Here is a 70,725-nt window from a genome sequence, read left to right on the forward strand (position 1 = left end):
CACTCACTCACTCACGCACTCGCTCGCTCACTCACTCACTCACTCACTCACTCACTCACTCACTCACTCACTCACTCACTCACTCACTCACTCGCTCACTCGCTCGCTCACTCACTCACTCACTCACTCACTCACTCACTCGCTCGCTCGCTCACTCACTCACTCACTCACTCACTCACTCACTCACTCACTCACTCACGCACTCACTCACTCACTCACTCGCTCACTCGCTCGCTCGCGCGCTCACTCACTCGCTCACTCACTCACTCACTCACTCACTCACTCACTCACTCACTCACTCACGCACTCACTCACTCACTCGCTCACTCACTCACTCACTCGCTCTGTCGCTCGCTCGCTCGCTCGCTCACTCACTCACTCACTCACTCACTCACTCACTCGCTCGCTACCTCACTCACTCACTCACTCACTCACTCACTCGCTCACTCACTCATTCGCTCGCTCGCTCACTCACTCACTCACTCACTCACTCGCTCGCTCGCTCACTCACTCACTCACTCACTCACTCACGCACTCACTCACTCACTCACTCACTCACTCGCTCACTCGCTCGCTCGCGCGCTCACTCACTCGCTCGCTCACTCACTCACTCACTCACTCACTCACTCACTCACTCACTCACTCGCTCGCTCGCTCGCTCGCTCACTCACTCACTCACTCACTCACTCACTCACTCACTCACTCACGCACTCGCTCGCTCACTCACTCACTCACTCACTCACTCACTCACTCACTCACTCACTCACTCGCTCACTCGCTCGCTCACTCACTCACTCACTCACTCACTCACTCACTCGCTCGCTCGCTCGCTCACTCACTCACTCACTTACTCACTCACTCACTCACTCACTCACTCACTCACTCACTCACTCACTCACTCACTCACTCACTCAATCAATCACTCAACCGCTGGCTCGCTCGCTCACTGTAAAAACGCAAATTTGCCTCGCATGTGCTTGTTTTGCCGTCATTGAGGTCGAAGAACGAAATGATCTTTTTTGGCGCCTCTGGCAATGAACCCCCTCTTTCCACCTCCAATCTCGCACGCATTTCCAACCCCTCTTGTTCTTCCCACAAAAGCTGTCGGAAGTGCAGAGCAGTGATTCGCCATAATGGGCTGTACCGCTGTTATCCGCTTAGTGCTACCACCCCATGGAAATCACATTTTCCGCCTTCGCAGTGCTCGCGCGCCCTTGGTCCTGAAACTGCGTCATCGGGAGTTCTGTTCTCTTTGTGGCTTTCTCCCCGCACGTGCCGGAGTTGCACTGCCACATTTTGCGACAGCTCGAGGATAGGATTGGATTGAAATGGATTTGGATTGCATTATAAGCAGCAGTAAGCATGATAATCAGCTAATCCTAGAGAACCAGGAAAACTAAGAATAACCAGCTGTATCTTAGCTCACGCTACGTATATCCTGGCATAGCCGAGCGAAGCAACTGCTAAGCGCCACCGGTTCAGGAGTTTCGAGCACTTATGACCATATAAACCGCTTGGCTTTATAAGTCTTTTGTCACTGCGAAGGGACCGCGACAGGCTACACCCTAACGGCATGGCTATATGCTTGGTTCCAGCGAGTGAGCTAGGACGACAAGGAGAGCGCCTAAAGTTATCTGCACTTAAAGATTGCGTTAAACTAGTGCATACCGTGCGCGTTTAGCTCCGAACACGTCTTGTGGGTGAAACGCGCGTTATTTTTAAGTGCAGAGCACTTTAGGCGCTCGCCTTGTCGTCCAAGCTCGCTCGCTGGAACCAAGCATAACGCCACAGCGTTACGGTGTAGCCTGTCATGGACGGTCCCTTCACCGCGGCGTAACCCAGAGGCTTCGGAAGCCATGCGACTATGCCAGGATATACGTAACGTGAGTTAAGGTTCAGCTGGTTATTCTTAGCTGTCCTGGTTGTCTGGGATCAGCTGATTATCATGCTTATCATCCAATTCAAATGCAGTCCAATCCCATCCAAAACCAATCCAATCCAATCCAAGCCAATCCAGTGCGATCTCGCGCTTGCGCAGCACGGCTCTCCAGGAGCTACGCGAAACTGGTCAACCTCGGCCAGTGTAGCCAATCCAAAAATCCAATCCAAGTAACGCTGTTGTTCGCGGCGTACCCCAGAGGCTTCTAAAGCCAAGCGGTTTATATAGACATGAGCGTTCGAAACCCGTGAAACGCTGGCGCTTGTCATGCATCTTCCTGTTGTTTAGCGCAAAGAAATTTATAGGTACATTTGAGGAACAATTAGTTCCTTTAGTTAAGGACGCTTGTTGGGTTGGTTTTTACGATAGTAAACGCAAAATGTGGCAGTGCAACGGCGACTCGTGCGGGGAGAAAAGCACTAAGAGAACAGAACTCCCGCTGACGCAGTTTCAGGATGCAGTTTCAGGACCGAGGGCACGCGAGCACTGCGAAGGCGGGAAATTTAATTGCTTGGGGTGGTAGCAGTAAGAGAATAATGGCGGTACAGCCCATTATGGCGAATCAATGCTCTGCACTTCCGATATCTTTCACATTGAGTGGAACGGCTTTATTTTTTTGACTGCGCGGATGGTGCGGTTAGGTGCGCATGGATGGTTCCGAGGATTAGTTCCTATTCGTTTTAGCGACTATTAGTGTAATTCAGGACGTTTGGAGCACTAGGGGATATATCTGGCTGGATAGTCATTGACAAGCTGAAGAATGTGAGGGAAAATATGTAGATATTGTTACGAGGCGGCAGAAGTGATGAGGCGATCCATGGTTTATAGGGAGTGGTATATTTACAAAGAGATACGATAGGCGTACTTACAGTATGTAAAATGCTGCCATAAGATAGCGCGCGCAAGGATACAGCCACTTCTTCGTCGTCCTTGTCGTCTTGTGTCTAGAGCCATGGCAGTATGAAACGTTGCCCGCTTCCGCGTCCCGTGACAGCACCCCTCGGTCGAGAAAGCCACGGCGAGGCGACGATTCTGATGCGGATGTGCAGTGCTATGGTATTCAGTGGTAAGGTTGTGCTGAGTAGAGCAGGATCGAAGAATCTCGGCGACAAGTTTCGATAAAAAGTAGCGGCCTCTGTACGCGGGTAGTTAATTGCAAACCGAGTGTCATAATCTGTGGCAACAGCTACCCACTTGTTTCCGGACGTGGAAGTAGGAAAAGGGCCAAGAAGATCAATTCCCACGCAGAAGAACGGTTCAGGAGGCACGTCAAACGGCTGCACAAGACCAGCTGGGGCTGTGGTCGGCCGTTTCCGTCGGTGGCGGGCGTCGCGTGCATGTATTGATTTAACGTCGTACGTAGGGTAAAGTCCAGGGCAAAAGAAACGCCACCGTATTCGATCATACGTGAGTGTAAGCCTAAAATGACCAGTCCTAGGCACGTCATGGAGTTGGTCGAGCAGCTTGGCACGGAGATATTCGGGAAGAGCGAGGAGTAACGGAGAGCCACCGGAACGGAGGTTGTGTCCGTATTGCACGCCACCATTAAGTACACTGGCATGGAGCCAATTTTACGCGCCAGTTTTGACGTTGAAATTACCGTTGGGGTAATAACTACATGGCGCTCAACGTGCTACTTTTAAATTTAAACGGAAGGATTACAGGATTGGCCTAGAGCTTCCCCCAAGGTTGATTTTCTACGCTCGAAACCAACCTAAAGCAGTACTGGCACAATATTTTCGTGTTACATTTTTTTCGCTGCATTGGGTGCTTACCAGTTGACTGATCATAGAATAGCACATTACACGGCCGATCGCAGCGTAAATAAATATTTAAAGCCACGTTTATTTGCATCAGTTCTCGGTTTTGTATAAACGAATGGCGACGCCACCACCATGAGAGGAGGGCGCTCTGGGCGATCGTGTTCTCTTCGCTCCACGATCGGTTTCGACGCACGGGCGCGCGTCCAGATCGGCTGTGGTCGCACGCGCCCGGGCAGTATGACGTCAGTGCCAAAAACTGAGATGTCATGCACAAGGCGAGCCAGCGCGCGCCAACTGCAGCTAGTCCCTCGGCTACGTCACGGAGGGCGTGACGTCAGTAGTTTGGGTTGCGGAGCTCAACGCGTAATGCTGGTGCCGATGTTGAAAGGGGATTCTTCTGAGCTTTCTCGGGCGCACAAAGATCGAAATTTATATAAAATATTGTATACCGAACGGTAAAGATCGAAACTTCCTGGGACGTATTTACAAATACAAAGGAAGAATGTTACATATTACATATAGATATCTCAGCTTTGAAGCGTTCTGTCAGAACTCCGCCGAAACTTAAAACTCAAATTCCTATAAATATGTATGTGTATAATGAAATTGAAAGGGAGACATCGGCGCTAATTGTATAGAAATGGGGTAAACGGGGCGAAGTTATGGCGTCAGAAAGATCCGGCTAAATAAAGAAGGTGAGAACGCAGAGCAGGAGCTAGCGTATTACGCCATTCGGATCTGGTGGGGCAGAGCTGGAAAGGGGAAAGGGTGTTCGGGCGGTGACAGACAGACAGAGTTTCGCTTTAAGGTCAAATCAGAAATGCCTGTTCCCTTAAAAAATACGGAAAGCGGCCAAGACAAATGTCTGGGCCCTCCTGAAATACCTACAACGCGTTGCCGTGCTACATCTGGCATTTGGCATCTGGCATGTGGCGTGCCACATCTGTATGCAAACGCCGCATCGCGACCAAAACATGGCTAGACGCGAGTACTAGGCACTCTCTTCCACGAGAATGGCATTTCCAACGAATGATCACAGCTCCGAAAGTCGTCGAAGTTTATAGTGCATGTAGCACAGATGTTGGGTAGCCGCTTCAGTAGTTCTTGCACCGAAGTGCTGCGAACGCTTATTACCATGGTCCTTACAGCTGAACGGCGCTACGGAGCCAGCGATTTACCTAAACAAGGCAGAAATTCTCAAGCTATGAATCCTGCATCAAGGTCACCTTCGGGTGTTCACCGGCCTCCCACGTCCCGCAAAGGTTGAGGACCTACATAGGTACGTTTGACTGCACTGCTCGGAGGCCAAGCTCACTGCCAGAAGAGACAGAAACGCCTCGAGGCGATCTAGAACCAACGCTGGCGGGTGTATCATACCACTGGCTGATGAATGGTTCAGCCCTGAGTTACTTCCACTTTCGCTAATAACACCAAAGTGGGAGGACACGCTGGTTACTGGGCCTAAACAAGTACCACGGAGACGCAACAAAGAGGGCCACACGAAGGAAAAGAAGGCTCTTGCACGCAGCACCAATGACCTCGAGCTTCAAGCACCTACTGTTTACAAAGACACCGCTTGGAATGAAGAGGCACGGGAGGCCATTCGTGCAGTGGTCACACCCTCTGGGTCGTAAAGATGGTCGCAGGACTACAAATACTAACAGCCTACGATCACACAACTAGAGCTCCATGCCGTGTTTATGGCGACACTCATGGTACATACTGTGGCAGCGTTCTCACTTTGGACGGCATAAAAAAATCGCTATAACGTGCGAGAACACAGAGGGCATCAAATGGCTCCAAGGACCAAGCATCTTTGGTTCAGTGTGCCACATCAATTAAGAAGGAGAGCAGGCAACTACAAAAACTACACAACGTCGAGGTATGCATCTACTGGGTGCCGGGACACGCCGGCAGGCTTGGTATTGTGATTGCTCACGCAATGGCGAACGGGCACAATTATACACTCCACTCGCTACCGAACCCCCCGGTGCCACCACTGATTGACGTCTACCCAGCCTCTGTCGTTGACCACGAGAAAAAACGGAGTGATAAGCTGTGAGACATCACTCCCCAACACGAACACGCTCTTTTATGGCCTTACCGAGAGGGGCTCAAGTTCCAACCTACAAGGCCCGGACAGGGGCCAGCGTTACCGAGGATGTGCTGCACAAGTGGCTTTCTTATGTTAAAGGGGCACTGACACAAAAAATTTGCATCTTGTTTTTTTTGTTGCGATAAGTAGCTAGTGACCTACGTATAACCTGTAGAAACCTCATTTGCTTCAGCGTGCGACGGTTGTTTAATTAGAGGCATTTTAAATGCGGCCAGTCGCAGTTTCGGTTTCAGCGAGTGCCGCGAAACGATGGATTTGTGGATTTTGTGTGCACAAAGCTGACCACGTGACCGTCCGAGGGATATCACAGAGCAGAGCCGCCGTAGCACGGTCGAATCCGCATCGACGGCAGTTTCTGCGAATGCCCCCCCGTACTGATCTCGTGAGGCGCTTAATTAAAAAGCGACCGTGGATGTGACGCAGGCGCTGCGAGTGCAAATGCTACCGCGGCTAAAGAACGACGCGCGACGCTCGAGACGGTGAGTGGCAAGACGCGCGCTGGGAGCTGCCGGCCGGTCTGCCTACAGGTCCGCCTACAGATGTGTTCGGCTTAGCACTGCGGCGGATATTCGAGTGCCGCTCTCGTAAGCGGTGCAGATGGCAATTTTTAATGCAACCCGCCATCGCATCATTAACTCCTTTCTCATGTAAGCCACCATGGTCGGGACTTGGGGGCAATTTCGTGCAGCGGTAACAAGCTATCACTCGAGCTACCTGCGCCGGCCTGGGCCACTGCGCGGCCGTGGCCGCCGCCTGCACAGCGACCGTGCGGCTAGCTCAGTGGGCTTTTCGTGCCTCGGGCGCGTTTTCGCATCAAATGGTAATAAACAGTAATAGAAACAGAGTGCCTGGAATCGCTGTAGAACTTTGGTCGCGGCCAGCTGCCCCATGAGCTGACGAAATCACGGCGCCTCCGCCGCAAACATGGAGGAAAAAAAAGCTTAGGAGAGGCCCCCAGCTATCCCCGCGCATTGGCAAAAGTGTGGAGGAAGTCACGCGTTTTCGGCGGCCAAAGTCGCGTTAGCAACGGCGTCCTAGCAACAGCCCGCCCGCCGTTCGCCAGTCCTGGAGGAAAGCGAGGAAAGGCAGCACCTGCCTTGTCGTCCGATTGCGAAGATTGCTGCTTCGCTTTGCTGCGCTGTGGTGTTGCAGAACTAGAAAAGGATGCTGAGAGTTGCGACAGCTGCGCTGATGTGAATTATGTCATTTAATTTCTACTTGCAAGTGCACCTTGTACCGCGTCAAGCTTTTGCTCCGGTCGCGATCACGACGCGCCTATTGAAGAGCAGATATCGTGAACGCGCCGTCCCATCGTACGCGCGGACACCCGTCAGGTAGATTTTCGGGAAGTGATACCCGGTGTGCAGTACGTAAGCGACTTGCAACCGAACGATTCGCAACTCAATTTTTTGGTTATCGCCGCTGCATGAGTTTGCTAGGCCGGCAATGCGCGGCAGTGCCTTTGCAACTGTTACAAGGTAGATTCCCAGTTGATATAATTCCATCGTCCTATTACCTTAGTAGGTGTCCGTCTGTTGACTGGAAGAGCGCTGGATCTGAAATCTGGATCTTTTTGTGGTCTCGCTCTGGATTTCGCTTTTCAACGCTTCATACTGCGAGGTTAGTATGAACGTTTTCAACTGATATCACCTTGAATTTATTGACACAGAGACAAGTTGAAACTTGGCGAAAAAAAGTTTATTGACGCCACCCACCCTCTCCTTTTTTTTTTTACTCAAAAAAACGTTTTGCCTCCTCCTCCCCTCCTCCTCCTTCGCAAAAAATTCTATCGAAGGCACGCGAACAACGGTAAAAACATTCCACAATTTTTTTAGCTTGAAATCTGCATGAAGTGCTGCTTACCTATATATATAGAACGGCCGTTTAATTGACTAGTCATCTCTAGGATTGCCAGTGAAACTGCAACGCAAACTTGGGCACTTTCCAGTCCGGTATACCCGCACAGCGTTCGCCCACTGTTTGCGGCGCGTTCTCCATCGCTTGGGAACCTATAAACGGCGGTGATTGCAAACAAAGGATGAATGCACACCAATGTACAGCAATACTTGTCAGCGGAATGATGCACTAACCGGTGGAAAGTGACGCCCAATTCCTTGGGTACCGGTGGCGACTTGCAGCCTGGCACCGAGCATTGCGGCATTTCTAGAGCAAGCCGCTTCGCAAAACTGCTGCGGCCACACTGCAGACGTGTAACGGTGTAACCGCGCGTTCAGGTTCACGGTCACGCGCTGCAAAACGGCCTTCTACCTGCCTATCAGCTGATTTCCGCCGGCTCGGCGCTGGCAGATGCAGACGACAAGAGAGGCGATACAGGACGGAGGAGGCGGAGAAGGTGCACCGAGAGAGAGGGAAAAAGAGTCCGCCATTCGACTTACAGAAATGGCGTTTCCGGCTGCGCTGGGTGTGACGTCAGGGCCTCTCCTAAGCTTTTTTTTCCTCCATGGCCGCAAACGATCGGGTCGTTCGTTTTCGAGAGCAGAAGCTCCGCCCTCCGGCCCTCCGATTGGAGCGGCGAGCCGGGCGAAGCGGCGTAAAACGCCGGCAGTGCGGAAGCGGCAAACACAAACTCGTGACGTATTTGGATATTGTTTATTTACACGATATCCTCGGGATGGCGATTGCGCGTGTTCTGCTGCTGGCAGGTCGGTTCAGTTTCGCACACTTTAAAATTGATTTTAAATATGTTTAGGCTGTATTCGCCGCTGATATTTTGCAGATGATGTATATGTGTTCCCACCAATCTATCTCCGAAGTTATCTCGCCTTCAAAATTTTGTTTCAGTGCCCCTTTAATGTGGTGGCAGCCAATAACCTCCGAAAGACTCGATTGCTCTTCCACTCGCATCGACTCACCGTACCTCTGGCCCTACTGCAAGGGCTCCACAGTAAAACATTACATTCGACACCTCCTGCTGGATTGTGGGGGCTTCCGCCAGCTGCGTGCCCGATCCGGCCATCAAGTGCTATCATATGTAGAGTGAACGACGCCCACGATTCTAGTCATGGCAAGGAGCCATTACTCTTCCTGTGAGAGCTCGCAAAATAATCAGGCGCAGACCCAAGAACGTAGGGCCTAAAGGAGCCCTGCACCACCTCCTTTTTTCGGCCACTGGCCACCCCTCTGCCCCATAAAAAGTTACACATACGAACTTTGGCAGGGCCACACCATGTTGTACACGGTACAGTTCTCACTGCAGTGTTGGAAATGGGGCTGTATAAGGTGGGATTGACTGAGCGAACTATAGATAAGCGGGGGAATGCGTTAGAGAAATACAACGGATGTTGTGAATATATGTATTAGGCTTTGGAACAAAGTGGTTGTATACAGGTGTAATACAGCGCGAATCAAACTAAAATTTTAGTAATTGTAGGGGAGTAGGTGAACCATTACATAAGGTCGAAACAAAAAAATCTGCAACAGTTCACAGAATTATCAGCTAATGCATAAAATTCTAATCGCGTTTGTCCACAGTGCCAGTTCGTTACAGGCAAACAGGGCGATGAGTAGCAAAAGACGTCGGTTTTTAAAATTTTGTATAGGTTCTCTTTTGTTTCTCTTCGTCAATGAAGTACCTTTATGCCATTTTAGGCATGAAGTGCCCATACGTCGCTAATTCTGTGTGTTTTTCTAGAAGGTGCAAGGTGTGATGCAAAGTTCGTCGGTTTACGCTATTTTCACACGACAGTGTTTTATGTCGGGGTCCACGAAGATCTAACTGGCGTCATGTCCGTAACGGAAACAACATTGCCGAAAAACTTCGACTGACGCGGCGGCGGCGCCGGGATTCGAGTCACGAACTCTTTCGCCGTAAAAGGTACGAAGCGCGCTCCAGACTGCGCTATGAACAGATGCGTGACTGGGGCGACAAACGCGCCTGATAGCCTTCCTTTCAACTGGTTCTGCCATCTAGGAGAGGCGAAGCAAGTAGTGATACATGACGCCAATGAGCGCCGAAAGTGGGCGCCTTGATGCAAGCGCCTACATGTACGGGGGACGCGCAGCGTAAGCTTCGAAGAAGGCTACTTGCAGATGTCGCGCTCGTGACATGGTCCGCTGCTCTTTTCGCTGCAGCGGACCGTGGGTTAACCAAACGATCTGTTGACAACCCGTTTGGTTTCGATCGCACGGAAGGTTTGCGAGTCGGATTTACGCAATGCTCCGACGCGTGCAATCTAGTGTCTAACGTTGAGCGTCTAACGGTGTCATACCGACGAAATATAAATAGGGACGTGCAAGTTCATACCGATGCACAATAAACATTCAACTGCTCCTTTGAAGCCACATTTCCACCTGCATCACATAACCAGTACAATTCGATCATTGCATCAGGGAGTTAGTACTTACACCTAAATATATAGGGAAGCACGATTCTAATTCAATTCGAGTATGGCGTGGTCGCTACACGGTATGCACCGTCAACATCACGAGGAAGTGGAATTCGCATAATGTAAAGGCAAGAAGTAAACTCCCAGACCGCATTCCCAATCTACTGCCGCTGAGATGTCAAAACACGCAGAGCGAAACCCGCGGGCAGGCTCGAATTTTCGGCTGCACCAACGCAACTCTCATGCCTCAATATTCGCATTAAAACATCTACAGTCATGATCCGCACTTGGAACAACTACTACAAAACAGTTCTAAAAAAAGGAAAGACGAGCACGTTCGTGGTTCGTGGTTCACAGCTGCCGAAACGTTCGTGGTTCGTCGTTCACAGCTGCCGAAACATATATCGGCGCTGCTATTGAGCGAAGCATGAATGCGGGCTTGAGTTCGCCTGCACCGAAACAACTCTGCTGCCTAAATGTTAGGCGCTAATAACGGTGGCAGTCGTGACCGGCACGTGAAACGCTGCTCTCAAAATAGTGTTTACAAAAGTCGCATTGCCCTGGAGATTGTCAAATTAAAACGGGAGACGCTAAGGGTGGGCGTCGTACGTCCCTTTCGCCCTGCATGACTGCACGTAAACGTACCGCTTGCAAAGAGGTACTCAGCAGTGCGAGGGAATCGTGCTTTAAAATGCTACAAGAGCACTGGCAGCGTATACAAAATAACGAAAAACATCTCATTATGAGGCTTCAGAATGGTGAGGCGATGGGCCAATACACGTAACGTCAAAGGGTTCCTGCGCGAGGCTTCCTTTATCGTCGCGTCGTCGCGGTATACACCAGTGTTGCCACCGCTGAATGTTTAGTGTGCCCCGTCTTTTTGCAAAGTGTCTGTAGTAGTAGTAGTAGTGCCAGTTTAGTTTACATTTGGTTCAGGGTAAGGGGAAGGCAGATGGCCAAAGGGCGCCAGGGACGTTCAGGGCTCTGTCCGTGGTGGTTTCTTGCGTTGCGAGGTCAGAGCTCCCCAAAGCCTGCTATAATGAGGGAGAGCGCGGGAAGGGGTCACGCGGACACTCACAGAGGGAATGATACCCCTGACACACGGGCGCCTAAAAGGCCTTTGCAGAGAAGGACTGCTACCGAAACGGCGTTCGCCTCGGTGACACACGACAAAGGAGAATCTCCTTCACGGAAGCGGGCATTTCCCGTAAGGGGTGTTCGCCCATCTCCTTTTCCAGACGAAAAGGAGCAGCGGCGTAGCCTCGCAAGCAGGCGCTTGCAAACCATGAGCATCTCAAAACTTAAACAGGCCAAATGCGATTTCATAATACTTTCATACATTTTTAAAACTGCAATGAAATTAAATTGCACCAAAGAAGGCGAATCGTAATGCATTTTTTATACCCTCATTCTCCCCCCATACGTCGGCGTTGTGCCACCATTGCCACTTGTTGCTACTCTCGCATGGAGGAATGTACTCTCGCTACTCGCGCTTTTCCCGCCCTTTTTGGACTATCACAGTGACGCTGAACTAACCACGACCGGCTACGAACTGCGAGTGCCGCGGCGATATGGCAGATTTGCACAACCAAGAGCCGCCCATGAGAGGCGCAACGCGCAAGAAGCACCGAGTACACTGGTCAGAGAGGGAGACCTGGGCCCTCATAAGATTATGGGAGGACAATTTAGAGGAACTCCGTGCCCAAAAGCACAACGGAAATGTGTATGGAAGCATAGCTGCGCAGTTAACCGCTGCCGGAATTCCGCGCACCAAGGCCCAAGTGCACTCAAAAATTGAGAACTTGGGCCAAACGTTCAGGTGAGAAATGCATGGGCCACTTCAGGCTACTTTTTTTTTATACGTGTGTTCAAACAGCGTGAGACCAAAGTCGGTGCAGTGTGGTAAAGACGGGTAGTAATATTTTCGCAGAGCGAGAAAGAAAAATTAAGCGAAAAATACAATGGGTCTCACCTAATTTGAGAAAACAAATACTGTTATTTTGTACGAGTGCGAACTCTTCACAGCTTAAACATAAAGCCGATCAGTTTTTCGTTATCGTGTGTGTGTGTGTGTATATAGCTGTGGGTTGACCCTTCAAAAATTCTGTGGGTAAAACTTTACTTGTGTCACCACAGCAAAAAAAAAAAAATTCCTTACGGGGGGCATAAGATGCACTGTACAGAAACAAGTCTAGGCGTGTGCTTATTAATGTTTGCTTTCATGTAATTTTTATGTGCTTAATTGTATATGCAATATACAATAACATGCCAGATGGGAAAATACATGCTTTGACTGAACTATGAACACAAGCAATGATATTTAGCTACGATTTAAAATTAGTTGTGTTAAACATTACCTGTTTTTGCTAACCCAAAAATTGTCCAAAATTGTCCAAATGTGTCCAAAAAGCTGCTGGTAATGTGATTTCTGGTCGGTGAATATTATATCCGTCCTAATATTTGTACATGCAGGAAGCTCCAGCGAGGGCAAACGACTGGCTCATCACCACCTGATTGGCCCTTTTTTAAGGACATAAGAAGGTTTTGGGATCACTGCCAATGAATGACCCGACACTCATGGAGGAGAGTGGAGCAGAACCCGGCGGCACAGTTGAAGAGGCAAGAGACTTTGTTCTTCTTGTTCACCTTAATACATGTGATGCACTTACGATTGGCTATGTTGTTGAGTTGTTCAAAGGTAAATGTAATTAGTAATAAATAACACCACATGACTACAAGTAGAATGTATAAAGGTGGCTTCTGCTGAAGAATTTGTACAAATTATTAATCAAACTTTTGACAGTTAGTAATGTGCACTGAAGTTCCTTCCATGAATGGCAGTATGATTTCTTCACTTAGATCTTAGGCTTGCGCCAGGGTTGTGCTTTTGTGCAATAATGACCCGTGCTCCAGCATGTGCAAAGTAGGAAACTTCCCGTCTGATTTATTATGTTGTTGCAGATCATCGCAGAGATGACTAATCCATGGGAGGAAGCGGCGCCGTCGCCGAGCTCCTCAGCTGCGAGCAGCCAAGACAGCTGCTTCACATTGACAGATGGCGAGGATCTTGAGAGTTGTGCAGCCGCAGCAGGTGGGCAGCAAACACCAGAAGCCCGCTTCCACAGCGGTGGTCGACTGGAGCCGCGGGCACCCCAGCAGCGCTCGCGCAAGCGGAAAAGCACAGGGACGGAGTTTCAGCAAGCCCTGTTGCAGCAGCAGCAGGCCATGATGAGCCAACTAGATGCAGCCCATAAGGAGGAAATGGACCTGCGCCGGCAGCATCTGAAGGTACAGGAGAAGCTGGTCGACGCCATAACCAGGTTCTTTAATAAAAAAAACTGAACAAGGAAAAAGCCTTAGCGTGGTGTTCTTCGAGCATTTTCGGCTTGCTTATCGCATGTTCAGTTCCTTTGCCTGCAATAGTCTGCAAGTGCTGATCGAACGGCTGCAGCCGTTCCAACTTGAGCTTGCGTCGTGCGTGAAGGCTGTGGAAATGCAACATCAAACTGACGAACTTCAGTGAGCCACTGGTGCTGAATGGTGTCGTTGAAATCCTCACAAATGTTGTTGAGGATGCAGCATGCTCGAATAACTAAACGGGCATTCTCGACATCACATTCCATGCGCTTCATGGTGAACCGGAACCTTGCTTTAAGCCTTCCAAAGGCATTTTCCACAATTCTTCTCGCTTTTGAGAGGTTGTAATTTAATGCTCTCTGTTCCTCGCTGAGCAATCCACTGTGCCCGAACGGCTTCATGAGGTTTGGTGTTAGTGGGAATGCCTGGTCACATAAAATGACTGGTGGCACTTGTGTGCCACATATTGTGGCCTCCGGGGCTTTGAAAAGGGGCCCCCCAACCATTGTGGCAAGTTTGGAAAGCTGGTACACGTGCGAGTCGTGGCAGCGTCCTGGGGCTCCCACATTCACGAACCGGAAGCGGTATTTATGGTCCACCAGGGCCAGGAGGATGATGCTGTACCTGCAAAGAGAAGTGAGTGTCAAACAGTTATCAGATAATGACACCATTTTTGTTGCAAAACGCGATAGAAAAATAAACCATTTTAGGGCACAGTTCATGATTACGCTGCACCAAGAGGACAGGTAGCAATTGCCCTGTCTCCTTGTTTTCGTCAACTTTTAGCACTAAAAACCATGTCGTAAACCACTATTTATCTTTGCAGTAAAATCTGCTTTGTTTTCATTTAGATAGACACAAATGGCGATTAGCAATAAAATGTGCTTCTTTAGTCTTGGTCGACACGAATGGTGATTATCAAAAAAAAAAAACTGAGGAAATAAAAATCGCTTAGACGGGAACAATAAACGGTGCTGAGCAGCCTGTGAATTAAACAGCAAACACTTACCACCCCTTGTAGTTGTGGTAGTCAGTAGCATTCTCCACTTCAGGAGAGATGGGAAAGTGACACCCATCTAGGGCTCCGACTCCCTGAGGGAATCCGCACACTGCCTCAAATTCCCGAATGTGTTGGGGCATTTCGCTAGGCGTCATCATGCGGAGCCACTCATTCTCCAGAACGGCAATTACGGCCTCGCAAAATTCCCGGTATATGCCATTCACGGTTGAGCGGCCCACACCGAAAATATGGGCCACGCTGCGGTCTTCCGCCGTCGAGCACAGCTTGTAGAGGCCAATGCCGACGACTTTTTCGACGGCAATACAGTCACAAATGCCTGTTTCTTCTCTCTCAAGAAGAGGGCGCAGGCTCTCCACTAGGAACCGGAACGTTGCCCGCGTCACACGAAACTGTTGCTTGAAGTCGTTCTTACTGTACTGTGGCACTGTGTGTTCGAACCACGTCGTCTGACGCGAATAGGTCCACCTTTCGCGTGTTAGAGTACGCGTTGCAGCCGACGCCGTCAACATGTTGCTGGACAAGAGGAGGTGCCGTTTGAGTGTTTCAGTTCGCGCTTTGGCGGCATCGATGTCGGCCTCCAGCGAGAAGAGCAAGGCGGTCAACGCTCCGATTTCTTCACGATCCTCGTCGCAACTGCTCGCTTCGTCCATTAGGACACACGCCGAAAAAACAGAACGCCGAAAAAACAGAACAGAATTAGCACAACGTCGACAACCACGTTGGTCGACAACATCGACAACATTGACCCACTGTTGCCAGATAAGGCACGGAACATAGGCCAAGAAATCACTCCATCGTTACTGTTTATTACAAATATGTAAAACTACCCATTATTTTTCTTAAAAACAACAATAAGACGCACGGTTTCTCTCTAAAATATTAAACAAGTTCTTTTAATCGCCATTTATTTTTGTTATTGTGCATGCATTTTTTACAGAACTGCTAGCGCTACTTTAATAGTGTGTCAGTTACGAGAACTACATAAAGGAGATCGGGTTTGCTGTGTGTCAGCAGCGCCGCTCCTTTCCACAAAATGTCTTTTCACGTAGGGAAAGGAGTTCGGTTTAAAGGAGATCTAGCGTTGCCGTGTGTCACAGGTATGAAACAGTGTGCAGAGCGCGACACATGAGGGACAGTGAGGGGGGGGGGGGGGGGGAGTTGGTGTGGGTGGGTGTGCACAAAGAGAGTCCCCGGTGTGGGAATGTGTGGGTTTGAAGAGCCGCCACATGTGGGGTGCCGGCGGAGTAAGTGAAGGGTGTAGATTCCTGCGAGGAGGCTGTAATGTTTAGTTACGTCCCTGTACGTGAGAGGGTTCGAGTGGGACATTTCGGGGATACGCATGCTATTTTAACCTAGCATGCGTATCCCCGAAATGTCCCACTGAGCTTAATCGGTAAATCGCTAAATCGCTAACTCGCTGTGCTAAATGTGTACATCCGTGCGTCGTTCGCGAAAAAGGGATAATGCAAGCAATCGTGAAGCGTTTACTGTCCTCGGAAACGCCTGCCGCGCCTGCCTGCACGACCCACAAAGCGGCTCTATCCGATGCAGGCCACGGTAGCAACAGCTTGTCGCCACTCTTGGAAATCAACCTGATCCCGAAAAAGAACTTCCACACGCGAGAAAGTAGATGCTAGTGTGGTGAAAAATTGTGCTAGGGATTGTTATCATTGCTGATTTTAAGAGCGACGATCAAATATCTACCGCGATGCTTAGCCCATGCTGACCTATTTTTCCCGTAAAAAGCAGCGCGTTGGAATAAGGCAAATAAAGTATATCAATTTCCGCTATATTCATTGAACGTGGTATTTCCGCCAAATCTGCATTTACGTAGAAATGCATGGCGATACGCGGTTCAACATTTTTTACATTTTAACGCGAAAGGTTTTTATGCACAGGTACACTAAGATCTCACTCACGTCATATGCGTCACGGAAGTGACGTCGCCAGAAAAAGTGGCATTGACTCTGCGGCGCCCGGATTCGAGCCCATGCCCTCTCGCCGCAACGCGAAGTACGTGGCGCTCTACCGACTGGGCTATGAGCAGATACGTGAGCAGCTCTACGAGCGCGGCTTACGTCCTTCCCTATAAGCGCGTTTACATGAATGCGACAGTAGCGTATCGCATTGGTTCGTCGGATCGGGCGAATGCGACGCGTTTGCGATTACATGCATGCGCATTAGAGACTAGCGCCGCCTTGTGTCACACCTGAGAGTTATTGGGTCGCATTTCTGGCGTTGCCAGTTTCCGGTAGCCGGAAAGTTGCTTGTGTTCATGTTGGCGTCTATCGCTGCTGGAGCGAAACCTGCGGCTCGTTTCCCGATCCACCCGATACGCTACGATGATCGCTGAGCTAAATGTGTACATCCGTGCGACGTTTGCGAGAAATGGATACTGCAAGCAATCGTGAAGCGTTTACTGTCCTCGGAAACGGTCCGCGTACACGCCTGCCGCGCCTGCATGCACGGCCTACAAAGCGGCTCGATCCGATGCAGGCCACGGTAGCAACAGCTTGTCGCCACTCTTAGAAATCAACCTGATCCCGAAAAAGAACTTCCACATGAGAGAAAGTAGATGCTAGTGGGTGAAAAATTGTGCTAGGGATTGTTATCAGCGCTGATTATAAAAGCGACGATCAGATATCTGCTGCGATGCTTAGCCCATGCTGACCTTCTGCGGAGGATCGAGACCCGGCACCGCAGCGCGCGCTGCAGTGGGCGGCCGAAGGATGGCGCTACCTACGCTCACGACAGATTTTTTGGTTTCCTATCGCTCAAACTACAATTATGGCTGAAATAAAGTTCCACATACGGGAAGGGGCATGATAGTGTGGTGAAAAGTTGTGTAAAGATCTTTGTCCGCAGTTGTACAGACAGCGGCGATCAAATATCCGCAACGGTGCTAAGCCTAAAGTTCCCAACACCCAAGCCGACCCGAGAAGTGCAATGCGAGTGCCGCTACATGCGTTCAGGAAGTCGCATTTGCGTTCTCGATCTACCGTGGTTTAGCGAATCGGATGGGACGCGTCCCCCAAGCGAATTGACCTGCTTACATGAGATGCGATGCGGTATAGTAATGCGACAAATCAAATCGATACGCTACTGTCGCATCCATGTAAACATGCTTTATAACTCATTAAGATGGTTCTGCCGCCTAGGAGAGGCGAAGCGAAGTAGCGCATCATGACGCTAATGAGCGCCGACAGTTGGCGTCTCTATGCCAGCGCCTTCGTGTGCAGGGGCTGCGCGTGAATTGAGGCTCCCTTCGCCATGGCGTTGTTCTCAAGACCATTGCGTTTCAAGCTGCTGTTTCTGTGCATGTCATTTTGGTTTTGTTGTCCCGGAAGAAACCGGTCATTTCTTTGTTTCTTGTGTTCGTCGTCACTTCGACTGGCGGGGTCTTGTTCGCGAACCGTTCGCACATGAAGGAGGTTCCTGTAGCATTCAACTGCTCCTGTGTAGGGACCTTTCAATTTCGTGTTTTCCCGATTACTTTGAAAGAGGGACGAACCACAATTTTATTCGTATTTTGAACGTTCTTTTGCTGTCTTTTGTCGTTATTTCTTCGGTTTTGAGGAGCGATGTGGAAGATGCATATTCTTGATTTTGTCGGATCATTTTGTGAAGGTTTTAGTTTTTCTCTTGATCTCGTTTTTTGGTTTTTCAAAGTTCTGTTTGACTGATTGTTTATCTTTACGCCATTAGAAGATTGAAGTTGCTACAAGCACAAAATTTTTCATTTTGTGGAAATCTAGTTTAAATGCGGTTCATCTTTTTCGGTATTTTTTATTTAAATTTTAAAAGCTGGATGGTATTTTATGAGATGCATGCTTTTTTATTTTGTCAGATGCTTTTTGTGAAACTTTTTTTCTGTATATCTTCTTTTTTTTGTTTTCACAATTCTATCTGACCAAATATTTCCATTTACGCTATTACAACGATTAAAGGTTTTCCCTTCACAAAAAATTTGCATTTTTGCGGAATGGCAAGCGTCACAAGGTTCGCCTTTATCACTGTCTTTTATTTGAAATTTGAACGTTCTTTTGCGAACGCTTTTTGTTTGTTATCGGTTTGGTGGGGAGATGTATAAGATGCATATTTTTGATTTTGTCAGATAATTTTTACAGAACTTTTATTTTTGCTATTTTCTTTATTATTTTGTTTTTCAAAATTGTGCCGGCTAATTTTCTCCAATTGTCCTATTAAAGTTGTTACTTCCGCAAGATACGTACTTTTGTGGGAATGCAGGTCGTTACACTGTTTTGGCTATGGGGTACTCGCCGAAGTATGCTATGCGTTACAAAAGATGGGATAATAAATATTTTCACAGTAACCAAACCATAATTTAAAGCGATCAAACGTCTGGAGGTAATGAAAGCGCATGATGTTCTATATGCAATTCTTAGGTGGAAATAAAGAGGAATTGATTGATTGTAGGGTTTAACGCGCCGACGCAACGCAGGCGATGAGGCGCGCCGTAGTGGAGGGCTCCGGTTTAATTTTGACCACCTGGGGATCTTTAACGTGCGCCGAAATCTCGTACACACGGGCGTTTTTGCTTTTCGCCTCCATTAGAAAAGCGGCCGCCGCGGCCGGGAATCGAACCCGCGTCTTCGTGCTCAGCAGCGCAACGCCGTAGCCACTGAGCCACCGCGGCGGGTGAAATAAAGAGGAATTAAAGTAGCCCGAGGAAAATACGGTGATTAGGATTGATAAAAGAGAGTGGTTTCTCGGCTCAGCATTGTGGGTACGGACACAGGACAAACTCATTTTGAGGTTACATAGAAAATACAGGAATTTGAGATAGAGAAGCCGGACTTGTGATTGTGAAGGTTATATTTTTAAAGGCGATAACTACTTGCACTACTTAAAAGGGGAAAAGCAGTCGCTGACTTCGGGACCCTTGTCTGTAAATATCCTTTGTAGCCGTTTACTTTTAATGAATAAACTCCAACTTCAACTTCAACTTCAACTTCAGAACTTTCGCTCTAGATCGAGCCTGTGAAGGCGTTCATGTCGATTCTGCGGGCCCGACGAATGCAAGGTCGCCGCTTGGTTACATGCTCGGTAGAGAATCGCGTTGGCATCCTGTCTTGTGATGGATATAGCCAAGAGAGTTCCATTGTAGTGTGCCTGCTGTATTTCTGCATCCGCAAACTCGTTTCCTCCGAAGCCACAATGACTTGGTGCTTACTGAAGCACCACCGTGTGTCCTTTTTCACAACTTTTTGAAAAGGATAGTCACACCATTGTGCAGCTGGTCACATGCCCTTTGCTTCATGGGGTAGCTTATACAGGCATCGCTGGTTGGCGCTACACCACTGGTGCGGCTTTTCACATGAACTAAAGCAGATGACTTCGCGTAAACCGACTAGTTCTGCTGCGGTGGACGACGTCCCGTGAGCAATCTTGAAACGCTGTATAAATACCTTCCCGGGCATGACCACTGCTTGTGCAGAAGAAAACGACGTGACCTGACGCACAACAATAAATTCTTCGTGCGGTTTTTATAAACTTTACATGCCTACATTTATTGTTTTAAAGCAAAGCTTTCTACCTCTACCAGCCAATGGTTGTTTCGTGGCATGCGGGACAAGAAACTCCTAATGTGGCTGTTGAGGAAAACGTTTTCACTCAATCAGCACAGTTTAGATGGCGCGAAGAACTTACCCAGCGTTTCCCGCGCACTCACGCCGGCGGTGGCATCGGCGCGACCCGGATTTGTCGTCTGCTTTAGCGACGGTTGTTCTGGGGCTGTTTAGTAGCGGCTTTGCGGCTATTGCGCACTTCCTTCGCATGGCTTGATTATATTGTTCGACAGCACCTCTTGTGTAACCCAAACACGACGGAATTGAGGGGTGTACGGAAAAGATACGTTAAAGATTGGTTTGCAGGGCACGAAAACAAAATGTAGAGACCACATACAGACATCTGGACGCTAAACAAACATTGTCGTTTGCGCACTGCTTTCCAAGAATGGGAATCCGCTTTCTAAATTGGCGAATACCAATTCAATTGTGTTTTAACAGGCATTACAAAAGGCGAAAGGAGCAACTGGTTCTGATAAATAGCGACTATAAAAGTACCCTCAGTTTTCTCGTTCTTACCAAAATTACTATACTGACTAGTTTAAATCGGTATAAATGGGAATCACTAAGCTCACAATGCCAAAATGTTTCGGTGTCCGCCCTTGTGTCGCGCGGTGATGTAGCCCCGACCTAGCACATCAGGTTGGCTAGGTTCCGCTGTCCCACGCTTCGAATGACGCTCCTCGCCGTTTTATTTATGCCGACGCACTTCGGAGCTACAGAAGCGGCGTCCACCGCCCTAGCCCGGCCGTGGCCGTCGCGTCTGCGTTGGCGGCAGCGCCCCTGCGAATTCTAGGTAACGGCAAACAGAAGGTATGGTTTTACTCTTTGTAAAGCCACGTGTGTGAATTCAAATGATGTCGCATGGGCAATTGTGGTGGATGTGGTTTACAGCTTTGCTTTCCAACCACCTTCACAGCGTCGATTGGAGCCATTTTTTTACAATTGCCTAATGTCTACGGCTGACGTTAAGTTTACGGCGTTTTATAGCACATCGTGTTTCAATTTTGCATCACAATATTTCACCATTGCTGCGCCAGTGTTTGGCCTTGCGTCGTTAGACGCTAAATCACGAGATCTCGTGTTCCTCATTTATTTTTGATTTTGATTTTTGATTTTGATCATTTATTTTGAATAAAAAAAATTGGACAGTCAAATGGGCATCCAAGCGTCGCCAATTACACTGTCTTGTCGCAGTCCATGGTTATCTATTGTCACACCGACGCATTTGTTGCCAGCTGTTTATTTAGCGCGTGAGAACGGTGTCTGTTACGCGGTCAAGTGCCAGAGGCAAGCCGTGACAGGAGCGCGGCCATTGAGGTACATCGGGTCGGTCTTTGTTCGGCTGGCGACCAGGACGACCTTCGCGACGTCCCCTGAAACAGAAGCAGCGTTGCATGTATTTAACCAAACCACTAGAACGTGTCCCCACAGTATTGTCGCATCATTCTCAATCGATTGTCGGGTTTAACGCGCCAACGCAGCGCCGGCGATGAGGCGCGCCGTAATGGAGGGCTCCGGAATAATTTTGACAACCTGGGGTTCTTTAACGTGCGCCAAAATCTCGTGTCCCTTCATCCTCATGGTTAACTTTGGCATTATTTATATTATGTATAGTGTAAGGTAGGACGACCTTTTGACCACTTTGGATAGACAAAGATGACTCGGCATTTCTAGCGAGAGATTACAGCATGATTTGACTGTCACGGGAGTATTTTTTCCAACTTGTAAACATTGAGGGTTTCCTGCAATGGCGTGTTTACAGAAACCTGTTAACACGACAGGATATCTGCAAAGCGCGTTCCATGGGCTGCTTGTAGAAAAAAAAGCACTACACGAAAAAAATGTTACGACCGAAGAGACAAGCTGCGTAATTGAAAGGTTTCAAGCTTATCTAGAAGACATGATTGCGAAATTGTTTGCCAGGACTAAGCACTTTGGAGGCTAACCCCGAACCCCGATACCAAGGCTTCATCCTTGCGTGGTTATGCGCTTTGAGGTGAAGGGTAAAAGCCTGGAACCGGGGCTGTCAAGCTCCGGCCAACAAGATACCTGTCCGTCTAGGAGGCAGGAAGTAGCGGACCGTGCAAAGCAACACGGTAAGGCCATTCGGCTGGATACCTATTTCCGCGAAACGTGCCTTCTTTCTATCATCATCACCAGTAGCCTATCTACGCCCACTGCAGGGCAAAGGCCTCTCCAACTGATCTGCAATTACCCCGTTCCTGTGCTAACTGCGACCAATTTATCGCCGCAAAATTATTGATGTCATCTGCCCATCTAACGTTCTACCGCACCCTGCAACGCTTGCCTTCTCTAGGGATCCAATCTCTTACCCTTAATGACCAACGGTTATCTTGCCTTCACATTACGGGCCCTGTCCGCGTCCATTTCTTATTCCTAATTTCTACTAATATCTCCTTAACACGCGTTTGTTCCCTGACCCAGTCCGCTCTCTTCTTGTCCTTAATGTTACACCTAGCATCTTCCGCTCCATTGCCTGATGAGTTATCCTCAATTTAAGTTGAACCCTCTTAGTGAGCCTCCAAGTTTCTGCCCGGTGGGTGACTACCGGTAAGATGCAGCGATATATATATTTCTTTCTATATTCTTCTAGATTCGTCTAGATTCTATAATCTAGATTCTTTCGATACTTCTGCTTTGTTTCTACCATCTGGCGGCACCCGGCTGTGTTATCAGTATTTCTAGCTAAAGTGCATGTATTCTTTCCTTTCTTTTGAATGCCGCACGGGCTATGTTATTTTATTAGTGAGTGTGTTGTGCCGTGACGTCACTAGCCCAGAATAATCTTTTTTCATCTCGTAGTCGTTAGACGTTTCGAGAAACAGCCGAGCCGAAATATAAATACTTCCTTGGCAGCCGCCATGGTATTTGATTTGCCGACGCTCGCCTGTGCACGTCACTTTGTTCGCTGCTACTTCGCCTTCTGTGTATTCTTTTTGTCAGGGGGCAGAATTTCGCGCCAATAAACCGGTTTTTCCTGTAACACAACTGCGTAAACTTTGGCTTCGTGACACTGTGGTGCTTTGTGTCATGCCATGAGGTATTTTCCACCAACCCTAAGCAAATTCATTCCCGAAAAAAAGTTCAGCAGCAAGGCACTTCTCCCCACCCCGCCCACTTGCTGTGCCCTTCACAAAAAAAGCAAATTTCTGCAATTACTAGTGATTCAGTGAATCAAATTCAGTCTGAAGGAAATTTGCTCTAATCATCACAAAAGTATTGAGAAATTCCTGAGGAACAGACTTCAACGCAGAAGCAACATTTCCCGGAGGTGTTCTCGCCTAAGCCCCTCGTTAAAAGCAGAAAAATAACCTCCTCATCAGTGAAAAAACCGACCGAATTTGGCAATTTGCTAAATAACTGTAAAACGAGGGAAAATGAAATGACTGGTAAATAAATGTAACAAACACCACAGTTTAAGGGTTTATTCTATAAAATAAACTCGCCAATGACATCAAAATTGACCTTTTGAAAATGTTATGAGAGGAGAGAGTAGAAGCTGTTTAACGCATCATGATAACGCGCCATGGAAATGACATTGCAAGACGAGTTGTAATACCAACGTGCAATCATCCAGTCAACAAGAATCGTTTAAAAGAGCCTTTAGCTTCAAACCAAACCCTACGACCCAGACAGAACCGACAGCCAAAACCAGACCGTACACCCCGAAGAGACGCAGGTGTTTGAAGCGCCATCTTTACGCCCTGTTTCGAACAGATTTCCTGGCACGGTAAGTTGTGCTGAATGGGCATAGTATGGCCGCCCCTAGTAGAAGAGCAACACCAGTCAACTCAAATGTAGAGCTTCGAAGGGCATCATCTCGTATTCTGAGGACCATGCCAGAAGCTCAAACAAGAGAATTCGAAACACTCAACATCAACGTACACGCTGCTCCGTTTCGGCGGCGAGTGTGCGTTGCAAAACTTCGGCATTCTGCCATCAGTGCTGTCCACTTGATCATTCCTACCAGTCATAGAAGGCGTGGCATATATTATTTCTAAATACGCAGCAGAGGCAACAAAACGCTGCCCAGATGCGGACGCCGGGATGTCCGAGTGCCAAATCGGCGCGGAGCTCTAAGGGTGCTGAACACTCTGCCTCCCATTCTGTTTTGGCTGGATACGAGGAGATGGTCTTGCAGTAAACATACCGCGGATCGTTGTTTGCGTGAGCGTATAAATGCTTCCCAGGCGCCACCCGCGATATCAGCTCAGCAGACGTGCTGTTTGTGTCGATGTGGTAAGCGGCACTCATTATTTCCCGGTGACATGACGCATGGCAAAGCGGTCAATAACTGTGGCCCAGCTTTGAAGGAAATCAGGTGAAATGCCCCGACCGAGTCTGCACGTTAAACTTGTATCTTCTTTCCCAGGCGTCAATATTCGCTCGGTTGGATCATGACTTGACTTCACTGAATGCTTGTGGCAATAAGCTATGCTATCATGTCCTCACTGCATCCGTAGGTCGGCTGTATTCAAAAGAGACCAAAATTAATTACACCTTGGGTAACCATTCGATGCAGTAAATAGATGCTCCGCATTTGCTTTGAGCACTTCTCGCTGAGGTGCGTTATTTTTTATAACTTTTGGTGCGGAAAAAGAAGCTGCTCTACACAAAGCTACCCAACGCCTCAGAGTTGTTTTATGCGGAAGTTGCCTCAAGAGGCGGGTGATTATTTTATAGAACTGTAATAGTTTCTCATTTCGAGCGCAGGTGCATGTCCGACTGTTCTGAGAATGGACACACATATGAACACCAGGGAGTACTCGAGGTACGATAAATATTAGTGCTCCCACCCCTTCCTTCATTAGGGCTCCGAAATGTTTACCAAAATAAATATATTACGCACAATGCACTCGAAAAATGCTAGCAGCAAAAGTCTGCCTCCTTCTAAGAGATTTTATTCCCCAGGGAACCAGTGAAAAACAATAGTGGAAAACATTATAGTACGCAGGACAACAGTGGAAAACAAGACACATCCTCACCGAAATGCTCCAGCAATGTCGCCTCATCTGTACTTCGTGGGGAAGCTGCAAAAAATGCATAAAGTGCGATTCACTATGTAAATACATGTGATATCAATATTATCTATCTCTATATATATTATATATGTATATATATTATATATATATATAATATATATATATATATATATGTGTGTATATATGTATGTATATATATATTCTCTTGCAACAAAGCAAGCCACCAACAAAGGTGTTACGGGGCAAGGCAGAAACGACATGTCAAGCACGCAGCCAACGCAGGATATCTCCGAACGTTCTCTTCCTTTTCTTTGAGGCGGCTAACCTTCAGCATGGTAATGTATACATTGTTTTTGAAACAATACTTGAGCGTTGCGGTTATCTGGTGTAAAGAAAACGCATAAAACAATTTTTGCGTATACAAGAGCCGGGAGAATTTACACAAGAAGACCATTTTCGAACTAGAGCTCTGACTTAGGAGTACAAAACAAACAACACTAAAAAGTCTTGCGGGCGACCCTTGATTCCGCCTACTCTACGAAATAAATTCTGTTTAAGCTTCTGGTTGTTGGGCGTGTCGATCGCTGCCACTCGCTCAGTCAAGCCCAGTCATTTGGGTATTGTATTATTGATGGCGGGAACTTCTTGCAGCACAATATGTTGGCACTCAGGATGCCAGGAGCCACTGGAAGAGGTAGGCGACGGTGAAAGAGCCAGTTCTGGATTTGCGCACTCCTTTGTTCGCGCTTGTGAAACATCGAAATAGTCACTGACTTAAAAGAACAGTCTGCTCTTGATAAACTCTGCACGACAGTAAGTTTTTAGCTGTTATGACTTGCCCAGCGCGGAGTATCTCTTGTTTCTGATAATTCGGTATGATGCCGAAGAAGTGCTCTAGGACAGAATCATACTCGTCGGGTGATTGTTTCATCGATCTGGGGGACATTTTCTGGCGGACATTTTCTGGTTGCTTTGATTGGTGTGCGACCTGCACGATTGAAATGTCGCAACCGGCCACAGTTATTGCCCTTCAGACGTTTCGGCGGGCAGGTTCCGCTCGCGTGTGTGGTGTACCCGTTTTACAGAACACCTCTGACGGTATCCCATGGGCCACACGAGGTGTTGTTCCGGCTTCGATTTCTTGTAACTGAAGCGCTATGCGTTCTTCCGCTCGGCATAAAAATCGGGTCTGCATACGGGACGCGCCGTTGCAGACGCTTGTTTTAAATGCAGAGCATTTCAGTAACTCACAATGTCACCCGCGTTGATGTCCGTCGTAGTCCGCACCGTCGTCCGCACCCCTCCCCCTACACTATATAAAAAAATACTATCCGGCGCCTGGTTTCGATCCCTCGACCCTGCGGGCGGAACGCAATGTACATGGTGCTCTACCCACTGCGCCACAAAGCCGGCACAGAATGGGAGGCTACGAACGCGCCTTATATTCTTGAATCATTCAAACTACGTCAAGAAGCTGCTGATACAACGCATTCACTACCAGCAACTCCGCAAACACTAAACTAAACTAAATGCGACGCATTTACTCGAGTCCCCCTCGCGGGGAGATGGGCCAAAAACAACGCGTTGTGGACTGCGCAGTAAAGTGCCGGCACGTGCGAGAACCGCTCGCGCTGTTCGTTCCAGGCAGGGGGCGCGCGAGCACTGCGAAGGCGGGAAATTTGAACTGCTGTGGACAAACCTCCGTTCAATTCATCAAAAGAGAAGTGAGACAGGGATGCGAAGAGCGTGATGGGTAGTAGCAGTAAACGGATAACGGTGCCACAGGCCGTTATGGCGAATCACTGCTCTGCATTTACGACAGCTTTCACGTTAAGTGGAACGGCTTTAATTTTTTTATTACGGTGAAGTAGTATATGTATCAACCCCACAGATTTCATTCCGGCTAAGCCAATTTACTCAGAGCCGCTCCGAAGCTCCTCCTCGCCACCCCCAACCCCTCTTTCACAATGGTTATCACAACGGTCATCCCCCTCGCCGTCACCGATGCCTCTGTCATAATTTGCGCAGTCGGCTGACATCGGCCGCAGCGCCTTTACCAGATGATTGCGAAGAATCAACAACAGCGCGAATAGGTGTGAAAATGCCCGAAAGCCTCCGCCACCACCGCGGCCGTTGCCGCCTCTAATTACACTTCGCCCAGTAGCTGCGGGTTTCTCCCGGTTGAAAGCAACTTGACCCGTTGGAACGCCGGCGTGAGCACAGTTCTTCTTTTGCTTGGAAGCCGTTCCGAGCGACATTGTCGCGTCAGCTGCCCTCGTTGACCAGCTGGACATAGTTATTCTGCCGGAAGAATGATAATGATCTTAGTCTGGCCGTATATAAAGTCCTTCTCTCTGCCTTAGCAGCTGTATTTCACGCCTGATTATGCGCCCTTCCACGGTTGCCGGTTTAGGCGTGCACAGATTTGCGGGTAGAGGGAGGGGGCATGCACGCACTGCATGGCTCAATGCCGCTACTCGTGTGCTGGTGGGAGATTTAAACCTGGGAGTCTCATGGCTCAATGCGCCCTGAAGGCTGTCCTCCGCAATCGAGCAGTTTGGGTGTGGGTTGGTGTATTGCACAGAGAATAAGATGCCTAAGACTGTGCAGCGAAAGGGACACCCGCGTGTCTGTCCGTTAGAGTAAAGGGCGAGGCCTTTGAGGTGTTAACTAGCTTTGGGACAGACACACGTCGTTCGCTTGGAGGAAGAAGAGCGGAAACCGAAGAAACGCCAGCCTGAACAGAAATGCGAACCGACGCGAAAACGAGAAAAAGCCGCTGCCGCCGCCATTACCACCTCAAGTTCGAGTTGGTCGAGTAGCTGGAACTTGAGTTTATCCCTCTGGACAAACAGCAACTGGCCCGCTTGGAATGCCGACGTGGGCCTTATCACTTCTTCGGCTTAACTGGCTTTCAGAACGACGTGTTCGGCAGTGTCTTTCACTTCTAAGCAGCCGCTTATGACCCGTTGCCGGTTTACGCGCGCGGGTTGGAAGTGGAGGTAGTGGGAGGAAGGCGGGCACACGCAGCTATAGGATTGGTGCTCTTACTGATGACATGTGACCGGTCCGGTACAGTGGTACAGTGAATTGGGTGGGCTTGTTCCAAACAGCAAGGTGCCTGCGACGCGGTAGGGATAGCTTTATCCTAGCGCGGGAGGGATAGCTTTATCCTAGCGGACGACTGTCCGCTAGGATAAAGCTCGGGTATTTCCTAATTTCATTCAGGTAATTGGCTAGGTAGGATTCTCAGTGATGAATTACCAACAAACTGTTTTTTTCGTGCCCTCAGTGGAGGGCGTGCAGTTGCAGGTTATACGATTTCACAAAGTGGAAGGGCACTAAGTTTTTTGCATAATGGTGTGGCATGGTGGCATACAATCGTGTAGGCCGCCACAGTTTTACGAGCACACTCATCTTGGTCAAACAATCACAGAAGCTTCTGCTCTCCCGTTGCCTTCTGGTGCTGATCACAAGTCCCCGTACGTGGTGTTGGTGGTTGGTTGCAATGCTTCTCGAAATGCCCAGCAGCTTTTTCACGGGACGATCATGTCGAGGGCTTTCTTTCAGAACGGAACGTTTTCTAGACTCGCCTCGTGTCTTCTATGGTTTCCACGAGACAGTTCGCAGCCTGTACTTCGGCGTTTGCGTTTTAAGTCCAGGGCACTGCGGATGACCATTCCTCCTTTAGCCATCCTTGCTTTATAACCACACGTTTTACCCGCGATGTAGCTGTAACTCTGGCTGAGCCGGTGCGGATTACTCTCTACCAACCCTTGTGAGGAGGTCGTGGTGGTGGTGGAAATGTTTATTGAGCTGTTCTCTGTGAGAGAGTGCCCTGGAGGGCCACGGTGGCCTGTACTTTTCTCATTCCAGGGCTCGTGAGACAATCGAGCGGTCTTCACTTCGGAAGCCAAAACAAACTGGGCCTCTGGTTGTCAGCTTCTGCTACAGCTCAGAGGGAGGAAGGAAGGGGAGATTCGGGTTTTGTGCGCACCCTAGCATGATGTGAGGCAGGGTGGCTGGTTGATTGCAAAAGTGGCATTCTGTCCAGTGGCGGTCAGGGTAAATATATAATGGGGCCGGATTGGATGAGGGAAAGTGTAGGTTTAAGCTTGTGAGGAAGTGAGGCAGCAGGTGTCAAAGCGCAGATAGGGTTTGCGTACTATTAAGAAAGTGCTGCCAGCGGTTTTAGTCACTAAATTCGAAATGAAAGAGTGCGAGGTTCGCGTTTTAAAGCAGTTCAACATGAAGTACGCAAGGTGACAGCCGGAAGCTGAGTGTAGGTGAGGTGTATAATTCCTTAACTTTAGCAGCTGCAAGGTCTGCAATTCTACGAGGGGTAGAATTCTGTACTTTACCAGCTACATGTGCCAGGGAGCGGCGGCGGCGTGTGTGGCATTTGGCGATGCGTTGTCACACAAAAAACCTTGTTGCCCTGGTCAGCTAAGTTTGGCAGTGAATTCAAACGTGACTCTCAGCCCCCCAAACTTTCGCTGAAATCGCAACGCACCTTCCCCAAACCATGACCGAAGTTTTTACGCGGAGGCTTTCGAGGATCGTCCCTGGCTCGGACTCGGCTTGATAGTAACAAAATCTAAGTTGGATATTTTATATATAAAGCGGAGCTTTTCCCTTAAGTTAGAATCCGTAAAATAACCTACAGAGGCTCAAACAAGAGAAAGGAGCGCGCATGCTTGAGAAAATAACATATTAATATATAAGGAGAGCGGTAACAACCGCGGTAAGTTTTAAATGGCGGGTAATGTCTTTTTGGAAGGGATGAAACATGGTGCAGCTGTTACGAGCTGTCGCCACGGCATAGTAAGCCAGGATCAATCGCTGTAGTCCTTAACTAGGTGACCACCTTCCTGGCTCGCATTTGGCAAGTTTTCCGCAGCCTGAGAGTAACACCGAGTCAAGCACATCCGTTTCTTTCAATAGCTCTCCAGCGTGGAGTCAGTGAACTGGAAGTAGCTGACGAAGGTTGCGCCAGGGTTGCAGCTCCCCGGAGCTCTGCAGTGGTTTCAGAGGTCCTGACTGATTGGCTCTCCACTACGAATGCTACCTACGCTCATGGATGAATTCTCTATGCACGAGCTAAACACAGCGTTATCGTCCGTTAACCGGCCTTCTTCGCCAAGCGCCGATAACGTTATATTTTCAGCTTTGCGACACCTCGGCGGTAACACCAACCTCTGGAAACTGCTTACCTTCTACAAGTAGTCACGGCAGACTGGCCGCGTGGAAGTAAGCCGCAAAGTTGGTCGCCTAGTAGCGGTCCTCAAACCAGGAATCCGCCGACTGACATCAACTCTTACCTCCATAGTGCTGTATTGAGCAGCATAGGGAAGATAATGGAGAAAATGGTGCGATATTGACTCGTCTGGGATCTTGAGGACCAAGAAGTGTATCCCCGAGAGGTAGCAGGGTTCAGAGAAGGAAGAAGTAGCATCGATAACGTCATTTTTTTGGTGATAGATACCCATCGAGAAAAGGTTGCAAAAAATATCACAGTAGCTGTCTTCGTAGTTGACACCGTCGCTCATGAAGCTATTCGAAGGGAAATGACATTTGCAGGGCTACGAGGTCGGATGCACACTTGGCTCTCTGACTACTTACAGAATCGGTATTTCTATATGACCACCAATGAAGGAAGACAACACAGGGTGGCATGAGATTACACAGCGCGTCCCTCTAAGCGGAGTTCTAAGTCCTGTCCTGTTTAGCATCTGTCGCATACGCATCACAAAAGTACTACCCCAAGGTGTCAACATATATCTCTACGCTGATGATATGTGTGTGGGCTTCTGGCCAAAACCGGAGAAGTGTATGATCGAAACTGCAGAAAGCTCATCTTGCAACTCAAAAGCACCTTAGTATCTGCGGATTGCTCATTTCCCCAGAAAAGTATGCCGCAGTTGCCTTTACGAGGCAGGATGTATCCCGCTATCGTCTGGTCATAAATAACACAGAAATACCGTACGTTCACAACAATAAATTTCTTGGAGTAACATTAGATCAATCACTATCTTGGGCCCCTCATATCCGTCACCTCAGAGAACGCCTGCACTCATTTATGCGTATTTTCCGGATGCAGCCAGGAAAAACCTATGGCTTCTCAGTGTCTTCGTTGTTGCGGCTCTATAACACAGTACTTCTTGGCTTTCTGCGGTACAGCCTCCCAACGCTGATTGGTTTGTCTAAGACAAACTTTAATGTGCTAGATTGTACACAAGCTCAAGTTCTGCGGATCTTCTTGGGCCTTCCAAGGTGCACATCCACGAAAGAAACTCTCTGTGAAGCAAGGTGCATGTCAGCCAAGACACTCCAAGCTCAAGAGTTCCGCCGCACGACCTTCCGTCACGTAACCCGGTGTGCTGACCATCCTCTCGCACAGGTGTCTTCCCCTCATGTACGGAGCCTCCTACCGGCCAACTTCGAACGCCCAAGCAAGCCTGCCTTTCCGGCATGGAAAGTTGCACCATGGGATAAATGCCTCACCATACCAGGTATAGGCAAGAAATCATCTCTGCCTGAGCCAGCTTTGCGAAAGCTCGCGCTAGAGCATATCAGCTCCCGTTATCTTGGACAAGTCCACGAACATACAGAGCGCCCATGTAGTATGACTCGTCAGCTATTGGAGTGTGTATTCTGTCGGTGGGACTAACTGTTAAAGAGAAACTCTGTCACAAAATGTCGTCCACCTTCACTGAGGTAACTGCTGTCAGGGAGGCACTCTTTGACATCACCAATAGTCCCGCTCGGCAACGGGTGATCTTTACCGAGTCGCGGAGTGCCCTGCGAGCGCTGATAAAGCCATCCCACCACTGCAGCCAACTTGTGCGTGATCTACAGCATAGCACACACTTGGAATACGAGAGAGGCACTGCATCTCGCTTCAATGGCTGCGAAGTCAATCCTGCATCCAGGGGAACGCGTCTCTGACGCAGAAGCGAAAGGGGCGCTCAATCTGCTTGTGTCTAGTAGAATCCTGTATTCCAGACAAGATGAAAGTGTGGCCGTGAATGCACTGGGATAGAAACTGCAGTTGCCGGCTAGGCAGGAACTTTTAGGATACCCTTGCCTCTGCACGCGATTCACCCTCAGTGCAATTTCCAGTTTCCGCGAGGCCTACAAAAGCAAACAGAGGGTGTCCTTTACCGACTACGCCTGAACGTGGCCTTCAATGGTGGTTTTCTTTTTAAAAAAGGCTAGGCGGATTCGCCATTGTGGTTTTTGTTCTCTGTGGGAGAAGACATACGGCAAGTCTTGTGTTACTGCCCACAGCATACAACTGAATGCGAAACAGCGAAAAAAAACGCTTGTGCGACTGGTACGCGGAAACACTTCAGAGCTGCATCACTTTCTTCGTCCATGGCAAAATCACGCTGACGCGGCGCGAGGGACTAAGGCTCTCTCAGCTTTTTTGTCTGACTCAGGATTAATCGAGGTTCTTTAACATATGGATCCTCAGATTTTTTTCTCCTAGTAAATTTTTTCTACGCTGCGAACTAATGTTTTTTTTCTCCCAATTATTCATTCTTGCTGCGTACTTCTTCCACTATTCTTTTCTTTTTTCGCCGCTCTAGGTTCACCCCCATCTGAAGTAGCAATCCCCGCCGTTTGTGGGGCTAACCTTTTCCGGGTTTATTAAAGCTTTGTATGTCTCTCTCACTGCCTTTGATGTTATGGTTACTGAGGACTACCGTGTAGTTACCTGTACTTTTACGGCCACGACATTGACCGGATTTCTGATGGGTGTTGTGAAATGACCCAAAGTTACAGAAAATGCTTTTACTTTTGAAGTAACCAACGTTACTCCTTCCTTCTTTTTTGACTGGCACCCCTGATGTAAAGTAAGCATTTTATTTTGAACAGACGACACGCTGGTGCACTTACCCGTAAACCAGGGAGCGTCGTAGATAGGTGTCCACATCCCGTACGAGAAGCCGGGAGCCAAGAGGGGCTTGAGCACGGACGCATACCTAACGAAGAAGGTAACCACGAGCAAGACCAGGATGCAAATGAGGACTGGTCCCATAAAGGATGAACAGGGCACTCGAAGCGAAGAACCCTACCGAGGCACGATAACGCTGCCTAAGTTGCGAGAAAAAAAAGCTGTTGCTTAACTGAGTTGTGCCTGTGTTTGCGTAGCGAGAGGTACGGTTAATGTTATTGCTTAGCTTGGTTCTCTGTAGGGTTACATCTTTATCGTTTAGCATCGTACCGATAAGCTTTCCATGTCTCACGGCGAATATAACCGAGCCACCTTTTCTAATATGCGATGCAACGTCGGCTCCTCCTCTGTTGTTGCAACCCAGTTTCAGTGACTCCTCCTCTGACGTCATGCCAGATGGCGCGGTGAGCGGCACTGCCAGCATCGACGGTTGCTAAGCAACGGTTCAGCTCGCGGTGCGGCCACCGGCCACAACAAAACGGTGAGAATACGGCCATTGTCATCATCATCATCATCATCATCAGCCTATCTACGCCCACTGCAGGGCAAAGGCCTCTCCCCTATTCTCCAATTACCTCGGTCCTGTGCCAACTGTGACCAATTAATCTCCGCAAACTTCTTGATCTCATCTGCCCATCTAACTTTCTGCCGCCCCCTGCAACGCTTGCCTTCTCTAGGGATCCACTCTGTTACGCTTAATGACCAGCGGTTATCTTGCCTTCGCATTACATGCCCTTCCAACGTCCATTTATTTTTCTTAATCTCTGCTAATATGCTCTTAACACGTGTTTGTTCCCTGACCCACTCCGCTCTCTTCTTGTCCCTTAATGTTACCCCTATCATTTTCCGCTCCATTTCACGCTGAGTCGTTCTCAATTTAAGTTGAACCCTCTTAGTGAGCCTCCAGGTTTCTGCCCCGTAGGTAATTACCGGTAGGATGCAGCTGTCATACACTTTCTTCTTCAGCGGCAATGGTAGGCTGCTATTCTTTATCTGAGAATGTCTGCCATATAGACCCCACCCCATTATTATCCTTCTAATTATCTCTGCCTCATGGTTGGGATCTGGGGTCACAATTTGGCCTAAGTAGATATATTCGCTTACCACTTCCACTGCCTCGCCACCTATCTCAAACCGCTGTGCTGTCCAGAGGTTATTGATCATTACTTTAGTTTTCTGCATATTAATTTTCAGGCCCACGGTTCTACTCTGTTCGTCCAGTGCGGAAAGCATGCTTTGCAATACGTCCCGCGAGTTACTTAGCAAGGCAACGTCATCAGCAAATCTGAGGTTACGGAGGTATTCTCCATTAACCCTTACTCCCACCTGTTCCCAATCCAACGTTCTGAATACTTCTTGTAAACATGCTGTGAATAACATTGGAAAGGTTGTGTCTCCTTGTCTGACACCCTTCCTTATAGGTATTTTACTGCTCTCCTTATAGAGGATGATGATAGCTCTGCACCCATTGTAGATATCGTCTAGTACTCTTACATAATGCTCATCTACCCCCTGGTTCCGTGATGCCTGAATGACTGCTAGGGCCATTGTAGCTCTCGCTAAAAACCGCAGATGGAGAGGAGTAGATGGAATCAACGCCTCTATGGAGGTTCAGCCTTGGGAAGAACCCTTATTACAATTGCGGTGCGTGCATATCTGGTCTGCGCAGACTTCGGCACAACAGGCGCACACCAATGCTTTCGCCGTGTGCCGAAGTACGTATATTCTACGCACGCTTAAATCCAAACCACGTCATTATTACGCGTCCACGTGGCTCGGACTTCGTATTGGTGTGGTTTCAGAGGAACCCAATGCGGTGTTTCTCGCACACCGTTTTCGAGGTGCATCCACCTAGTATGCCAATCCTCCCCTTCATTTTACCGGACGCAGAATTATGTAGGGTTTACAACTTCCCTGTAAACTAATTCCGACAAGCAAATTAAACACAGCGTAAGGATATGGTCGCCCTAGAAGAGCCTCCTGCGCAGATAGCTGAGGTAGTCACATAAAAAAGTTAGAGGCATACCGCACATTAATCTATCTGATCAGTCCTCGAGTAGGGATGACTTTTATGGAGTCTACACTACAAAAAACACGTCGCGAAAATACAGCGGCTCCAACGGCTCACTGCGTGAATAATTCTTCCTGTCGACAGAGTCAGATCACATGTTACGGATATGTTCGAACAGCTCGAGTTAGAGCCACACAAGAAACGACAGCACATTGCCACGCTGAGGTTTCTGTACCTGCTGTTATCAGTGGAGCTGTTTAAGTTTGAGCTTGGTCCAGTTGTGCTAGCGAAAAAAATACAACAAAAAACCTGGCCACCTGCAAATGGGGCACTACCACACCTAGGGTATTATAAACTGGATTTCGCTCCTGCTCGAGTGTCAGCACAAGGGGCACATGTGCATGCAACCCCTAGTATACCATAATAAAGGTGATAGTCTTTCTTGGGCTACTACCCGAACATTATCCCACGCTTTGTATTTGTACGCAGAATCCCTCCCTACCATCCATACCTCACGCTACCTTCGCCAAGTGGGACGAGGGGCTCGCGGACTCAAGCGCTCAAGGACAGCGACAGGTGGCGGATAGGGCAGAGGTGGCCCTCAGCTCCGTTACTGGAGCCCCGGATTAGGGGAACCTTCTGTTAATAAAGTTATTTCTGTCACCCCCACTCTCTCTCTCTCTCTCTCGTTCTCTCTCTCTCTCTCACCTAATCGAAGACCCCTCTGTCAACACACGGATTTCGGAACTTGCGCCTTAAAGTTCTCTAGGATTGGCAGGCTCTCTCTCTCTCTCTCTCCCTTAGTCGAAGACCCCCCTGCCCACCTCACACGGATTTCGGAACTTGCCCCTTAAAGTTCTCTAGGATTGGCAGGCCCGGATAGTTTTGTAACAAGCCTTCACATCTCTCTTAAAGTATACCACGTTAGCCAGCTCTAGAAGACGCAAAAACCGGCCTTGCGAACTCAGCGTCTGCAGCGCGAACTCGGTGCCTGTACTCCCCAATTATGGCGCGAACGCACTTGGGGTGGCGAGGAACAGAGCATGCGAGAGATCACAGGAACTCTGGGCACAGTTTTCTCGAAGGTCGAGCTGGCCGAAGCCGGGCGCTCCTTCCAAGGCGCGCACCAACGTTAGCGCGGTATTTTAAACAGCGGTGCTTTTTACATCGACACAAATCCGTCCGGCGTGGACAGAAAACCCATGAGGGCACATCCGTGCGTGCCTTACGGCGACCGCCTGGCGTCGCCGGCGCGACGAACCCGGCACGACCCTCACGCTGTGCCATTAGAAAAAAATTAAACCTGTTCCACTCACCGTGAAAGCTGTCGTAAATGCAAAGCAGTGATTCGCCATAACGGCCTGTGGCACCGTCATCCGCTTCCTGCTACTACCCATCATGCTCTTCGCCTCCCTGTCGCATTTCTCTCTTGATGAATTGAACGGAGGTTTGTCCAAAGCAGTTCAAATTTCCCGCCTTCGCAGTGCTGGCGCGCCCCCTGCCTGGAACGAACAGCGCGAGCGGTTCTCGCACGTGCCGGCACCTTACTGCGCAGTGCACAACGCGTTCTTTTTGGCGGTCCCATCTCCCCGCGATGGGGACTCGAGTAAATGCGTCGCATAGGGGGTGGGTGTATTGCGTTAACGTTTAGTGTTTGGGGAGTTGGTGGTAGGGAATGCGTTGTATCAGCAGCTTCTTGACGTAGTTTGAATGAGTCAAGGATATAAGGCGCGTTAGTAGCCTCCCATTCTGTGTCGGCTTTGTGGCGCAGTGGGTAGAGCACCATGTACATTGCGTTCCGCCCGCAGGGTCGAAGGATCGAAACCAGGCGCCGGATAGTATTTTTTTATATAGTGCATGGGGAGGGGTGCGGACAACGACGGCGCGGACTACGACGGACGTCAACGCGGGTGACATCGTGAGTTACAGAAATGCTCTGCATTTCTGATAATGCTCTGCCGGCGCGAGGAACCCGGCACGACCGTCACTCAGTACCTTTAGGAAAAGGAAAAACCTAGCGCACGTGAGCCCGTGCCAAGCGGCGAACGCCCGGCGTCTTCCAGGTTTCCGCGTGGGCTTACGCCATATGACGAGCTCACGCCGTCGTCGTGCCCATCGCGTAGCGATCGGCGCGCCAAGGGTCCGCCGTGCGGAACACGATGACGACGAATCCGTCAAGCCATCCCTTCCGAATTCGCACGTGGATACGGCCACCGCACCACCTGACGAAGAAGTGGAGGTCCACCAAGGCGAGTAAGCGCTACAAGAATATTTTCCCTATGTGGCTGTGCCGTCGGAATACGATGACGAAAGGGATGCCCACAATTGCTGCGGAATAAAACACTATATACTTTGGCGGTCTTTGCTTTACAGTACCGTCTTAAGCGGCTTTGCACTGGTGGTGTCCGGCTGCTCCCTCTCTCCTTCGATCCGCTCTCAGAGGGGGGAGATGGTAGGTCAACCCCCCGCTCTGCTGTTTCACCTGCCTTGAACCACGAGTACAAGCCACTGCATTTTTTTCTAAGTATTTTTGCGAGCTTCTCACGTAAGCAAGCACGAGAGAACGCGCAAGCCTGGTTGACAACAGGCGCTTCTCGCGAGGCGCACGCTAACGCGTGCTCGGTATGTTTTCTTAGTATTTTTTGTTCCTGGTAACGCTCGAAAGCAGAACTAAAAGCTTAAACAGCTGGGCAGTTACAATCGTCATTTATTTATGTTTGGGGATGTGGCGATTAAAGCAGTTGGAATTGTTTTCCGTAACCAGGTTCCTCCCATGAATGCTCATGTACTGTGAGCAGCCGACAATTGCTTAACGTCCACAACTTCCCTGCGAACATAAATAATATTTGACAAGTATAGTTAAAACCGGCGGGATGAAAACGTAGTCTGGTCGGCCAGTTGTCATATAATTAGTTTTGAGACACTTTTGATAACACAAGAGCTACAGCCGTAGCATCCGATTATGACAATTTGTTTTTCATATACGTACATAATATATATAGCGCGACGTTATAGTTCATCATATAACTTTGCGCCAATTATTACCCACAGTAAACTCTTTTAACGCGAACGAGGGGATCATACGTTGGTATGCTTAAGAATGACGAGGGTGACTTACTTTGTCCTGTCACGCTCTGGTACAGCCGTAAATCCAGATCTGTCCCACACGATGTCGAAGAGGCCGGCGCATTCCCTAAGTGCGAAAAAGAATCCATTTACGATCTATTGCTTTATTTATGTAGTAACTGACGTCTTAAACATAAATTACGCCTTCATAGGAAGGTGCCCTAATTGTCACATGCAAAGCTGCCGTTTTCCTGCTAATATTTTATTGGTTATTTCGCTTAATTGCCTATTTTTTACTGCTTAATAATTTTTGATACCTCCGCTAATCTGATTTTATCCACCATACTAAAAATGTCATGCTCTGATGCTTTGGGATGAGCTTCTTGTATTTTGAGTTAGTTGTCCAGCTTTTTTCCCACATGCTGCTTGCCAAATAGTCGCTGCTGACTCAGTGATTGTTGTTAGGTTTTCATTTATGGTGTCGACAATGTCTTCGTTGCTCCCTTCTAAAAGCACGAATTTTTTCTAAAGGGTTATTTTAAACTCCTGCGACCTGTCTTTGACTGACTTGATGCTGCGTTTCTAACTTTTTTAATTTCCTTTCTTTCCTTCTTCAAGATCTAGCCTTACTTTACATTTAACTCTCCTATGATCACTACCCCTAACCTGGCGAGCAGTGGGAGATACTCCTGTTCACCTGTCGAACTGAGGACAAACACGTGGTTGTGACTAGCTCAACGCTAGCCATGACAGAACATGGACTCCTGGACTAAGGGATAACAGATAACACTTACAGTATTGTTTAATAAAGTGTTTTGCCTCTTTCCGCCAAGTCGAACCACAAGTACGCATTGAAAGTAACCCTACTACTTGGACGCGCTTAATAAAACGTTCCTGAATAGGTGCGGGAGATGGCCTTTCTACATATCACTATGCCTGACCGTAATCGCGAATCCCTCCTTGGTATATTGCTCCGGGAAGCTTTTCGTGTTCATGAAAGGAAATCTGTACCCGCGTTCGTTCGATTTGTCGCTTACCTTGCCCGTCAAGGACTACGGCGTACTCACCGAGCAGAAATGGTCTCATATACTGAATCTGATGTGTAGATAGATCCCAGTAAAAGAAATTGTCTCCTTTACACCTGTCTTTATTAAAATCATCTTGCAACACAACAATAAGACAGACCATTTTCTGTGCGAATAGGTGCGAACTCTTCCAAACTCTGGTAATGGTGCGACGGAGGTATGCTGATCAAAAGAAGCAGCGTCATCGTACCTCAAAGACTGAAGTGAGTAGTGATTGCTTGGTATCCTACCCTCGCACATTCTGTCAGAGTAGCAGCCTTGAGAATTGCGTGTACTTTTTTTCCGCAGTAACTTGTAAACTGGGTATAGTGCTCTGGATCGGACGAAATGTCACGCCATTGTTGGCTGAGCCGTCACTATGGGCGGAGTATCGAGACCGGGTATCAGGGTTGCCTTACCTTCGGAAATCAAAGAAATTGCAGACAAATACTCGTAGTCGCTGGTCAGGAGTCTGAGAAAAAGGAGTACAAAAATCACTCAGAAACAATTGCCCAGGTTTTCTACGATATCCGAGGCATGTACGGAGACTTCCAACGCCAGTTACAAGAACACTGGGATATAGTTACAGCTGCTTTACCGTGAGTAACGTCAGCGTTAGATACAGCGTCGTGGTTCTAGCAAACGTAATTATCGGCATTACGCCCCAGTCGCGCCAGCGCGAGGAAATCATTCGCATCCACACGAGAAATCGACGTATAAACCTTATGGGGTTCACCAAGACATCATTGCCATCCGAAAGATTGGCGGAACATTACTAGCACGCCAGCATTGTGTCTTTCACAGTGGCGAGGAAAATACAGGAGGGAAAGGCAAGGTTGGTAGAATTATAGCTGGACGTTTTTGCTCTTTGAGAAGGGCGCGGAAAAGAGCTGCACGAAGGACGGTGCACGCAAAGACGGCGTATTAAAAAAGCAAAAAGAAAAGCAAGAGAGAAGTCAAAGAAACGACAACACACTGGCTAGTGTTTTTCCACAACGCCAGAATGCACCAAGTGTCCCAGCAAGCTACACTTCTACAAAGATCACTTTGCCGCGAGGTCAGAATAAGGAGTGACGCGCAATTCATCAAGGAAATGAACGCGGCGCACCAAGTCTAAGAAATATATGCAGGTTCTTGTAGGATGCACTTACTTTGTAATCTAGGACATACTTTTTACGCTATCCAACATTTAACTAACTTTATCAAAGTGTAGCTTTGATTGCTTCTAAGGCCTATTTTTTACTACAACTGATTCTCTCCGGACAGAAGACTCGAATGCTGTCGTCGAACACAGTTGCCTATTAGGCAGCGCTGGTGTTCATCACTGACTTAAAAGCCCGCGCTCTGGTAATTAATGTAAGAAAATGTACCCCCAAAGCCAGGACCACTGGTTGTAGGCTAATACACATGAGCCAGAATTTTCAAATCTTTAGTGTGTTCACGTGCGCTTCAATGATGCAGGTATTTATTAGCCTAGAGTTCTTGATACACAAATGCATGAAAGAAAAGCACGGACGCAGTCAAACAGGCATCTGAAGTATGGCATGAAAATTCTGAGAGAAAAAACGGAAAGGTTATTCAGTGACATTAGGGGTTTCTTGTTGGAAAGTCACTCCCTTTTGCAAAGTTTATTTTGCTAACATTACGAGCCAAAGAGTAAATTCCCTGATTTACCGACCGCGGACGCAATACCTATATCTACGCAGCGGCTACCTGTAAAATCTTGCAGTTGATGACCGGACACGTGGCCTCTTCAATCTCTAGGTCGTTCTCCGAAAAGTATTCCCGGATGCACTCCTCGACGAACTCTACGCCGACCACGTTGTGGCCAAGGTCCATAAACCTGCTCGTTCAAAACATTCAAAGCAGCAATGAATCATCTTGGCTCTTAGAACTATATTGTTTGGTGTAACGCTATCACTCTTTGGTTTCTACGCCTCCGAGAAACAAAAGCTATGCAGCATCAAAACAGTTAAACTTCAAATTTTTAATGAAGATACCATCATGCTTGTTTATGCAGCTACGGTCGATTTGTCGTTAACATCCAAACGTCGAATAGAGAGTGGTTTTAAAATTCCCACGTAAATTCGCAGGAGCCTACCGCATCGATGTCGATCTTCGTCACCCGTATATCGAACTGATAGCTGTGTGAAGTGCTCGTAGACAACCCTGACGGCTACCGCATCACACTTTTACCAGAGAGTGGTCCAGAATGATTGGAAAAATTCTAGGGTTCATAGTGCGTCGATTGCTCGCGTGATGCATCCGAGGTTAAATATCGACGGAGAAGTAAACTGCGTTGATGGGGCCATATAAGGGCATTAATATACTTTAAACAGGGCGTACAGATTTTCAAAAACGATAGCCTTTCTTCGGCTGCTTAAACCAGAAAATTTTGTTTGTCTGTCTGTCCCTCGATTCGTCCACCCTCCTGAGAGTTCCAAATGTTCTGAACCGATACGTTTTTATAAAAAAAAGAAACATTTTAAATCACTGACTCCAGTCACACAATTTCCACTTGTCAAGCTTGTTGACTAAAAAGAAAACATTAGGCCTATTGAGCGGAAACCATCAGCAGAGAGAGAGAGAGAGAAAGAGAGAGACAGCTCTTTATTAGATGAAAGCAGAGAGGTTTGACGGCATGTTGCTGCCTACATGCTACTCTGCGGGGATGGGGAGAAGGAAGTAAAGGCCCTAAAAAAGGTAGGGCAGAAGAGAGGGAAAAAAGGAAAGATTAAAAGAAAAAGGGTACGTGAAGCTTTGCGTGGTGACGTAAAAGTCCGCACGGTCTCTGTGACGCCGATTTCGCGGAAATAGTCACATAAGGAAACCAACACTTTTCTCTGTTATGATGGAGACGGCAAGGGTCCAAGCAGACCTTTAAAAGATATAGAACTGTAGTTGAGGCACTCAATCTTTTGTGCGAGGTGATTTATTTCCTGGATGTATGCCGAACACTCTAGAAGGACGTGCTCTACTGTTTCCGCAATCCACAATTATCACGATAGGGATTGGAAGTTAGACCAAAGCGATGGCGATAAGAGTTCGTGAGTGGTGCGTTGAGACGCAACCGGTGGAAAAGAGTTTCAAGCTTACGTGGAATCCGCTCTGGTAGCCTCATTCTTAGTCCAGTGTCTATATGGTGCGCGGAAAGGGTGCCGAGTTTTAGGAAAAGACCAGAGGCAGTTTCGTTCCTCGAAGGCAAGCTCCTTCGCTAGCACTGCGGCCTCTTGACTTGTGAAAAAAGTCTTTCTCACATTTTGCACCTATCGGCCTCTGCGAGCTGCCTCATCCGCTTTCTTGTTGCCGAGAATTCCGCACTGTGCAGGCATCCATTGTAGGGTCGCTGGGTGACTGGCGACGTAGGCGAGCTGGTGCAGGTAAGTCATGTCACGGCACATGCTCGTGAAGGCTGAAGCAGCTGACACGCCGCAAGGTTTGCGACGCCGCCTTCCAGTCCGTGAATATTGCCGCGAACCATATACGGGTTTGTTTATTTATCGTTTGTTTTTAATGCCCGGCCGCACCTGGATCTGTTATCTGTGTGCCATACGAAGCGCGTGTTCCATTCTTTATTTTTATGCCGCACGGCCTATTTCATTAAGTTAAGCAGAGTGTTTCGCCCTAACGCCGCTATCCCAGAATAATCTTCTGTGATCTACAATGTTCTGGATGTGAATCGACGGTTCCAGAAACTCTCGCGCCGAAAGATAAAAGCCTGCACAGAAGACGCCACGGCATTCGATTCTGCGACGCTCGCCGACGCAGGTCACTTTGTTGACCACTGCTTCGCCGCATCTGTATTCTTTTGAGTTGTTAGGGGAGCACAAGTTCGCTCCAATAAACTTGTTTCTCCTTCAAGACAACTGCGTCGTCCTTGGCTTCGTGACATCTGGTAAGGTGCGGGGTGCTCACCCTTGATGACGACCTCTGCAAGCCGCCAGCCCAGTCCAACTAGAGCCAGCCTCCGACTGCAAAGATTGCCACCCGAGCTCGGTCTTCTGCCAGAAGGGCCCAAGAGAAGGAACGCTGCAACCAACACCATGGTGCAAGAACGAGCGTCGCCAATCGTCCGGCAGCAGCCCCGGGAACCACCATCGTTCTGCAGATCCCCCGGAGAAGATCCCGAGGACTGGTTGGAGAAAGTGGAGCGCGTCCGCATCTTTAACAGGTGGGATGATGAAGAAACCTTCCGCCATTATTTCTTCTCTCTAGAAGATACGGCCCCAACGTGGTTTGAGAACCATGGAAGCTCCCTAACCAACTGGGCTCTCTTTAAGAGCGAATTCTTTAAAACATTCGCTACCGTCGTGCGAAAAGAACGAGCCGCCCTCTTGTTGGAAACGCGCACGCAACATCCCAACGACGAGGTTGTGATCTTCGTTGAGGAGATGAAGCAACTATTTCGCCACGCGGACCCCGATATGACAGAAGAAAAGAAGCTACGCTTCTTAATGCGCGGTGTAAAGGAGGAACTGTTTGCTGGACTTGTCCGAAACCCGCCAAAACTGTCGCCGAATTCGTGACGGAAGCCACTACAATTGAGAAGGCCCTCGAAATGCGTGCTAAGCAGTACGAGTGGGACTTAGTTGGCGCGGCTAATGCGAACTACATCGACAACATGCGGTTTCCGGCTGAAAGCCTACGCGAGACCATCCGCGCAGTAGTGAGAGAGGAGCTGCGGAAACGTCTCCCCACGCCGCCACAGCCCCAAGTCGCAACCCTTACCGACGTGATTAGAGAAGAAGTGCTACAAGGGGTATGAACTTCTACGCCATCCGAAGTACACCGAGAGCCACAAGCTATGACATACTCCGCGGCTGTTTGTCGGCCCCGCCCTGCTCCAACACGCCGTCAAGAGGCAGGCCCCACCGTACCGCCGCACAATGGCAACCGCCTGACCCCCGGTAGCCCGAAACCAGACGCCGAGGAAGACGGACGTATTGCGAACTCCCGATAGTCATCCTCTGTGCTACCACTGCGGAAAGGCCGACCATATCTACCGTCGCCGCCCATACAAGAGACTCGGACTGCGTGGTTTCTCCGTCGACGCACCTCGCCCTCTCCCTGGCCAACGACCACGTGAGATCGACGAGTATCTATTGAAACCAGCCGTGGCCCAGAGCGTTTCAACCGTTCGCCGTCGCCCTACCCATACCAATCGCCAAACCGCCGTAGCAACGCTGATTTCGCCCGCGGAAGGTCCCCCAGCCCACGCGGGGGAAACTAAAAGCAGCAACTTCTGGAGGTGAAGTTGCTCTACGGCGAAAAACCGGAAACCCTCCAACGACGCAAGGACGCGCCGAAAATAGTGATTCACGACATGCCCTCATCCCGACGACCCGACCTAACCCTGACGAGACTCCCGAACACGACGACAGCTATACGGTGTGACGCGTACCCGACATGACCGAGACGTCCGCTAAGAAGACGGTGACTACGACGACGCACAGTGCCCGACCGTCAACACACACAAGCCGAGATGCGACGCCCCGACGAACCCGGAACTCGAGGAAGGCGGCATCCGACGTCAAGGTGTCCATCGACGGCTTTGACGTAGTCGCCCTCGTAGACACGGGAGCCGACTACTCAGTAATGAGCGGACCATTTGCGTCTAAGCTGAAGAAAGTTATGGCAAGATGGGACGGTCCGTACATACGCACAGCGGGAGGACACCTCGTGACGCCAAGTGGAACGTGCACATCCTGCGTAACCATAGACGGCACGACGTACCCTGCCGCGTTCGTCATCTTGCCTAACTGCTCCCGCGACGTAATTCTCGGAATGGACTTTTTGACGGACAACGGCGCAATAATTGAGCTGCAGACCAAGTCGATAAAGTTTTCCTCCGATCACTCTGTGACGTCGGAACTGAACCCCGAACACCGTGCAGCTGTAATGATCGCCGATGATCATGTCACCCTGCCACCCCACGCAAGCTTGGTGATCACTGTCTACTCTGAAGGTGCTGCTCCTGATGCCGACGCTATCGTGGAGAGTGACCACAGGTTGCTTCTCGACCACGGTGTGTCTGTCGCAAGAGGCAATGTGCGGTTTGAGCAACGCAAATCCCACGTTTTGGTCACCAATTTCACCGAGGAATACCAGCATTTAAACAAGGGCTCTGCAATTGCATTCCTCGAAGAAACGCAACAAGCAAGTGACGTGATCGCAGTCGCCGACTTTGAATGCGCACCCGAAGATACCTTCAAGTTTCCGCCTTCCTTCGACGTGAATCCGGCGCTACCGCAAGAACAACGGAACAAACTATTGGCTTTCCTGCGTCGCTACAGCGAGTGTTTTTCGTTGAACTCGAAACTACGAAAGACACCTCTAGCGAAGCACCGAATAATAACCGAAGATGGAGCCCGACCTACCCGACAGTCGCCGTACCGCGTCTCTTCCCAAGAGCGGGAAGCCATCCGGACTCAAGTCGATGACATGCTCAGCGACGACATAATACAGCCATCGAAAAGTCCGTGGGCTGCGCCAGTCGTACTCGTGAAGAAAAAGGACGGCACTTTAAAGTTCTGCGTTGACTACCGGAGACTGAACAAAATCACCAAAAAGGACGTGTACCCCCTGCCACGAATCGACGACGCCCTGGACCACCTCTGCCACGCGAAGTACTTCTCATCGATGGATCTGAAGACCGACTACTGGCAAATTGAAGTGGACAAGAGAGACCGAGAGAAGACTGCATTTATAACCCCGGACGGTCTGTACGAGTTCTAGGTGATGCCGTTTGGGCTGTACACAGCGCCAGCAACGTCTCAAAGAGTCATTGACACTGTGCTGGCTGGCCTGAAGTGGCACACCTGCCTCGTCTACCTCGACGACGTTGAGGTATTCACCCGGACTTTCGATGAACACCTTGCAAGGTTGGAGTCTGTACTCGAGGCTTTTCGCTCGTCGGGGTTAACGCTGAAGCCCGAAAAGTGCCGCTTCGCTTACGAGGATATCACGTTTTTGGGACACGTCGTCAACGCCGCGGGAGTCCTGCCTGACCCGACGAAAACATCAGCCATAGCCAACTTCCCAAGACCGAGAGACAAAAAGAGCGTGCGAAGATTTCTCGGACTGTGCGCATACTACCGGCGCTTTGTCGCAAGCTTCGCACGCATCGCAGAGCCACTCACGCGCCTGACAAAAGATAGCACCCTTTTCGCCTGGGAAAACGCTCAAGAAAAAGCATTCTGTGAGCTGAAACAACGCCTGCAAAACCCGCCCGTCCTCGCTCATTTCGACGAAAACGCTAAAACGGGAATGCACACGCACGCCAGCGATATAGGTTTGGGGGCCGTCCTAATCCAAAAGCAAAGCGGGTGCGAAAAGGTAATCGCCTATGCAAGCCGTGGTCTGTCGAAGGAGGAGAAAAACTACTCTGCCTCCGAAAAAGAGTGCCTGGCAATCATATGTGTCATTTCAAAATTTCGCCCATACGTGTGTGGTAGACCGTTCAAGGTTGTGACAGACCACCATGCGATGTGTTGGCTCGCAAATTTGAAGGACCCCTCTGGCCGTCTTGGGCGGTGGAGTTTGCGCCTGCAAGAGTTCGACGTTACAATCGTCTATAAATCCGGCAGGAAACACTCCGACGCCGATTGCCTGTCCCGCGCCCCTGTCGACCCACCACCACAAGACTCCGATGAAGACAGCGCGTTCTTCGGGGAGTAGGAGGTGGAGGATAAACTTTATTGGGAGCATCGTAATGTGGTGTGGGGCCCTCATTCCAGGACTCCATTGGAGACCCCTGCCGCTACGGCCCTTTCCACCAGCCTAAGCTGGGAATCGAGACCAGAGCTGGACAGCTCCTTCTCCCACTGCTCACGGGAAGGGTGCACGATTCTTGGAATTTTGGGGTTTGCCGAACACTCCCTTACCATATTCTGCAGGGTGCCCGGGGAAGCGCAAACTTTGCACAGCTGGAAGTACTGAGTGGGATGGAGCAAGTGAAGTTTTGAGGGATGAGGAAACGTATTTGTTTGGAGGAGCCGGAGGCAGTGCTCCTGCTCTTTGGTTAGGGATTCATGACCGGGGGGATAGATCATTCTTTGGCACTTTTAGTAACCCGTTATGTCTTGATACGTAACCAAAGGACACGCAGTCTCTAACCTACACCCTCGTGTCGCCTGGCGGGATAGATCTCGGGCGATGTCATGGGTGGTCGTGTTGCCCTTGAGTGTTGAGTGGGCTGGCGTCCAAACAATCTTCACTTTTCTTTCGGGTGGCTTTTGCAGCAGGATTTCAGAGCCGTTTTGGAAATTCTACCACGAAGGAAGTTTCGGCAAGCCTGTTGCGAGTCCGTAATAACGGCATCCGCATTTGTCCGGGAGATGGCCAGAGCAATGGCCGCTTCCTCTGCCTGGGTAGTGGTTGTGAAGGGCAAGGTGATGCTGGTGAGGTGGTTCTCTGTTGAAGTAACCACGGCGGTCATGGCTCCCCTTCTGGCGTAGTCGGCGGTGTCGGTGTAAACCGTGCGGTCTCGGTCCCTGTGTCGTTTGTCGAGAGCGTGCGCTCTTGATTCTCTTCTCCCTGCGTGGTGAGTAGGGTCCATCTTGCGGGGTATAGGTGCAACGTCAATGTTTATTCTTATTCTTGGAGGTACGTCGCGTACTTGCTGGGATCTTTCTTCGGGGGACGCCATTCCCAGTCTGGTGAGGAGACTCCTCCCGCAGGGCGTCGTGCTTAGTCGCAGACGCTGGCTGGCGAGGTGGGCCTCGACTAGTTCGGCGGCCGTGTTATGTAGGCCGAATTTCAGAAGTCTGTCGGTCGAGGTACTAATAGGGAGCCTCAGAGCATGCTTATACGCTTTCCGGATCATGGTGTCAATTTTGGCCAAGTCACCCTTGCTTAATATAGAATAGGGAATGGCGTAGGTAATGCGTGAGATGACGAAGGCCTCTAGCAGACGAAGGGTGTCCGCCTCCTTCATTCCCCTCGCTTTGGTGGTTATTCTTCGGAGCATGTGGGTAATTTGTCCCGTTGTGTGACTGAGCCGGTTAAGAAGAATGGTGTTTCAACAGTCCTCTTGAAAAGTCATACCGAGGACTTTGATGTGAGGTGACGGTAGGATGGTATGGCCGTCCAGGGTGATCTGTATGCCGGTATCTTGGAGTTTTTTTCTTCTTCTCTTTCCGAGCATAAGAAGTTCGGGCTTGTGTGGTGAGCAGGAAAGCCCGCACGTGCTTCCGTAGTCACTCACAGCATCAGCGGCCAGCTGGAGACGGTCCTGCATCTCGCCTACCGAACCCTTGCCTGTCCAAACTGTAATATCATCGGCATATAAGCCATGGTGCAGATCCGGGATGGCCCCCAGGATGTTAGGTAGGCCTATAAGGGCTATGTTAAAAAGTAGGGGAGATAAAACCGCTCCTTGCGCTGTGCCTCTGCCACCCACGTCAATGGGACTGGAGGACAAGTCACCAAGCCTGAGGATGGCTTTTCTATTTGATAAAAAATCTCGGACGTAATTGTAGCGACCTAGCCGCCCAGCAGCGTGCTGACCCCGACTTGCGCTTAATGATCGACTTCCTCGAAGGACGAAACGTCGCCGTGCCTAGAGCGTTCAAGCGGAACTTACCAGCATTCAGCCTCAAAAACTCCGTCCTCGTGAAGAAGAATTTCAGCCCCGGAACGAGAACGAATTGTATACTTGTCATCCCCGCAGACCTTCGTGACGAAATTTTGGAAGCGTCCCACGACGACCCATCTTCCGGACATCTCGGCACAGCTCGCACTATAGCAAAAATTAATGCGAAGTACTTCTGGCCCCGCCTTACATCCGACGTGACCCACTACGTTCGGAGTTGCCGTGACAGCCAGCGACGAAAAACGCCGCCTACAAGACCCGCCGGATTTCTGCAACCGATCGCCGTCCCGTCGAGGCCTTTTCAACAGATTGGAATGAACCTTCTAGGCCCGTTCCCTACGTCACGATCAGAGAACAAGTGGATTGTCGTAGCGACAGACTACATGACGCGTTACGCAGAGACCGCCACTCTTCCGAGGGGGACTGCACAAAAAGTGGCCAAGTTCTTTATAAACCAAGTTGTGCTACGACATGGAGCCCCTGAAGTCCTAATCACGGACCGCGGAACGGCCTTTACCGCGGAGCTGATGAAAGGAATCTTAAGCTACAGCAACACGAATCACCGAAGAACGACGGCGTACCACCCCCAAACGAACGGACTAACGGAACGTCTGAACAAGACGATTGCGGATATGCTGTCCATGTACGTCGACGTTGAACATAAGTCTTGGGACGAAGTCCTCCCGTATGTGACGTTTGCGTACAATGCAGCGACGCAGGAAACTACGCAGATGACACCGTTCGAGCTTGGTTACGGAAGACGGCCGACTACGATGCTCGACGCCATGCTTCCGTATGTAGAAGACGACGATCTCAACGCCGACGTCCAAGGATACCTTCAACGTGCGGAGGAGGCCCGCCAGCTCGCTCGAGTTCGTATAACGGATCAGCAGCTGGTGGATGCCAGTCGCTACAACCTCCGCGCCGAGACGCCGAGTACCAACCAGAGGATCGTGTGTGGGTTTGGACTCCCATTCAACGACGCGGACTCAGTTGAAAGCTTCTGCGACGTTATTTCGGACCCTACCAGATTCTACGACGTGTTGGCCAATTAACCTACGAAGTGATCCCCAGTGGTGATTCCGGCACATCACGACGACGCACGCGACCCGAAGTCGTCCACGTGGTTAGCCTCAAACCGTACTTCGCAAGATGACGAATTTTTTTTGGCTGTTTTGATGTTGCTGTATGTTCGGACTGTCGTTTTATTTTAGCATCGGGTCGATGCACTGTTAGAGGGGGGGGGGGGTAATGCCGCGAACCATATACGGGTTTGTTTATTTATCGTTTGTTTTTAATGCCCGGCCGCGCCCGGATCTCTTATCTGTGGCCCATGCGAAGCGCGTGTTCCATTCTTTATTTTTATGCCGCACGGGCTATCTCATTCAAATTAGCAGAGTGTTTCGCCCTAACGCCGCTATCCCAGAATAAACTTCTGTGATCTACAATGTTCTGGATGTAAATCGCTGGTTCCAGAAACTCTCGCGCCGAAAGATAAAAGCCTGCACAGCAGACGCCGCGGCATTCGATTCTGCGACGCTCGCCGACGCAAGTCACTTTGTTGACCGCTGCTTCGCCGCCTCTGTATTCTTTTGAGTTGTTAGAGGAGCACAAGGTCGCTCAAATAAACTTGTTTCTCCTTCAAGTCAAGTGCGTCGTCTTTGGCTTCGTGACAATATATACCATTCTGCTGGTGGCTGATGGAGAATGCAGCGCAGGGCTTGTTGAAGTGCACGGAGCTTGGAAGACGTGGATGAGGTTGTTTGTTCAAGGTGGTAGGACAAGGTTTTGCCCGTGGACGATATGAAGACGCCGGGTGAGCTACCGTCCACACATAAGTGGTGTTTGTACTGTTCGTTCAACAGAAAAGAGATGTGGGCTCGATTTTTGCAGTAGCAAGTAAAGAAATACGCATTGAAAGCAATGTTTTCACACAACAATACAAAAACGCTCGCGGCCCCAACATAGTACTCGTGACTCGAGCTCTTCGGTGTAGGCGGTTGGGAAACTCTGCCTCAAAAAACGGCCCGCACCTGGACTCCCCTCCTTTGGAGCGTGCGTACGGTGGCGCCACTGCGGCCACCGCACGCACTATCCAAAAAACCAACTAAATATTCAAACTGACAATTTAACCATAAATTTTGTTTTAAATGTGCATAATTTTTTTATTTTGTGCTTCCGTAAGTTGTTCATTGCTTTCCTAACTGCGATTTTTTGCGGAGAATGTTTCTGCGTCTGCGAAACTGCCTCGACGGGTTGGCGCTTGTGCGTACACTCCGGCACGGCGTATATGTCCTACCTGAAGTACTAAATTTGCAGTTATCGCTCGGCCTACATCACACTACATGTTTAAACTAATCCATTAGCTGATCAAGTGGCTCTAAATAATCCTTTCAAGCTTGCGTGAAGCCTTCGAAGCGAATGTTTAACTTCCTTGCTTCCGGGCTACATGTTTAAACTAATCCATTAGCTGATCAAGTGGCTCTAAATAATCCTTTCAAGCTTGCGTGAAGCCTTCGAAGCGAATGTTTAACTTTCTTGCCGCTGGAAGACCGCAGATGACGCGCAGCAGACGACACTGCGTAGGCGACAACGCATCTTGTTAAACACACATACGCAATTTTTTACTTCTCTTGGTACGAATGCATATAAAACACTGGTGTGATTGAACACCTTGGGCTTTTTCGGCACAAAAAATTTACGTAAGCACCGAAATACCATTTTTCGGCCACCTCGTCGAGCGGCAAACCACGGTGTATAGTATATTTTTTTACCAACAGATGGCGCCACTGTAAAACAAGATCCAAAACGGTGGACCAATCGGGCGGCCACTTCTTGATGCATGGGACCTATGGGAAGTTTCGCCACTCCTACATCAAGTAACTGTGCTAGTGACAGCATTCCAATTTCACCAGTAATGAAAGGTTCCAATAGATGGCACGCCAGCAGTGGAACGCGGGAAAAATTAATCTTTAGCGAACGTCCGCCGTATTAATCGTGGAAGGAGTGACACGAGAGGGAAAGAGCGTGAGAAGTGGACGAGAAAAGGAAGAGGGGCACTTCCGTGGCAGCGGCGGCGGTAAGATATTACCTTTTGAGGACGTCTGCAGCGAAGTGAGCACATATGCGACCACATTTTAAAGATGCCATTAGTTTTTTTTTACTGCCTTCCCCACTCTTTTTTTAATTTTGATGTTGTAACTTACGTTGGAACTGCCTTATTTCCTGACCAAATTTTGAAACAATTACTGAAAAGTGTCGATTAATGATGTAAATAGCACAGTTGGCTCCTTGGTTTGTTTAAGTACCAGTACTGCCGCGCATCACATTCCAATTGTTATATTTGTAGCTTCTGAAAGTTGGCTATATACGTTTTGTACTTGTAGGACGGCCAGCGACAGCTTTACAATCCTTCTTGTTTCAAAAACAGCGTCAAAAAGAGCCACAAACACCGAACGAATCATGGCTGCGGTGTTCCTTCAGATACCATTTTATTCGATTTGTAACGTGTGGCAGGCGTCACCGAATGAGGTAGGTTGATTGCCATTTTAATTTCATATTTTACCTTATTTTTGCATAAAATACGAAAATAAGACTAATGACTAAACATACCTGCAAGTAAGGAAGCTAGTTGCAAGCAGACAAGCAGGCATTACTATCACGGCGAGTGGAGTCTTCAATTCATGGCCAGTCGACGCCCCTGGTATTTTTAATTTGTTTGCATTTGTTTTTATGTGTGCAAAGGTGTGTAGCAACTTTTCGTTGACAGCGGAAAGAGAGAAGGGCGGTCTAACCTGGCTCTAAAGTATCTACAATGGTCGTACAGCTCACAGAGAAAAGAGTGGGGGGGAAACAACTGGCACCTATCAGCGTACCGGCATTACCGTTGGGTCTCGGTAAAATTGTGTACACATTTTTAATGCGTCAGCATTCTGTGACCACTTTCCTCGGGATATCGCCGTCCGTCCGTAACATCACGGGTTGAGCCCTTTCGTGATGCGCGGGGGCCTGGGCACTTCCTATGTTTGTATAATACCAATCAAATGGGGCCTGAAGAAATGCCTTCCCACCGATGCATGCGGGCGTTGTAGTCATGCCGACTTACAAAGGCTTGGTGTACACCCATCGTGCCCACTGTATACAGTGACTCGGTCTTCGTAAGTAATGGCTCTCTCACATTGCTCTGAGATATCGCAGTGAACTCTATACATAATAAAAAGACGCTGCCTGGGTTGAAAATGGCGTCTAAGAGAGGCGAAGAACAAGAACAAAAAATGAGATATACTTTTGCGCTAAGTGTGAAAGCCGTAGGGGGTTCCGCAAAGAAAAACTTCGGAGCAGTCAGCATATATCTGATGGATGCGGCATGAATACCTAGGCGCAATTGGAGAATTCTTAATGGAAGTTCCCCTCAGTCTTTTATAGCGAAGCCTAAGTGTTCCTACTAATGGTGTGTGTAACGCGAAGATGCCCTGCGGGAGAGCCAATTTTCTCTGACGATGATGATGAATGATCGCGGGGAAGTGAAAGGCATAGAAAAACGGTTGCAGTTGCAAGAATCGAACACGGGTCCCTCGCGTTATAAAGCCGGCGTCTATCCAGTTGCTCCATGTCTTTTTTGTTGTCGTTTTCAACATGGTAATTATTGCAATACATGCCAATGTAGAAAACGATATTTACAAGACATATTTACAACTACTACATATACAAATGAGTTGATTACGTACACATACAAAGAAGTTGATTACAAGATGAAAAAAAAACACTAAACACAATGAACAATTATGTACACTTTGTTTAAAACGGGGGAAACTTTGAACAACTAGTAAGGAGAAGATACCACTCACGGAGAGAACCATTTTGGTCGTTAACGTCTTTAAGATTAATGATAATATGCCAGAAGTGTGCTCTGGAAGAAATCATAGGCTCAACCTGCCTATCAATCATTCGCGTTTTCAGTAAATTGTGCAGAGTGATTCGAGAAAAACAATAATTTTGAAACGGTCAGAGTGGTCTGGAACAGTCAGAAGACAACAAAACAATCCGTCCGAAGAAAGCTTCGCGTTCAACCATCGTCGTCGTTAGACGGAGGGACGCGTGATTTTTCGCATGTGATCTTTTTCGTCGCTCTGAGATCTGCTCGCCCCGAGATCGAACACAGTCGTCCCCTGGCGGCGGCAACATGAACTGCACCTAGCTTGGATGGCGCTCTCGCGTCGTCTCCTCGTTCACGTTGCGCGCGGCGCAAGACGCGTTCTGCAGACGATGAAACAACCAATATGTGTATTTTTTTGGCAGAAAGCAATGACATAGTTACCTCTGCTTGCGCATTTCCTCTATAGACGCAATAATCAGCGGCCGTTGAGGGTTAATGCGGTGGTATAACTGCACAAAATATATCCGCTGTGGTGAAACGTGTTATACGTGTGAAACGTGTTATAAACATTGCTTCGACACATTGCACTTTTCTTATTGATGAGTGAAGTCGTCTGCCTTGTCGGGAACGTCAAAGGGGGCTTTTTTAAGGTGGCGGGCCGGTTATTTAAAGGACAAAAGGTTTATACACGAAACGGGTCAGAAGCGACGGGACATGTTCATACCCGTGCATTTGCCACCCGCTTGTAAAATCGCGCTGTGTCCCTATAGAAAGAAGAAAGAAACAAAAACAATTACACTGCACCGGAGCCGTGCGCTATCACCAAATACATTACGGTGGACGTATTTTACACTGGAAAGCGCCTGTATGCTCTAATTCTTCCCGTACTTTTTCAAACATAAACACAGTTTTGGGAACAGTCGCTGCTTATAGTGTGTTGCTAATTGTAAGTGTTATTTAAAATACGTTTCTGTGGATGCGCACGAGTGTTTCGGGGGATTTTTCAGTAAAATTAAGCAGTTGTGAGTTTGCGCCTTTTCTGTGGCAATTTCGTGTGTCATTTTCGTTTATCTCATTTTCAAATCCCGACATGAATCAGCTTGTCCAGAAATGTGTTTCACTCAGCATAACAAAATGCGTAATATGGTGACGTCTTAATCTCTTAAGGTGGACCCAAGTTTATAGGAGGAGGAGTGAAAGAGAGACAACCTTTAATAGAAAAGGATGACCACTGGTCACGATGGGGGAAAGGAATGGGGAGGGAGGGTAAGAGAAAATAAACAAATAAATGCAGTCGTTATCAGTAGTCTCAATAACTGGGCCAGTTCTTGGAACCTGCATTTCATGGGCCAGTTCATGGTGAGCGCAATAGGGTTTGTGCAAATTCACCAGTTCGTTCGGGGGAGGACCCGCTCAAACAACCCGTGCCAGACCGCTTTTAATTGAATAAACAACTATTTCATATCATAAAGTGGCGTAATATATTGCCCGTTATTGCCCACATGTGCGGAGGGTGTGTTCCGTGACTGATTTTTTAATTCTTTCTACAATTCCCGCTTTCAATACAATTCTGAAAAAGGCGAGCCCTAACTCCTGGACAATCTCGGACAAAAATGGGGTTAAGCAGTTTTGAAAGTACCGGCGTGTACTCGTGGAAGTACCGCTTTTTCATCGCTACGGAATTCGACGCCGAGTGTACTTTCAATTGCAAGTAATACTGATAACCAACGTTTGGCTTTTCGTGTTACATGCGTTCTATTCTCGCTGTGCTTGGAACGTTTGCGAAACTCCAACCCACCCTCAAGAAATTAATGCGAAGCCAAAAGCGAAGTTCAGTTTACAACACAAATTAGTTACCGAGAACCCGTGGAGTGGTTTCGTAACGAGACATAAAAGGGGAACGTCTTGCTCATCTGCAAGAGGGCAACTCCATTTGCGATCTTTATGGTTCGTAAGAGACATTACGCGAGACTGCAAACACATCTCGCTGTTTTAGGCACCTGTTAGATTTTAAAAGGAACGTAAATGGTCAATAGTGCACCCGTAACACGAAATCTGTGCTGACAGTGGGGTCCCAGAAGCTTGGTTTAGGCGCTGTAAACCTGATTTTCCCTTTGCAAGTCTAGCTAAGCATCAGGTGTTGATTGTACTGCGCGCGTTGCAATTTTAATTGACATGTTCACTTGCGATCAAAGCAATAATTAGCGATCTGACACCGTTATTAATCAACTCTGCCTCTAAAGTCGATAAATTTTATTTAACTGCACGCAAAGGACCTGTTAGAACGGTTGCACTTATATCTCTGCGCTGGTTGGAATTCAGTAATTTTATGTTGCCCTTCTAACTCAAAAAATATATTGTAAGCTCTTTAAAAAGATGTCGTGGCAGTTAAGTGCTGCTACCAATTGCAAGACTGCGTCCCCCAAATGCAAGACTGCGTCATGCTACCAGTGAAAGCGATTGAAAGTGCTGTTGTAAACTGAATTCCGGAGATCGAGGCTTCCTGATTTGTTCCTATTTGATTGTATTGACGACTCAAAGCCACAGGCTGGAAAGACCGACCTTGCTACGAGCCACGGCGTAGAAGTTCTTTTTCATTATTGAGGCTGTTTTGAGGTTCCCGGTGGATCACCGCTTTCTTGGCGTAGTAAAAAAAAATTATTGCCGCTTCCATGCTAGACATTGAACGTTGAGGAACCTAACTAAGCATACCACTCTTGCCTGCGCCTTTTGTGCGCACATACGGCGCAAGAAAGGCACGAAGCGCTCGTACGGTGCGCATTCTCCCGGGCCGCTCAGCGGAGCATCCACATTAGCAGCGCGACGCTGTCGCCACTTACATGTCGATCTCGCGACGAATAGGCCCGAATGGCGCCGCGTGCGGGTGCAGCATCTGCCCCAAACGTGCACCAACTCACCACTTCAGTTCATGTGCTTTTCCGCAGAAGGGAATGAACACTCGCGCCTGCTTCTTTCCGGCCAGTATAACGTCCTTGTTATCCAGAAGAAGCCTGCGGGAAATTAAAAATATGCACGAATGTCAAGTAATTGTATCAAATAAGAGTTAAGTTAGAACGAAAGGAGCGAATCCTGTCAGCGCACTAACCGTTCACCACGGAAGCATCGAGTGGGTCACTTGACGTGTTGCCGGGTCCCTTTAACGCGTTGAAGCTACACTTGGGAAATGATACTCGCCGTAGTGAAGGGCTCGTGACTAATTTCTACCCGTCAGGGGATTCTTAAAATGCGCATAAATCTCAGCCCGCGGGCGTTTTCGCTTTTCGCCTCCATCTGAAAAGCAGTAACCGCGGCCTGGGTCGAACCCGCGCCCTTGGACTCAGCAGCTCAACGCCTTAGCCACTGAACCACCGCCGTGGGTTTAGCGGCACTTCTGTTGTGGTCAATGTTGCGCGCTCCGAAACTGGTACTTACTCCAAAACTCCATCGATTTGCCAGACTGCGCGTCCTTGCTGCCACTCGTTGAGCCAGTATTCCTCGCCGTCGTTCTCTGGTGCGCCGTACATGACTGCTCGAATGCTTGCTGCTCGAAGCTGCCGTGAAATGCCTCTGATCAGAGCGTGGAGAGGATAGTGAGGCTCAAGCTGGCTAACCAGGTGTGCGCGCCCGGTGCTTGGAACCTGCTGTACATCCAGTTCGTAAAGCAAACACGAGAAGCTGTGAAACAAAAACAACAAAAGATGCAGGTACAGTTGAACATTTCATCCAACTGCCGGAAATGGGGGGCGAGAAGGAAAGCGAGAATATAGTAACATTGGATAGTGTCCTGACCCTGCCGGGGTTTGGTTGCGGTGAAAGTGGAAATACCTTAAATTTTTTTTCGTCGTTTTGTTGTAATTTTTAAGAGGACGTTCTTTTGTGCTAGCTGTGTGGCGGGCGACGAACTAATTCTGCCACTCGTTTGATACTACGGCGAGCTTCCTCTGTGCGCGCTTGAAGGAGAGAGAGAGGCGTTAGCATCCGTGCTCTGCTGTATCTGGCGTGATTTTAGACCTCGAAACATTTCGCCACTCGCACGCTGCGCTTGCTTTTTGTGCTTTGACGCTAAAGTTTTTCCGAAATCTTGAGTGCTTGCAGAACGTTCTCAATTAACACCTGCAGTGTATTTAGTTTAGGGGGTCCCAGAGCACCCCAGCAAATAAAATCCCGGTCCCTCTTCATTAACGTGGAACCTGGGGAGGGGTGAAGCCTGCAGTGTATTAGTGCATTCAAAGATTGCAAGTCTCTGCCTTGCCACGCTGCGCGCGCTGATGGGGTGCTGGAGAAGCGTTGGTGCGAAGAGAAATCATGCGCTTGCTGAGGCGGTGTACCAGATTTAAGCAATTTGCATGCCCCATCTGCCCCAGTGTGGGGTAGTGGCAGTGGTCAACGCGAGCGCAGTGCAATGCCCGCGCCTCGGCCTGGAGGCTATTGAGTAAGAGAATTTATAAAACCACATATCACCTAGCAGCGACTAGTGGTAACAGCGCTGCCCGAAAAAAAATTTAACCAGTTTCCAAGTACTCCGGGCAGCCTAAACTTTGCTTGTGAGAACTGAATTTATTATAAAACCACATATCAGCACGCAGCGTCCAGTGGTAACAGCGCTGCCCGAAAAACACACAAAAAAAAACAATGAGTTTCCAAGTACTCCGGGCAGCCTACACTTTGCAGAATTTTCTATGGTGTTGAAACAATTAAACTACTGTTAAATCAATGCACAAAAAGTTCACATGTGTTCAAAGAAAGAGTTCAGAAACTCGTTGAAAGTCAGTACGGCATAATAGTGATGCTCAAGATGTTATTCCTGACCGCTATGAAACGCGTGGAACAGCGTAAGGGGAAGGCTTCTTCACCTAGAACTGCCAACTAATTGTGTAAGTGATTCATAAGGATTGACCGCACACTCCACAGCAGTGGAAACATCGCCCGTTGGGGTCGGGCGCGAAGACACGCGGCATCACGATTTCGCCACAATACAAATGCACCAGCACACATCAGAAGGTTCACCAACGTGTCATTTGAACGTGTGCTCATTCTGCGTGTAGCGCCAAACAACCTACTTAGCACAGTCAAAAATGTTACCGTTACACGACACTGAAACAAAGCATGTTCCAATGACTCAGTGTGCCCGCAGTGCTGGCACCGTTAGGAACCCACAATGCCGTATCTCGCCAAACGGTCACACGTCGGAAGAACTTGCCAGCCACGCAACCATCCAAAATCCCTAACATCAGAAGGAAGCTGCGTCGAAGTCAGCTGATGCCAACGGACACCGCGTGATCTTGCTATCTGCTGATTATCTAATTGGTTTATTGCCAATTTTTCGCACAATTCGCTTGCTGTACTTTCCCTAAAATTTAGGCTTGGCAAGGTAGACTGGACGTTTCTCAGTGTTTTGACAACATAGGCATAAAATGGCGGGGACTGCTCAGCAGTGGGACCGGCAATGCGTTCGTCATAAACATTGAGCGGTAAGTTCCCAGAAAGTACTGCAGCAGCGCCCTCCCTGGCTACTCAGTTGAGTCCACAAGGTCGAACACTGCGCGTACGGCCAGCACGCTACAGATGGTTTGCAAGCAAGGCAGACTGAAACCACCCATTGACTTGGGCACTCTCAACAGCGCACGCGACGCTGTTTCTATCTTGCCCGCCCAAAAGAACGACCCAAACTTTGTGGCGAGCTGACGGGTGAAATGGCGCGGCGGTTACGCTACGTGTGCTACATAAAAAAGCGCCGCCGAGACGGACGACTTAATTATGTAGCTGCGCTATGCGAGGGAAAGTCTTAACTTTGACGCAACCACAAAACGCTGCTCCGCTGTCTCGAGGAGGCGCTACCACGTACTACACGCCACTTCACCCGAGGAATCGAAAACCACACCAAGTACTCGAACTCCCGTAACCCATTCTACGTCGCCCGCCAGGGTAGATGCAAATGTGCCGAAGCGAACCGCCATACTTTTGCCCTTGTTCACTCGAGCTCCAGACAGCTCACCGTACTCATAAAATGGCCGCATAAACGCTTGATAGCTGTCCTCGTCCCGAATGAACAGGGACACATCGTCCGAATACGCAGACACCTTGACTTGGCCTATGCCTGGCAACGGGAAGCCGCGGATGGCGGTATTTGCATCGATACGGCGGAGCAGCGTGTCTAGACAAATCACAAATAGCAGAGGCGACAAGGGGCATCCCTGCCTTATCCCACGGGTGACGGAGAACGGACTACTTAATAGTCCGTTGACAAGGAGTCTAACGCTCACGTTCGAGTACAGCAGCTCAAGCATTGTTACAAAGTCGGCCGGAAAGCCGTATTAACGCAAAACGCCTGCCAGGTATCGATGTTCCACTCTGTTGAAAGCTTTCGCTTGATCTAGGGAGATGAAACAGCCAGAGGTGCCAATCTTCGTCGCATACCTGAACAAGTCACGCGTCAATGCCAGGGACGATAAAATCGTGTGACCTGGCACGCTGCACGTTTGCGCTTGGCTGATAATATTGGGTAAAACGACACTGGTGCGTCTAGCCAAAATGGATGCTACGATCTTGTAGTCCGTGTTGAGGAGTGTCATCGGTCGATACGGCTGGAACTGCGTGGGATCCCCGCTTGGCTTCGCGATCAAGATTACGCGACCCTCACGGAACGATTCTTGCCTTACCAAATGCAATATGTATACTTTCCTCCGTACTGGGGCTATAATCTTCTGAGAAAAGTTAGGTCCCCACTGCCATTTATTTTCTTTTGCACTATTCTTTTTGCTTCATGAAAAAATATTCATAAGGTACAGGACTTGCAAGGTTTGGAGGTATATCGAGTTTTATGAGCATACATTTTACACTAAAGGACCCCAAATAGCAATACCAGGAACTGTAAACATCACATAGCAATGTTTATGAGTTCCCTGGTGAAGCCCATGGTTGAAATGTGATGACATTGTTGCTAACGCATTCTTTTATTATGAGGATAGCTAGTACATGGCGTCTTGCATTACGGGCCTGCCGGTGGATGTGGGGTCATTTTTTTATGTTGCAAATGAAAAGCCAACAGCCAGTGCCCATTAGTTTCGTCTAGTATTACGAGGTGCTTCATGGCAGGTATGTTACGTCTATAGCCCTTTTTAGAGTTGACTAGAACTAAAATGAGCAAAATATTTTTTATAAAACATTCAACATTTTTTTGTCAGCAGCTTTAGTGTTTTCTACTTTCCACATTAGGGTTTTTGTCTGTTTTAATGACATTTTTGTTTTGGTAAGGTGCATAACCAATGTTGAAAGCTTTTCTGTATACCTTTGGTAGCTATACAATTGTTAGAAAATATTTTGCTGGATAAGGCAGCCTAAACTCAGATTATTTGCATTTAGAAACATTAAAATCAATTTCAATTGATTATAAATTTCGGGCTGTTCTTATGCAAAGCTGCACATGGGATATAAAATGCACCGCAGAGGGGGATTCTGGATTACCTTTGGGAACTTTGGGACACTTAATGTGCACTAAAAAATCCACACATGGGTTTTCTCACTTACTGCCTCCACTAGAAAATGGCCACCAATTTAGACGGCTACTCTTAATAGTATTTGACGTACATTTTAAGATAATCTCAAACATTATAGCCACGAAATTATTCTCTACAACAGCACCCAGCGGGCGCTGTTGTAGAGAGATTGTGCACTACACCAGAGACTGTACGACACTGTCGTGATCTTTGACATCTACAATGACCTCTACAAGGACAGCTTATACTGGTAGAATGTTTCATACCATAATTACTGTGTGGTCAGAGCTCACGTGTGAAGTAAGGATACTCCTGCTTCAGCAAGAACCGAGGATGAGCCCCCTGCCTTGTTCTGACAAAAAAACAGGCAAAATGTTTTAAGCAGTATTAAGAAACAGGGTTGAAAGAAAATGAGCAAGAAATTCTTTCAAAATATGGAAAGCAATGCGAAGAAATGTTTATTTCAACTTCATGTGTACAAAATAATATCTCATTAAGGCTGATAATGGTGTCTAACTAATGACTGTTCAACAAACTCATAAAAATATTTGAGCGGATGAAAAAACCAGCGGTAAACACAGGACACAGTTAAAAGAGAACAACGGGGCAAGCTTGTCCCGTCGTTCTCTTCTGCATTCTGTGCTTTCCGCAAATTTTTCTCCATTAGAACATGTACCAACTAGCCCAGTCCGACTCCTTGGTATCATAATTATATCGATTGTCAATCCTTACAGAAAGTTGGAAAAAAAGAAAGTATAAAGCAGGTGACCAAATTAAAACGACAGCAGATTGGTCAGCTTTTCATTTTGAGTGATAATATAAAAATAATGGCATGAATGAAAGTGAGCAGCAACCGAAGCACCATGATGCTAGCCCGACATTCCACTTTTAAGCAAAATATACGCTTTCAATGCTACATAGGCCAAACATACAATGAGACAACCCTTTAGGCACACAAAACCATGCCATAATCTTTAAAAAAGCTACAATTTAGTTGACAAGAACTGACCACAACAAATTGGAATTGGCGACTAGATACAGTTTCAGAAATACACAGCGACATCATATAAAAATATGGGTCCCGCACTGAGACTGATCATAACGAAAATTGAGAACTACATATATACGAGTGGCATCAAAGTGCAAAGCAGCTTAATGAAGGAAGACGGTCTTCACTTAAAACACTGTAATATTGTTAGGAGAAAATATTCAGTAGATGTGTAGTCTCCGGTTTGTACGGCAGATATGAATTTCGTCTTTGTGTATAACTAGTATCTTAAAAATTTATTACAACTTGCAGAAAAAACTGCTGCTCGGGTGCAATTAAAGATTGTAATGGTGAATTGTGCACAACTAAAAGATCGGACTAAGGCTAACAACATAATTGAGTGCCCGAGCAGAAGCAATGAATATTGAGTATTGAGGCTTGAAAAGTAGAACCACAAAAAACCCATTTTGTTTTTCAAGAGGGAGCCTAATGGCTACAAGTTACGCTTCACCACAGATGGAATGATTATGTTGTCTTTATTACGAACCTTGACGGTTGCAAAGTTCTGCAATACCATGGTTAGCAACATCTGAACACAGTTTAACCTGTACAAAGTTATATCCAGAAACTTGGATAAATTCTATAATGCCTGTGTTACACGAAACAGAATGCGTTTGTACCTAAGGTAAAGTTCCGCATATCCAAACGTTGGCCCATTTACACCAATAGGTTGGCTCAACTGCACAGCCCAACAAATCTGCAGAAAAGCTACACAGAGGAAAAGAAAGCCTACGTATGACTTAAAGGGACACTGTATGGTCGCAAAGTTGCTATGCTCCAAATCGACTACGAGAAAGCGTTCGACAGAGTGTGCCATGATATATTGTTTTGTATTTCGGAACATATAAATGCTGGTAGTATGGTCATAGAAGGAGTGCGCGTGGCCTATCGCGAAAGCTTCACACAGTTGGTAATTAATAAGGAGGTGACAGAAAGTATCCCAGTGTTGCGTTCTGTCCGACAAGGGTGTCCGGCTTCACCCCTACTTTTTTGTATTTTCTTGGACCCTTACTGTTTGAAAGTTATCAACGATGCTGAAATAACTTGGTTTCATCTTCACTCAAGCGAAGTGAAGTTGTTAACGTACGCAGACGATGTGGCGCTCTTTTGTGAAGTTATGCGAAGTATCACAGAAGCGATTAATGTAACTAAACAGTTTTGTACGGTAACAGCAAGTGCAGTTAACTGGACAAAATGTGAATGTTTTTGGCATGGTGGGTGGGAATCAACGCGGCGGGTTTTTGCAAATGTCAGCTGGACGGTGATGCCGACGCGGTATCTAGGAGTACCGTTAGCTATGCGAGTAGCAATGAGTACTGGGAAGCGGAAACAGAAAAAGTGTGCGAGAAAGTGGCAAAGTGGGGAGGGCGCGCGCTATCTGTATTTGCGCGCACTACAGTGTCTAACCTTTTTCTTCTCGCGATACTTGGTATGTGCTGCAAGCCATACACTGTTCCCGAACGCAAGTGCAAAAGATACATCGTGTTTTTGCTGTGTTTATTTGGGGTTCTACGTGGCAACGCATTATCCGAAGTAATCTTTTTCGGCCTGTTTGACAAGGCGGTGTTGGATTGGCCCATGTTTTTGTAAGGCAGATTGTGAACCATTGTTTGCTATTCCGGGACGTAAAACATCCATTCTTGAGGACTTACGTACAAACTACACTATCAAACTTAATTCCAGGCTTTATTGTCTCAACAAGCAATGAAACATATGTCGTTAAGGGCTTCTGGAAAGAAGTGGTGCAATCTTTTAAATTTCTGTCCGTTAGATTTACCATGGAGTATTTGGCGAATGTATCGAGGAAAACATAACGAAAAACTTGAACGAAATGCTCTTTCCACTACCTCTGTATCGTTCATTGTATCGGTCAGGCGGTGGCCAAGATGTTTTGTCGAGGGTAAAAAATATGGTAGTCCCCGCCGCGGTAAAAACATTTTTCTTTAAGCTGCACACCGGCACACTTTCCGTTGGCACATGAATGGAGGAAAAAAAGGCTTTTCCTTAGCTGGTCCTCAACGTGCACTTTGTGCAAAGACCCTGAAAGCATTGAACACGTTTTCGTTTAGTGCTGGAACGCCATCTTTTTTTTTGGGATGTTCTACAGCGAACGATAAAGCAAGATCTTCCTGTAACGCCGCATGGGATATGTTTCTTGGCACTGGAAAAGGATGAAGTGCCGTACGACATGATAATGATCGTTAGGGTTGCACGCAATTTAGCGCTCCCAAATGGGCGTGCGCCACTGTGATGTGAATGCTATGACGGTGAGCAAGTATTTCTCACAAAGTGTAACCAGTCTACTTGAAGTGTATCGTTTGCTGGAACCTGAACTGGAATGGTTATGTGTATTGGAAGAGCTGTCAACATTTGATGTTTATTTTATATTTTTCGGCCAACCAAATTATGGGCGGAGGTTTACAATCCGGCGTCGACGCATGTTCATTTCTAACAAAAAAGGCAATAAAGAAAAAAAAATCCGGCGTGGTCCAGTGGTTTGGAGCTTAGGTGCTGGCGTTGTGTTTTGAAAGTTCATTGTTGAAATCGTGGCAAAACGTAACTTTTTTTTATTATCTTCTTGCAATGAGGGTGTCATCGACTTTTTTTAAGGCAAAAAGGTACAGTGTCTTGCCGTTTAACCTAGAAGGGACGTTCAACGGTAACCTAAGCATCAAGAAAGCCACGAAATTTGCTTCGCTCACACTTCGGAGTCATGAAGCTGCAGTCGGTACATAACATCACGGGTAAATCAAGTAGCAAGTAAATAATTGCGTCTTCGTTCAACATCCTATATTATGTTGTTCAGATCTGACGGCTATGACCCCCGCCACCCCCCTTAAAAAACCTTACAAGGCTCGTTGGCAACGTCACTTGTATACGAGTTCTGTACTACGTCCCTGCCTCTTTCCATGAGGTTCGGTATTGGGCTACTGTTTTTATATGTCAAAGGTGCGAATCTTTACAGAAATTTCCTGTTATCTTTTTGGTGATAGCTAGGTCACCTTTTTTTACCGGCGTAAACAAAGCGTACCAGGACACCTTGCCGTTTAATCTACAAGTGAAGTCTGACTCTAACCTCAGTAGCAAGGCAGGGCTGAAATGTTTTTTTCACGCTTTGAATTCATGAAGCAGTCTGTACATTACATCTAGGTAGGACATCAAGTGGTAAAGAACTAAGTTGGTCGAAGTGCGTTTTTGTTCATGAGACTGTGTTGTTTTGTTCAGATTTCACTGTGATAACTTCAAATACATTTTGCAACATTTCAAAAATGGCCCGCAAGCATTCTTAGCAATGAGTAGAGTAAGGCAGTGAATTTTGTATGGCAAATCTAGAGTGCTAATTACTGCATTTAAACAATCGAAAATAACTGCTCACAAACGATCAAAAATAACTTAGAAGTGGTGCAGATCGAGGTCATTAAAACGTGCCCAGCAACGTAGGTCGACGCACCGTTTGACGCGTGTCTTCGCCGGTTCCATGCGTTTGCATGTGGTTGCGCGCTTCTCGGCGCGTGAATCGCGTGTATGTGTGTGTGTGCACGTGTATCGTATTGCCTGGATGGAAGGACGGCCGCTGGTACACACATGAGTTATGATGGCAAACAATGAAAGTTCTCGGCAGCCGGCTTATAATTGAGGTAAAGTTCACAGAGTTTTTATTGAGAACTAACTGTAAAAATTCTATAGTCTTTTTGGAGGCTTTGATGAGTGGAAGCTTAAGGAATTTTTATGGTGAAGTCACAACAAAAATTCTACAGAGTTTTCATAGAGCCCTTGAGTTGTTTGAGTTCACAGAGCTTTTATGGAGAAGTGACGGTAGAAATTCTACAGAATATTCTTAGAGATGTTGATGAGTTTGCTCGTACTGTATTTTTGTGGAGAAGTCACAACAAAAATTCTACAGAGTCTTTATAGAGGCCTTGAGTTGTTTAGGTTCACAGAGATTCTATGGAAAAGTGACTGTAGAAATTCTACAGAAAATTATAGAGGTGTTGATGAGTTAGCTCCTAATGTCGTTTTGTGGAGAAGTAGCTACAAAAATTTGCAGATTTTTATTGGGGCAACTCCATATGCTCAGAGTTCCTGATGAGTTTCTGTCGTGTCCATAATTCTGATGAGTTTCTGTCGTGTCCAGATCTCCATAAAAACTCTTCAGAAATTCGTAATCCATTTTTGTGAGGGATAGACTTTTTCCAAGCCATGTGAAAGAGCTGAGCCCAACGCAGGGAGGGCCGGCCGTCTTGAGATCACTTACCATCAAATGTTTGCTTCACCTCTTTAATAAGGGACCACTCCAGTTTGTGTTGCAAAATATTTTAATATTGGAACCAAGCTGAACAGTGGTGCACAGTTAGAAAACTTTAACACTCACACGGAACAATTTCAAGGACAATGAACTTTCCAAAAATGTGGTATTAATTTTGATGCTCCAGAAGTGGGATAGTAAAGCTGAGGACTAAAATTAACTCCAACAAATCATAAATGCTCCGAAGTTACAAAATAATAAAGTACCTGCCAACCTTGAAGGTCCGCTAGTTTTTAAATTCAGCGATGCCTTTTTTCAAACGGTATTTCACCTGCCTTCGAGCCCGTATGTTCAGCTGGGTGTTGGTAGAATTGGTTTCAAAACATTGCAAAGCGTTGTTTAAAGAAAAATGTTGATGGACATTAAAAATGCCTTATGATATTTTTTACTAAAATTTCGGATCTTTTCACTGCCGGGCAGTTTATTAAGCTGTTGGTTGGAAGACAAAAATACCAACAAAATTCCGCGCGCACGTAAGCGTGCATTTCGTGAAGAGCGCACGGCTTCATACAGGCTTTTGTGGGCTTCCGCCACGTCAGGGGCTAAAAAAAAATGAAATACTGAGCGGACAAAATACAAGCGCCTGTGAGGGTGAATCACGTCAGGAGCGCCCGGCATCATCCAGGCTTGCGTGTGGGCTTACGCCAGGTGAGGGGCTCACACACACAAAAAAGAAATTACCGAGTGCACGTGAGCGTGCGCCTCGGGTCGAGCACCCGGCTTCATCCAACTTACCCTTCGAGAACACTCTGCCCTGCGTTCGTGGCGTGATCTCTCGCATGCTGTTCTACTCGCCAGTTCACGTACGCTCGCACCGGAAGTAGGCAGCACCGAATAGCTCGCGCTGCTGACGCCGAGTTCGCGAACCCGGTAGCCGCCGTTTCGAGCACGTGCTACATGGTCCACTTTGTTAAATATGTTTAAGCCAACAGACGAAACAATCCCGGTCGGCCACTAATGGAGAGCTTTCAGGAGCAAGTTAGGAAATCCATGTCAGGTGCAACAGCCGGGTCTTCGACGAAGGGACAGTGAAAGAGAGAGAAATCACTTTATTTTCCAAGCAAGTTGAGTAGGAACCCATGGTGTGTGCCGGCCGAAGGCGGCTCGGTCAACCAGAAGAGCTGCATCACCGGTTGCGACCAGCCGGGCGCGTCCTCCCCCTGCTGGACGCTGGAGATGAGGTGGAATGGGCTATGAGGACAGGCCCACATGCCGTGTCTTAGTGCTTCCACAGAGTCACAGAGGGGACAGTTGGGCGCAGGGAACTCACAGGAGTAGGTCTTGTGGAGGAGGGATCGACGGGCGAGGGAGTTGGTCTGGAGGAGTCGCCATAGGCGCTTCTGAGCGTTGGTGAGGAATGTGTGGGCAGTGTGAAAACGGCGGTGGGAGAGGCGATAATGCTTCGTGGCTTCTTGATACGAGAGCAGACGATCGCGTGCCGACCGAGCACTGTGTTAGAGAGCAGGAGGGAGTCCAGCACGGCTGTTTAGTTCTCGTACTGCTTTGTGGGCCGCCTGGTTGCCTCCCACCCCAGTGGGGGCCGGGGTCCAGACGATGTCGAGTGGTTGAGTATGGGGATTTTGGAGAATAGCCGAAACACTACCACAAATGAAGTTTTGAATGGCCCTCTTCGAATAAGTGAATATAATGTGTGGTGGCAGCCTGGTGATGTGGGCCAGGGCTATTGCCGCATCTTCCGCCGTTGCGGGGTAAGATGTCCGTACGGTGAGCAAAGTGACCGGGGGAGAGCCTGCCAGCTCTCCTGTTCCTCCAGCCTTTCACCATCGGTACAAGCTGGGGAAATTTGTTTGTTAACATATGTGGCTGAACAGTGTCGCCTCCGATTTGTCAGGTCAGCATTTGTATTTTCATTACGAAGGTAGAACGACCAAGTAAAAGGGTGGTTTCACGGAATAAAAACTGTTACGAGCATCAAATTTTGTTCAGGCGTATGTTGAGTCTAATTTATTTATTATGTCCTTCGCATTCATATTTCCGTACAAGCAATATTGGTGGATTACTAAGCATGCACAAAACCCCTCTGTAGAAAACACATACAAAACCCGTCGGTAACTCCAAGACAGTACGCCTGCCGAGAGTTTGAAAATAAAGTATAACGGGTATAACTAAAATAAATGTAACGGCGATAACATGTACGAAGTAAAAAACGGACATACCAGCAACATTTGAACAACGTCAGCAAAATATGTCTAAATACCGTCCACAAATGAAGAAGCAGCAACATCCAGAGAACTTCTTTAGCATAGTTGAAAGAACGTCCGACATTAAGATACCAGCAACGTTACCTCAACATCCAATATGTTTGTAAAAATATTGCACGTTGTACGGATGTCTAATAGAGATACTGCTGGGACATAGACGTTTAGATCTTTTTGGGACGTCGCAGAGACGTTAGTGGTTTGCTGGGTGTTTGGGTTAGCATTCAAATTGATGCCACTAGGATGTGTTGGGTATCTCGATTTATTAATGGTCTCGAATAGGGGAATCACGCTGGACAAATACAAAAATGCTTCCTGGTTATAGTCATGACATAGTAATGGCGAGTCTTATATCGGGTTAAAATTCGAAGTGACCCCGCTCGGGCGTGTAGGGTATCAAATTTGCGATCTTGATGAGGGGAATCACGTGGTACAAATAAAAAAAGGCTTCGTTGTTCTAATCATGAGATAGTCATGGTGAGTCACAAATTCGGTTAATATTCAAGGTGAGGGCGCTAAAGCAAATGGGGTATCAAATTCAACGTTTCAATTGGTGAAATCACGTAGGGCATAAAAATAATGCGTCCTGCTTACAGTCACGAGGGTCGTGGTTAGTCAGATTTCATTAAAATTTCAAATGATCCTGCTAGGGTGTGTGGCGTATCAAATTAAATGTCTCGTTGAGGGGAATCACGTGGGACAAATATAAAAATGCTTTCTAGTTATAGTTTGAGTTACCATTTGGAGTCATAGTTTAAGTGAAATTTGGAGTGACACCCGCCGCGGTGGCTCAGTGGCTAAGGCGTTGCGCTGCTGAGCACAAGGTCGCGGGTTCGATTCCCGGCCGCGGCGGCCGCTTTTCTGATGGAGGCGAAAAGCAAAAACGCCCGTGTGTACGAGATTTCGGCGCACGTTAAAGATCCCCAGGTGGTCAAAATTAATCCGGAGCCCTCCACTACGGCGCGCCTCATCGCCTGCGTTGCGTTGGCGCGTTAAACCCCACAATCAATCAATCAATCAAATTTGGAGTGACAGCAGCAGGGCTTGTTGGGTATCAAGTTAAAGGTCTTGATGAGGGGAATCGAGCGGAATAAATAAAAAAATGCGCCCTCCTTATCATCAGGATGTATTCTTGGCTAGTCAATGATATGGTTAAAATTCAAAGTGATGCCGATAGGGCGTGTAAAGTGTCCAAATATTGTCTCGGTGAAGGAAGGTGTATCGGGTGCAACCATCGAAAATCATGGCACTGAATATGGACCAGTTAAGTAAAACAGACTTATTCAGTGCCCGATAGATATAATTGTACTCGTTAATTGTTGCCACGCCATCTTGAAAGCGTGGTTGGTTCGACACGTTCAAGAACTCAACATTTGTCAACAAGCCTGCGTTCCCATGAAACAGCTTAGGAACTATTGCGCTGATATGCCTCCTACGTATACGCTAGGAAGTAAGTGGGTTGACGCAATCAGCGAATGCCTTCGATCGGGCGCGTGATAGTGCAAATTTCCAAGCATGGCTTGCTGCTCTCGGTTCACGAACATAATACGCGCTCCCATACCTCATACTGAGTTGGTTGTTAAACAAGGACATGAAATACTTCTTTTACTGTGCAGGTCGTAGACGTACATGCTCTTAAAAGTAAAATATTTGCCGCCTGATAACACTATTTCCTGCTGCCAGACAGGGGCAATTTATTTGATACACCAAGATTTCACGGCCGTTTGCTTGCTTAGAAGAACTTTGGCGTTTCAGCGGTGGGTGGGAATCGCGAAGAGCTATTTCTTAACACGACCGGGCGTTCTCCGCCACCGCGACGCTTTTATTTCGCTTTCGGCGTAACTTTTTCGCATATCCGAGCTGCAGCATAGCTGTCCGGTTGATTGTTGTCGGCTTCCCGTCGATGAGATGAACAGAACATGCCTCCAGAGAACAAAAATATGTGATAGGG

The 70,725-nt window shown here is 48.1% G+C and overlaps 2 protein-coding genes across 2 annotated transcripts; both read right to left on the minus strand.

Annotated features, from left to right (window-relative positions):
* Nucleotides 1-13,081: 13,081 nt before the first annotated feature.
* Nucleotides 13,082-15,471, minus strand: LOC144157788 (uncharacterized). The gene is made up of 2 exons (XM_077688546.1): nucleotides 14,531-15,471; nucleotides 13,082-14,145 (listed from the first exon to the last, which is right to left on the minus strand). Exons 1-2 carry the CDS (start codon nucleotides 15,190-15,192, stop codon nucleotides 13,566-13,568), a joined length of 1,242 nt encoding a protein of 413 aa, XP_077544672.1. The 5' UTR covers nucleotides 15,193-15,471; the 3' UTR covers nucleotides 13,082-13,565.
* A 5,884-nt stretch (nucleotides 15,472-21,355) lies between these two features.
* Nucleotides 21,356-57,304, minus strand: LOC144157790 (putative thiopurine S-methyltransferase). The gene is made up of 8 exons (XM_077688549.1): nucleotides 57,138-57,304; nucleotides 56,624-56,716; nucleotides 40,951-41,080; nucleotides 39,657-39,709; nucleotides 38,226-38,300; nucleotides 33,039-33,124; nucleotides 25,140-25,184; nucleotides 21,356-21,506 (listed from the first exon to the last, which is right to left on the minus strand). The coding sequence occupies exons 1-8, from the start codon at nucleotides 57,227-57,229 to the stop codon at nucleotides 21,400-21,402; spliced, it is 681 nt and encodes a 226-aa protein (XP_077544675.1). The 5' UTR covers nucleotides 57,230-57,304; the 3' UTR covers nucleotides 21,356-21,399.
* Between the last annotated feature and the right edge of the window lie 13,421 nt (nucleotides 57,305-70,725).

The sequence above is a fragment of the Haemaphysalis longicornis genome, unplaced genomic scaffold (genome assembly GCF_048455015.1).
Source record: "Haemaphysalis longicornis isolate Haplotype H1 unplaced genomic scaffold, Haemaphysalis longicornis Haplotype H1 scaffold_10, whole genome shotgun sequence".
Classification (NCBI taxonomy): domain Eukaryota; kingdom Metazoa; phylum Arthropoda; class Arachnida; order Ixodida; family Ixodidae; genus Haemaphysalis; species Haemaphysalis longicornis.

Bases quoted from the DNA above. Each gene is read 5' to 3' on its own strand.
- LOC144157788 (XM_077688546.1), bottom strand. From the start codon at position 15,192: ATGGACGAAGCGAGCAGTTGCGACGAGGATCGTGAAGAAATCGGAGCG. The intron at 14,146-14,530 runs GTAAGTGTTTGC...TTCTCTTTGCAG, and splicing joins TACCACAACTACAAGGGGTG to GTACAGCATCATCCTCCTGG.
- LOC144157790 (XM_077688549.1), bottom strand. From the start codon at position 57,229: ATGTACGGCGCACCAGAGAACGACGGCGAGGAATACTGGCTCAACGAG. The intron at 39,710-40,950 runs GTAGCCGCTGCG...CCTTTTTCTCAG, and splicing joins TCAACTGCAAGATTTTACAG to ACTCCTGACCAGCGACTACG. The intron at 38,301-39,656 runs GTAAGGCAACCC...TTTCGCACTTAG, and splicing joins AATTTCTTTGATTTCCGAAG to GGAATGCGCCGGCCTCTTCG.